This window comes from Micropterus dolomieu, linkage group LG20 (genome assembly GCF_021292245.1).
Source record: "Micropterus dolomieu isolate WLL.071019.BEF.003 ecotype Adirondacks linkage group LG20, ASM2129224v1, whole genome shotgun sequence".
Lineage (NCBI taxonomy): Eukaryota > Metazoa > Chordata > Actinopteri > Centrarchiformes > Centrarchidae > Micropterus > Micropterus dolomieu.
Window position 1 is genome coordinate 16,153,326 of NC_060169.1, and position 72,089 is coordinate 16,225,414.

The 72,089-nt window shown below is 39.3% G+C and overlaps 3 protein-coding genes and 1 long non-coding RNA gene across 7 annotated transcripts in view; 1 reads left to right on the plus strand and 3 right to left on the minus strand.

The window, feature by feature from the left end:
* Window positions 1–696: 696 nt before the first annotated feature.
* LOC123959421 lies at window positions 697–1,236 on the minus strand. The gene is made up of 2 exons (XR_006822293.1): window positions 932–1,236; window positions 697–803 (listed from the first exon to the last, which is right to left on the minus strand). It is a non-coding gene; the product is annotated as an uncharacterized LOC123959421 (long non-coding RNA).
* Window positions 1,237–12,868: 11,632 nt separating this feature from the next.
* On the minus strand, window positions 12,869–25,351 carry slc17a6b (solute carrier family 17 member 6b). Its single transcript, XM_046032251.1, has 12 exons — window positions 25,278–25,351; window positions 23,525–23,780; window positions 22,443–22,561; window positions 20,236–20,350; window positions 18,627–18,714; window positions 18,420–18,506; window positions 17,790–17,932; window positions 17,476–17,625; window positions 16,708–16,840; window positions 16,259–16,369; window positions 14,307–14,434; window positions 12,869–13,241 (listed from the first exon to the last, which is right to left on the minus strand). The coding sequence occupies exons 1-12, from the start codon at window positions 25,349–25,351 to the stop codon at window positions 12,900–12,902; spliced, it is 1,746 nt and encodes a 581-aa protein (XP_045888207.1). The 3' UTR covers window positions 12,869–12,899.
* Window positions 25,352–27,156: 1,805 nt separating this feature from the next.
* On the minus strand, window positions 27,157–56,391 carry ano5b (anoctamin 5b). Of its 4 annotated transcripts, XM_046032247.1 has the most exons (22): window positions 56,340–56,391; window positions 56,068–56,243; window positions 47,149–47,193; window positions 42,349–42,410; window positions 40,018–40,125; window positions 37,518–37,586; window positions 37,055–37,339; window positions 36,636–36,755; window positions 35,347–35,462; window positions 35,104–35,238; window positions 34,518–34,623; window positions 34,229–34,289; window positions 33,555–33,706; window positions 33,347–33,421; window positions 32,996–33,221; window positions 32,620–32,798; window positions 32,343–32,440; window positions 31,174–31,304; window positions 30,807–31,012; window positions 30,381–30,565; window positions 29,597–29,702; window positions 27,157–29,486 (listed from the first exon to the last, which is right to left on the minus strand). In XM_046032247.1, exons 2-22 carry the CDS (start codon window positions 56,141–56,143, stop codon window positions 29,262–29,264), a joined length of 2,766 nt encoding a protein of 921 aa, XP_045888203.1. In that variant the 5' UTR covers window positions 56,144–56,243; window positions 56,340–56,391; the 3' UTR covers window positions 27,157–29,261. The 4 variants fall into 4 exon arrangements, with proteins under 4 accessions (XP_045888203.1, XP_045888204.1, XP_045888205.1 ...); XM_046032248.1 differs by lacking the exons at window positions 47,149–47,193; window positions 56,340–56,391 and adding an exon at window positions 55,357–55,483 and having other exon boundaries at window positions 56,068–56,322; XM_046032249.1 differs by lacking the exons at window positions 47,149–47,193; window positions 56,340–56,391 and having other exon boundaries at window positions 56,068–56,322.
* A 5,265-nt stretch (window positions 56,392–61,656) lies between these two features.
* igdcc3 (immunoglobulin superfamily, DCC subclass, member 3) overlaps window positions 61,657–72,089 on the plus strand; it is a 57,071-nt gene continuing 46,638 nt past the window's right edge. Inside the window, exons 1-2 of the mRNA XM_046032922.1 lie at window positions 61,657–61,736; window positions 67,740–68,045. Of these exons, the coding sequence (XP_045888878.1) occupies window positions 61,670–61,736; window positions 67,740–68,045 (373 nt within the window). The 5' untranslated portion in view covers window positions 61,657–61,669. The remainder of the gene's footprint in view (window positions 61,737–67,739; window positions 68,046–72,089) is intronic.

The window sequence follows — 72,089 nt, forward strand, 5'->3', positions numbered from 1 at the left end:
TCTTTTTATACAAACATTGAAATAAATGGTTGTTGTTATTCATATGTAAATACCAACAACAACAGTCCCTCAATACTTTACTTTAATACTGTACTTTTGACCATGCAAAGCAGCAAAGGGAGTTCCTTGAAATTCAATGTATCTCATAAAATGTGCTACCATCAGCAAAATATATATTATGAGGAAATACTCCTCTCTGCGTGTCATCATCATGTTATTGTGATTTAAACCATGTAATTGCATCATCTTAATTACCACTCATTATTCCTACAAAGCATTAAACCTGTTTCACTGTCACAGCCTGTTGGTGGGTGTGAGGGTGTGAGCCGTTCATATAAATGCCAAGTAAATAATATGTCAGCCAGTCAGCCAGCCAGTGCACATGACAAATGAATACTGGTTACCTCGGCTCAGGCTGGCAGGCCAGGGGGTCAGTAGCTGCAGGGCAGACCTTTACTTTAATTAAACTACCTGTCATCCTGAGCGTCTAAATGTGGAGCCAGTCTGGAATCAAGGCCAGGAAATGACTGTACTTTACCTTCGAGTCTACAACAGGAATGTGGAAATAAAGACACCTAAAATACAAATGTATTTCATGTTCTCCATACTTTTGCACTTCTCTGAACTATATAAAACATATAAAAGCAAAATGGTTTATATGGAGCTCTACCAAATGACCACTAGAGGGCAGCATAGTAACTTGATCACAAACCTTTAATGCTAGTCTGAAAAGGAAAAAAGAGGAGCCATCTTTAATTTAATGGAGAGGGGTGCAGCTATTGTGCAGTGATTCCACTCTATGTCTGCTTTTAAGTTAAAAAGAAAGAAAGACAGAAAATCAATCCAACATTGTGCAGGTCCTTCATCCTAAAACTGCAAACAGCAAATGGACAAATCTTTGATGGCCTGCATTTAAAGTGCATTTCATTACCTGTATGCCTATGCAGCTCCATGGTTACCTGACAAAAGCTTAATGCACTCTAAAACATTCAGTCAGATGTGCAGAGGGCTTGGCTCCACTGGCGGCTGCCTCGCTGTCATTCGTCTCTCTGTCACTGTGATTCCAATCACTGGCATTTTAACAAGATTACTAGGAGCAAGTGGAAGCAATGGAGTACCAGTGTAATGTAATTATCAAGTGATGGAGTGCCTGAAACAGCTGTATTATCACTGGCCAGTCGCTTAACCCCTGTCAACACATGAAGGATCACACCTTCACTCCCTGTGCGATGATGAACAAAGGTTTATCACCATATATGAGCAGAATCTTGGGTTACTGTTTTCATTTGAAATAATGTGCGGGTGGGGTGGATGGGTGAATGTGACATCATAAGTTCAGATGTTTCTGTTTTCTTGTTTTTTTAAAAGAAGAAATAAATAATCAATCAATGTACATACACACACACACACACACACACACACACAAACACGTACTCACTCTTTCAGCCTCAACCTCATGGTCCTGTAGTGTCTCCTGACAACCACATTTCTCTCTTTTGCCACTTCCTTTTTACACAAGTATCCCAGTCTCCATAGCAACTCATCTCAGTTTTAGAAACATGGACAAAAGACACAAGGGGGGAAAAAAGAAGAAAAACAGGCAAGGACATACACAGATAATACATGTAGACACACATGAATCAATAAAACATGCATAAAACTGCACACACTTCACAAACATCACTATTACACAAACACTGTTCACCACTGAGGAAGGATAAACAAAATGCAGGAATAATTTTTTGGATTAGGATTAGAATTTTCCGGATAAGATGATTCAAAGCCGGTCAAAGTATAAGGTTTTCATATGAATGTCATCAAGAGATTTGTTCACCATTCAACTTAATGCTTTAAGATATATTTTTTCTGTTTCATCTTTAGTCTGTGCCTGTATTTATGAAACAGAAAGGATTTTTGGGTTTACTTGAAAAAAGTATTGAGATCATTTACTCTGCTGATCTAGCATTGCACTACTGTTAGACATTGTAAAGTTAGAACAAATTGATGCAGCAGAACCAGAGATGTTGTTTCTTTTTTTCATTCTATCCATTCTTCTTCCTTGTCAAAACCTGGAGCCTATATTACCCACAATGCAGGTCAGTCCCTGACAGTTCGGTTGGAGGTTCAGTTGTGTTATACTAGTAGCGGCTAAGGTAGCCTTGAGCCACTAGCCTCAAGTAGAGATGAGTAACTGGCTACAGAAGTCTGGTAAGCTCACTCCTTTCTTAATCACCAACAACAGTTTTTTTTTTCATCCTTGGTGTCTTCAGTGCCAAGCGACACTGAAGTGACATCACTTGAGGAAATTCATCAGATTTTGTGCAGCTCCCTCTGGAGCCACAAATTTCAGTAGACCTGTAAACAGACCATGATGTTTCAAATCAGTGGAGCATAAGAAGCGATCCCAAATACCGCAAATAAATGTCCTGCATTGAAAATCTGACTCAAGTAGATAACCAAATGTACTTAAAGGATCATTTCAGTATTTTTAAACCCCATTTCAAATATTTTGGTGTGGAAATGACTAGTAGGTACAAAAAGTTTTGGAATCTGTGCATTAGATGGCTTTAGGCAGCCACAAACTGGCTGCCGTGGCTGCAACGTATTCCTTCTGGGCAATTGTGTCTATCAAAATTACATCCACAAAAATGCTTTTTGTAACCACTGACAGGCACAGACCGTTAAACAAGGTGTCTGACAACGTAATGGAAAAGATCCCTATGAGTGACTCCCGGTGACCCCCTTAGTTTTTAACGAGTCTCGCTGAAGGATCATTTTCGCTCTGACATCTTGTGAGAGGTGAGTTGTTGCAAGATGCCGGTAGAAACGAGGGAGAGGAGTTTGTTGTCTATGTGGAGGGATCTGCTAGCAAGACTTTATTTCCTAAAGCTACTCCAACACAACAATCCCCAACTCTGACTTGCCTTCCTGCAACAACTTACCTCTTTTCAGAGTGACATTTTTTTTGTACTTTTTGTAGCTACTTGTTATTTTAACACCAAAATATGTGAAAATAGAGCCCAGGTTTAAAAATACAGAGATTATCATTTAAAGTATCAAAAGTGAAATTACTTATCATGCAGAATACCTCCTGTCAGTGTTATGTTATTGGATAATTAGTATTGTTGCAATTACATATAAGCAGTACTTTGTTACTGGGTAATACCTTAGTTTAAGTCTCCTAATGTAGAATTTATGAGCTCTATATAAATTTAATAAATGGTTTATAACATATTAACATGTATTAGATATGAACATATGTATATATATATATATATATATATATATATATATATATACCGTTTTTGTTAATGTACAGTATCTGTCAACAAATATGAATTCTCTATGAAGACATTTTTTATACTGTCAACTTCACCAGTCCCCATTCATGGGCACCCAACAAGAGGAGTTATAGTTGTTGACAAATACATTATTGAAGACTTATATCTGCTTACAACTACTGTATAGTGTGTTAAAATCAATATATTCCATGTTTATATACTGCTGTAAAAGTTAAACGGGTGACTTAGGCTTTAATAATGCTGCATTATAAACTGATGGGTAGTTAAATCAATAAAAATGCATCATTTTATGAACTCATATGTTTTGTTTGTAAAGTCTTAATCTGAAAAGTAACTACAACTGTCAAATGAATGCAGTGGAGGAAAAAAAGTAGAATATTTCCCTCTGAAATCTGACTTGTTGAAGCCCCTGAAACAAAAACTTTATGAGTGTGTGTGTGTGTGTGTGGTTTAAAACTTAAATACCAAGCTGAGGAACTGAGCAGAAGGGAGAAAGACTGACAGATGGACAGAGAGAGCGAGGGAATGAAGAAAAACCTTGCCCCTCTGTGGAGCAGTTGATTGACAGATTTGCTGTGTGTGTACACGTTTATTGTGCAGCAGCGGTCAGGGCAGTGTGAAGGGAACACCACTAAAATCAGCTTGTTTGTGTAGTCAGGAGCGTAGGTACAGAGCAGAGTCTGAACATAAGCCGCGTTTGATACGTCAATCACGGAAGCTCACTGTCTGTATTGCCAATTCTGCTAGAGTCTTTCAGAGATTATGTCCAGCCAGTGTGTGTCTGTGCAGTGTTTTTGTACTACTTTGTGTAGAAAAAAACTTTTCAGAGATGGACAGTGTCCGATCGGTGTGTGTGACTCATCTGATATAGCCTATCATTCAGATGTAGCATCTCTGCAGTGTCTGAGTCACCATGCAGCAGTGACAGAGTGAGGAAGAGCACCAGGGAGGGAGAGAGAGCGAAAGGAAAAGAGCATAACAAAGGAAGCTGATATGATGAAAGAAAGATCATGACATTAGCTTATCCTTTTCATCTGACTCTTTTCTGCAGCCTTCACTTCACCTGCTTGAGTCTGACGTTATCTAGTCGTATGATTGATATAGTGTCAATCTTGAAGGTGTTTTAAAATTTAAACAGAACTGTCAGCATTTGGTTTAATCTCTAATAGTCAGTAACAAATGATGTTGTAAAGTGGGGTCCTATAGGAGTTTTTTTTTTTTAACATTTCTTTAAAATATTTACAGTAGAATATTTCTGTTTATGTGGAGAAAATTAGACAAATAGAGAGTGCAGAACACAGTTAAATATTTCTGATTTCAATCATGTTTTTCTCTGGCTGAGGAGCATTTACACGTTAATCTGATTTACTATTTTCTGGCAAATCAATCACTCAATAAAAATACAATCCAAACTAGTGTAATTTCACCGCGATTTAAAACTAATGGGAGTTGTAGCTTTAGCTCTCTGTTTTCATGTAAAAATAAAGCTGCACATTTTTTCCCTTTCCCTTTCATCTTTCCAAAGCAAATGTCAGAGGCAGCTTCTCCTGTGTGTTACCCTATTTGCTTATTGTCTGTCCCTTTTCTTCCACACACTCGTCCCAAGGTGTCGCCTGTCGCAGGCTCAGCTCTTAAAGGCGCCGTGCATCAATATTTTATCACTGCAACGATGCAAAAAAAGAAAAATCTATTAGATGAATGCAAATAAGTGCTGTTAAGTTCTCATTAAAAATGGCTGCAGGAAGTCAACAACAAAGAGTGAAGAGAACGGCCACTTGGATTCTGCAGTTGTTTTCAATTGAGGAGCTGTAGTGTGTGGTTGCTGCTGTGAATGGAGAGTAATTGCCTGCAATTGCAAAGCAGTTTCTAACCCTAATGGGTAAATTGCAGGGTGTAAAAATGGGCTTGCTGTTGTGTCATTCTTACTGGCAATTACAACAAATGGTTTAATACGAGATGATGAAAGGCCTGTGTTTTTTAAGATGAAGATTATTTAACAAGTGTTTTTGTGGGGGTTGTGATTATGTAACACGAGTTGTAGGAAATTGATTCATGGTGGTCAGCCCCAACAGTGATGAGATTGTACTGAGCCGTCTCTCTAAACGCAGAACAAAAGGGCAGGCGATGATAGTGTCGTCCTTGTCCTTGTGTAATCCCTCTGCTTTGAGACCTCTCTATCAGATGTGTCACATCACTGTAACTAATGAAATTAGGTGGACAAGTATTGTTGACAGCATGAAATCAATAAAGCATCAAAGGAAGTGTTTGTCTGTGAGTGTGTGTGGTGTACCTCTATAGAATGAGTTTATGTAGGAGTGTTTGGTTTTCCTTTTTTTATTAGTATAAATTCCAAGTTGGTCAACAATGTCACAATTACAAAAGGCGAACAAAGTCATGACGATTGCTGTTGTATTTTATATGCTCCTGTAGCACTGCCTCTTTCTGTTATATGTTTCCTCCAATCCCATTAGACATGAAGCCCCCCCACTCCCCCCACACATCTCTCACTTTTTAATGAGATTTAGAGTGTGTGTGTCACCCCACTGTGAAGCCATCGGTGACAGGCAAGAGGACAAAAGGAGGCCTGATGCTTGGGTTTTGGGAAATACCCCCCTTCTAACCACACACATCTACCGCTAGCTCCCATCTGGTGTTAGGGCATTAAGAGGCAAGGCTAAATATGGAATTACTGGCACACACGTGCGCATGTCCATCCAAAGACACGCACACATATACACAATCCAGGTGCCTTAGCTGCATTAATTCAGAGAAGAGACTCTCTCCCCTTACGCCCCATGTTCCTAATGTTCTTATCGTCTATTCAGCATCAACTTGCACTGTGCACTTTGATTTTTGTCTCTTTTCCAAATATCTAACAATCAAAACACAATAGGAAAACTGCAGAAGAGAAAATAAAGCAAAAGTCACTTTTGTTTGTATAAAAACTCAAATAAAGCCAACAAACAATAAATTAGTTTCAAACTTCAATTTGAAACCTTCTTCCTTGCATCCCTCCAAGATATCAAATGTATGTTTTACTTTACTAATAATGGAGGAATCTATGATCAAACCAGCAGAATCCTTGAAGTATTTTAGGACCAATTAGTAAAAGTATTAAGTAAAGCGTATTTAATATAGCACCTTTCACAGAGCAAAGTCACAATGTGCGCACGTGCTTGTGATTCATCCTCTTGAAAGGAAAACTATTATATATTTTTTTTCTGACTTTTTCTTGGAATTGCTTCATTTAGAGACTGGTCCAGCACTGAAGGTGGAAAAAGAGAAAGAAAGATTATTATGTCAGTTTGCACATGGACTGTACACATTTATATCTGCAGATGTCTCACATAATCTTGCGTCACACTGTCCTGTTTTGAGCGTCTTTGCATGTCTCTCTGTCTCTCTCTGTCTGTGTGTGTGTGTGATCTTGAAGGAGGCCCGATGAAGGAGAGTGCCTCGCTCCCCCTTGACAAGCCTATGACGCACTTCCTGACAAGGTGGTAGGAGGCTGCGTATTAGGAGAGAAGAAGGAGATTGGGGGGGGGGGGGGGGGGGGGGGGGGGGGGGCAGCTAAATATATACCAGCTGTGGTGATAGTGCTGAAGGCTGGCATGTGCAACCAATCATACTTCCTGACTTGTGCAGGAGGAGGATCCTGCTGCTGTTTCGCAAAAAACAATGAGCACTGATCCAGAGCCTGCTGTGTATGTGTTGGGGGGGACTTTGTTACCCAGCAGCATTCAGGTAGAAGTGCAACGTATAGAACAGTATCATTTAAGGTGTGGAATACTACGATGCCATGCTGTATTATATCTGCATCCTGCATATCTATGTACAGCTCAGTGAAGACGCCGGTGGTATTGTTACGCAGTGATCCTTCATTGAGCACCATGGACAGCTCACGTGTGGCTCTATGTGACTGCAGAAAGCAGGAGAGGCTGCAGAAAGTTAAAACTTTTTTTCAACCCCAAAACAAAGATGTTTCTGTGTTTGCAGTTACTTTTAATGATGCAGCTCGTAAAATTACCAATGAGGGATTCAGAAATATTTGAATAATTCATGAGGTTTGGGGAAAAAAAGACTGGGCAATGCAGCAGTCAATGCTTTGTTTGTGATAATAATACTTATCAGTCATACCTAAAGCGATCTTCACGTGTCCTGCTTGATCTCAAGTTGATATCTTATCTAAAGACACTTACTTTTTCATCATCCTCTGACTTGCACAGAGGTGCTGGAGGCTCATTGTGCAAATCAGGAGCTTATTTATGAGCGACATAGGCTCTCAGGGGCCCGAGCACAACATGAGCACAGCCCCCTAAGTCATTAAAGAGTGATTTTGGCATCCACATCCACTCCTCTCACAACCCCGACCTCAACTCCCTTGAGGGTGTAACAGCACCTGCCCCCCACCCACATTTGAACAGCCATTTGAGATGCTGAACATATGTGCACGCATTCTCTCAATTTAGCATCCATGCTGTCAAACGCACACGCCCACATGCTATATTTATATATGTGATGCAAATGCCAACATTAAAACTCAAGAGAACATTTAAAGAGATGCTGGATGATGTGTTTCTTCACAAAGTATTGCATCAACACACAGACACCAAGGCTGATGTTAACTTGCTTTTCTTTCTTGCTTTTTTTTTTTAAACCTTTTTTGGTTTGGAGAGGCAGTGGCAAGTTGTGTGCAATAGGCAGATTGATGGTCACAAAGGGTTATGGGTCACCTCCCTCACTTGCACCAGGAGAGGGTGACGGTTCTGGCTGGTTGACTGTGAGAAAATACCATTTAGCGGTGGCTGGTGACATGTTTATTGAGCCTGTCAAATTAACAAAAGCAATGAGCTGAGCCAGGTCACAATAACACACACACATAAATACATGGACAAAGGTAGAGGGAAAGGGAGCGTGTTGTTAATGCCACCTGATCCAGACGTTGTGCATCCATCAAACACTGATCTCTGTGTCACCTTGGGCTTTTCAGAGCTCCTGCAGAGTTGTTTGACGTCACTGTTGTTAGGAGAGAGAATGTGGTCTGAATGTTACTTCACTAATTCTGCTCTACACCATGCAAGAATCCATGCAAAATGATATAGGTTAAACTACGCCGGAAAGAGAGATGAGCAGACATGCAGATACTCTCCAGTACATAGAATTTCAAAGCAAACTCAGTTTTAGGTGAGCACAGGGAAACTTTTCCTCCTACTGCCAAGTGAACATCAAAGTGAAGTAACAATAAGCAGAAGACATTTTTGAGTGGAGGAGGGCTTTACTATTTCATCATTGCTCAAAACCAGGACAACAGTAGCTATATAAAGTTAAATAGGATTCTGGCCTACTTGAAGCAACACTGACCCAAAGATATTTTCTAGAATAAAGGTCTATTGTTTTGTGTCAGCCCCGATATCAACAACACATAGCTGCCAAATCTAAAACATGGCACGTTTTCCTGACGAAGGAGCACATTGGGGTTAGATATCATTTTTAGGTTAAAGTCATTTTTTTTTCTATGTGTCATGACATAGTAGATGTTTTTGTTTTAGTGACCAGCTAACCCTAATCAGGCATTAAAGACCTAACAAAGGCCATGTCTCTCTTTAAAAGAAGACCGTAACCTTAATGAGACAGACTGAAAGGAACCGGCTCAGGTGTACTGTTTTGTTTTGTTGTACTGTATCTCCTCTGATCATCATCTGTAAGATCCGCAATAACACCTCCAAATGGCTATGTAAGTGCTCCTCCTCCCTCCCATCTCCATTAAGAGGTTAGAACAGTCAATAGGTCCAGCTGAACACTGGGGACTGACCCTATTGATTTCACCAACGGGGAAGGACGGCGTCCATTAACTGTGCACTTTCTGTGGCCTTGGTGGAACAGCTTAAACTCACTCTGCTAAAACCCTGACTGTATTACCCACTGATCCTATGTTGTTTTTTTTAAGTAAATTAAATTTTATTGATTTTATTTTTATTTATTGCTTTCAAAATAAGTATACCTAATATTTATGTTTATATTAATGTCTTGATTAGTTAACAGTGAAAAATATTCTGCAGAAAAACGTATATTGTATGTTGTGAATTTACCCGACACGTACAACCAATCACATTACATAACAAATATCATTTATGAAGTTTCTATTTTATTCTGTTTCCATTGTCAAAATTTACCACAGGGGAACAAAATGCAATGACATTTTGGCTATTCTTTCTTTAGTGTGCAATGTGTTTGAATTAAATTAATTCAAACATTTAATTAAATTTAATTAAAATAAAATAGCAGAATGTCATTAGATCACTCAGAGAGTTATTATCTCCATTGCAAATACACTCTACTATTCTTAATGGTGAGTGTTAGCTGTTTTTTTAATTAGTGGAGTGGTCTTTTTCTTTGGAGCCTTAAAGATGCAAAACATAATCAAGTCCAACGTTCCAAGCATTTTCAGAATCAAATATTTCCCTCAGAAGAGATTAAATGAGAGTGTATGTTGGACCTACAGGCATCAGATGACCAGAAACATGACTCCATCCATCCATCCATCCATCCATCATCAACCGCTTATCCTGTGTACAGGGTTGTGGGGGGCTGGAGCCACACATAGACAAACAACCAGTCACACTCACACCTAAGGACAATTTAGGATCACCAATCAACCTAGTCTTTGGACGGTGGGAGGAAGCCGGAGCACCCGGAGAGAACCCACGCAGACATGGGGAGAACATGCAAATTCCACACAGAAAGACCAAGGCAACTGGGGTTTGAACCAGTGTCACTGCACAAGAGTTAAAAGAGTTATTGCAGGTTTAACACAAACTTGTGTTATTAGCAAACATATGCATATAACATGGAAAATGTAGTGATGGTAAGTAGAAGTTTCTGTATGATATTCTTCAACACTGTTTGTCTTGTTTCATTACTTGTTTTCATTTGTTATTATTAGTACAAACACTCAGGACACACAGCTTTGTTTGCTTTTTTTTTATCAAAACAGGATATAGATTATTTCATTTAGACATCAACAAACCTCTCAATTTACACAGCAACAGAAGCCATAGAATCACACTGTAACTTCAGAGGCACAAAAACAGGAAACGTTTTACTACTTCAGGTTGCACATTTGTCATTTTTGAAAATGTAGAATCGCCTGTTTAGGTTTTATCCTTAACGTCAATGAATATTGTGACAGTGAAATCAGGCTCATACAGGGAAAGGAGGAGGTACATGTGGTTAAGTAGGGCAACAAGGGTCCAGCCACCGAATGAAGAACATTAATCAAACTAAAAAGAAGGGGGTGGGACAGCACACAGTCCCATGTGGAACACACCAAAACAAAAACAGAAACATGAAGAGCACCCGCCTCTAGGACGGAGCTCGTTTTATCATTCTCATCTGGTGAGCAGCCCCGTCACAAACTCCTTGCACTTGCTTGTTGTCAAAGATGTTTGTGTTGGACTCTATTACTATATTTTCATACACATATTTATGTTTTTTTCTTTACAATTGTGTTTTTTTCTACATTTGTTATCACAAAAAAACACAACTTTTACCCAAATGCATAAAAACGGTTACATAATGACTGTTCATGACATTTGACCAGAACTGTTACTATGGACTTATTGCTTTGTACACTGAGTAATGTTTTGGTGCCACCAGCACACTGGGGGTGTCCTTACTCTGGAACCTTGCTGCTGATGGTTCTGTACTCCTTTAAAAATGTTTGACTTACAGCTAAAACCCAGCTCTGCTTTTCAGCTTTGGTTGATTGTGCAAAGAAATTGAAGCATCAGTAACAGTTTCTGAGACACAGACAAATAAGTTTGAAAGAAAAGGAAACCCCCCAAAAATGGACATACTACAAAGTCACTTTCCATGCATAAATACACATCCACACACATATACATTGTGAAGTGCACACACGTGACAAATTAAATAAAATTGGCCCTCTTCAAACCTTGTCAGAGTGCAGAATGAGAACAAAACAAATTCTTTTCAGGAGCCTAAAACACATTTCATTACCAGACTCCCATAAATAAAGACACAGGTACATTAACAAAATATCTCACTTCCATTCTGCAATGGAAATGTCCAAGTTTGTCCAAATTGCACATATGTGTGATAGCCCCTCCTGTTGTGTCTTCTCTATAATTGGAAATATAAATGTCCTGTTTTGGTGAACTTTATGCAAAGTAGAGATAAATGTAAACACTCAAATACTTGATTGGGAATCTTCAATTCAACTTCTATAGTGTCATTTGACATTTTAAACTCATTTTAAAAAAGAGTCTTTCTCAATCAGCTTCTTGCTTTAAACAATGGGATCCTGCATGGACACTTACGTTTAAGTCAAAACAGGTTTGGTATTTTATATGACAGATTGCTGTATTTCTTCTTTTTGTGTGCATTTGAAGTGCGTGGGGCTCAGCTGCAAAAAGATTTTGTATCTTATGTATATTATGTAATTCCATGCACCAGCCAGAATTTGGCAACATTTGAATCAGAGTCAGATGTTTGGTGCCTGTCAATAAAATCTGATTAATAATAAATATAATAAAGTATATCTCATACTGCTTTTGACTCGTCTTTGCATTGCACAAACCCTTCACAAGGCATTAATCTCTTGATCTAACAATGACTAAATTGAATCTATAAACTCTCATACATGTTTACTCTTTTAGCTCTGTCATATCTCATGTTTTATTTAAGACAAATCTTTCAACAATGCACTGGTACAACTACACTTTTAGCGGCTGTATAGTAGTATGATAATGAGAATGGCTTTACTCCTCCACTACACTGCTGAGATGTGACAGGTTGCTAATAGTTCAAATGAAACGCTCAACTGCAGAGGTACCGAGTTGCAAAATGGATCACACGTAGCAAACATTTGACAAACATTTTTACCTTTTATGCAAGTGTAACCAAACAGTCATCACAAATCGTTATGCCACGTCGTCAAATCTTTACACTAGGTCACTTACATTGTGAAGGACTTTTACACACACAGAAGCCGGTGATAGGGAAACAAAAATCATCAAGTGCATTAAAAGGACACACTACTCTGAGTGCATTCAGGAGAGATACAGTACAATCTATATCAGAGTATCTAGTTTCTGTTTACAATGCTGTGCAGTGACATATTTATACACTGTAATGGCTGGCTTGTAGGACATTGTATTGTAACAGTTAATTTGATAAATAAGGGGTCAGTTCTGATGGGCAGCTTCTATGTAACCCTACAGGCTTCAGTGTGGTCAGGAAGCCTAGGTTGATGGGATGATAATGTTCACATTTACGCACAATTGCACTCCAAATAAATATATCTATTATCGATATGCATAATAATACATTTACGGACTGCCAATTTGATATGTGTTACACCTCTATCAATCGAATATCTTTACATTTTTAGACATTTTAGTAATCTTTTACATTAAGTTAATAATTTTTTAGATTTACTTTTAAAATTTGTGCAAATAATACAACAATGGATTGTAGTTTTTCTTGTTTATCATTTGTTATTTGATATTTTTCTTGACTAAGCTGATGCACACTCAAAAAAACAAGTCTACTCGTGTCGGTGAATGTATGTTTGGTCTAGGAGTATCCCTCATCCTGCCTGTATCCGTAGCCTCCGCCCTGTGCTTCTTCCTGGACGTACTCCTCCGTCTTCTCCCAGCCTGTAGCCCAGCCTCCATTCACCTGTGTGGTTGCACCGTACGACTTAGCCGGACCTCCAAAGGCACCATAACTTTGAGTGATGTCGCCCGTCTCTTCTGCCAGCTCGTCCTCTTCTATGAAGCCACACTTCTCCTCGCTGGTCAGTTCCGGGTCGGCCCACGGCTGCTTTTCTCCCGACGCAAAGATCCCATAGAAGATCACACCCCCATAATGCACCATGGAGGCAATCAGGAACACATACTGCCACTCCTCTCGAGTCTGAAAAGGACAGAACAGCAGAAAAACAAAAAGTTGTTTTTACCTTAAAGGCAACTACAGATGTTTTACAGATTTTCTTATTGTCAGAAAATCCTGTGAAAATAATTAAAATACAATTATAAACATATCCTACTTAGAAGTATGGTCTGGCTGTGTTGTTGTCCAAAAACTATTCAAATTGGGTTACATGAGTCTTGGGATTGACTATTTTACCAAACGTGAATATCATATAATGTAGCTTCAATAAAGAGTTGGAACAAGCTGATACAGAATATATATATACTGTATATACTTATACTTACATACAATGTGAGATTACAAGAAGAGGCAGTGCTCTATGACAAGTATAACATCTGTACTAATAATTAATCTAGCAATAAGGTCATTTTTATGTACAGTATTTGCCAACAATTAAAACTTTTCCTATAGTATTACATTGCATACATATTAACATTGCATAACTGTACTTTCATCACTTCCCAGGAAACTCAACAAACGTAACCTATTGGCCTCAGGTGAAGATACCAACGATGGTCGTTCAGTCTTGGCCACAGGTAGTCTTAACGACTGTAACGACTGTCGTCACAGCAACAAGGAACACTAACGAACCAGCGGTATCGATGACCCGGGCCAACGACCCCACTGAGGTTAAATAGCTGAGTTTCCCTGCCAGTCAGTCAGAACTGAAGAAGTCCTTTGGATGAGGGACGAAACGTCTTCCAGTATCTTCAACCAAGTCCAGTTGCCCTTGATTTTAACCTTCGTTGGATAACTATGACCTGGATGACTGAGAATCTTCATAGACATTGCATAACTGTGTTTTGCTATATTGTCATTCACCTGTTCATAACTCAACCTCCACTTATGGATGATACACAGGAGGAGTTATAGTTGTTGACAAGTGCATTAATGTAAAAAAAAAACTGTTAGAAATGTTTTCATGTGTTATAAAGCATTTATTACATGTTTACTCTACCACTTATGAAAATAAATGGTTGCCAACTTATTTAGGTCTTCTTTAAGACACACGTGAAACAAGAGGATCTTTATCACCAAAGCCCTTACCTTGTTCTTTGTCATCGTACCAACAATCAGTGGGCACACCATCCCAGACAGAGTACCCACACCGTTAGAGATGCCCATTAAGATACTGGCATAGCGTGGAGCGATGTCCAGGTGATTGACATTAAAGCCTGATGAAGCACAAAAAGAAAATGTAAAATTGTATTATTGTTGATAAATTTTACCTTTGTGAATTTTGACAATGTCGGGCAACCAGATTCAAATGCCAAATTGAGGAAAACACTGTGACATTATGTATCAAGTAATAACAGGAGGAAGTAACAGAAGCAGGACTCTGTTGTGGATAAAAGCAGCACAAATAGTGACCATCTTGCTTCAGAAATGGGCGGCTACTCGCCCCACATCCACCTCCTCCCCCACTCTGGCTGGCTGAATGAATCAGTGTCCTCGCGAGCTACCTCACACTGCCTGCCTGGCAAATCCCCCGGGACCGCAATAGTGCTGAATTATTAAACGCTCTACGAGAAACCTCAAGAACAACAGGCAAGAAACTGATTTTGCACACAGTCACAGACCTCTGCGTCCTCTGTAACTAAGCATAAACGGGAAAGCTTTGTTGAATTAATTGCAGAAAAAAGCTGAAATATTCATTTTGCCAGCCAGTGAAAAAAGTGTTAAATAATATCTGAAATCTGATGTCTTAAGGAAGTCCTTATGTTGATTATATTGATTAAGCTCGCTGGTGGTGTTATTTTGGTGTTGCAAATACAATTTGAAAAAAAAAAAAAATAACATTCAGTACTGGATCCATCTGTCACATCATATCCAATAACAGCAACCATATAATTGATTGGGATGTTGACAAGATTGTATGTAATTGCCAATGTTTATTATAATATCTTATAATCTCCACACTAGCTGCCGGTCTACACAGAACATATAAACTAACAATCTCATCTTATCATCAAAGGAAATGGTTATATTCACCACTTTGTACATTAACCCAGACAATACAACATGGCTTCACTATATATAGACAGATATACAGTAGTTGGTAGTTGCACTCGTTCACTACAACTCAAACTTGTGGTCTAGCATAACTTCATTACCCCTTTAGTGAAATTATATAAAAAGGGAAAAACTACTCCCATTTTCAGATTAACGGCCAGAGTATTAGTGCAAGTTTACACTAGAAGTACGGGCTGCTATTAACTCCTAAATTAAACAAATAGTTTGATATTTTAGATAATATGCTAATATTATATTAGATAGATAATATGCTTGCTCTCTCTCAGATGAGAATATCTGCAGGGTGAATATGAAGATACATCCAGGAGAAAGTTAGCTTAGCTTAGCTTAACGACTGGGATTCGAGGAAAATAGCTACCCTGGCGCTGTACAAAGGTCCAAAGGTCTTCTTGCACCCAACCAAGAAACAGTTCGACACATAACCACCTGTAAAACCACAACTTGTTGCTTTACTCTTTGGTTTTGTAGTAATTCAATAAAGGACACATGTTAATTAGTGAGCTTTAGAGATACTGGTAATTTTGACACCATTGGAAAGAGCTAGCTGTTTCCCCATTTCCAGTCTTTGTACTAAGCTACACTAACCATCTCCTTCTTCTTCTTCTGCTTCATATTTAGCATATAAGTATGAGAGTGGTATCAATCTTCTCATGTAATGCTCAGTAAGAAAGCAAATAAGCTAAATTCCCAAAAATATGGAACATTTCCTCTAACTATACTTTCAATTTCATAAAACTTTCTTTACAATAGAATGGCTCATTTTGAAAATTGTGTCAAGAAACAATACAGTAGCACCAACAGCTGTTGATGTGAAAGGTATTCTATTCACGTATTCCCTTCAAATGAGGCACCAAGGCCTCACTACATTACAGTGATGACATCATTTTAATTACAGTATATCATATCTTGAATTGTACCTAAATTATATTCTGATTGAGCTCAAAGTGTGTTTTACTTGTACTAACCTGATATAGCAAATCCACTGAAGCCCACTGCCAGCACCAGGAAAGAAATTGCCACCCCTTTGCTGTGGGAATATCCTACCACCAGCAGCAATGTGGCTTCCATGCCAAATCCTAACCGAGACAGACAGCAGGTCATACACACACACACACAAAGCCCAGGCTGTTGGTCATTACAGTGCCAATTGAATTAAGCATGATACATGGTCTGCACTCAATTACATAAGTGACAGAAATGAAATCAATTCACAGTCACAGTCAGCGAGTCAACTTGTGTATACTTATTGAACAGATAGATTTTTACAAAATATAAACAGAACCATCTCTTCTGGCAGTGAAGGACAACTAAAAAAAAAGAGCAGAATGGATCTAACACCATAAAAGTAACACCCGGTCGCTGTGCAGGGAGAGGTGTGGAAAATGATATTTCATCCTCGGTTCAGACTTCTCACCTCCACAGTTCATGATTTTCCTGACAGTGGTGGTTGTCATGATGTTCCTGCTGCGTAGGTAGTCGGCCAGCTGGCCACCGATGGGCACAATGATGGTCATCACCAAATGGGGCAGGGCAGACAGCATGCCCACCTACAACCACATACAGAAAAAAACATCAAATCAGCTGCAGCATGATATGGCAGCACAATAAATGTATTATGCCTCTTGAGGAAATACATACTTAATTTAGAGTTACAACCAACAAGTGCAGTGTTAGTCGAAAGTAGTGTACACACCATGGACACAATTTATTTGTTTTAATTGGGAGAATTCCTGAGGGCACTATAGTGGATACTTTTCACACTTAGATAAAAAATAGAGGAAAAGGCAAGTGTTGTGCACTATACAGTAAATAGAGAGAGTGTCTGAGTGTTATTGTCTTAATTATTAACTAATGTGTTTTTTTCTCCAAGCTTCAACTTCTATTGTTGCTTATTTAGTGAAGAATATTTTAAGTATTCAATACTTAAAATTACCTTAACAAAACCCATTAATGTCTCGTGACAGCGGTCACTTTGACAGTGTTTTGTATCGTTTGTGAACTGATGCTGCGATGTCAGTTTATGAGAAAGAACCACAGGCCACCACATTATTTTAATGACTGATTCCAAGAGCAAAAGTATCACATGCTTGGCCCAATGTCTGGCTCTAAAACAGTACTCTGTTCTTTCCCCATAGATTTGAATTGAATCACACTTGTCCACTGATTTGTATTTTAAGCTCACCTTACTTATCTCAAAGCCAAACACTTCCTCAAAGTATGCAGGCTGGCTAATCAGCAGCAGGTAAAATGTCCAGCTCCTGCAGAAGTTGGCCACGATGATTGCATAGACAGGCATAGAGGTGAAGAACTTCTTCCAGGGGGTCTTGAATTTCTGGGATAGATGATCACAAACAAATGACACATGAATATGCATTGCCCGTTTGATATTGCCTCTCTGACAAAAGACAAAAGTTGATGGAAATGGCTGATAAAACTGTAGTTTAGTAAAGTTTTGGTACTTCTAGTTACAACACCAAGGATTGATAAAGCCCTCACCTCCGAAGGACCCATTAGCTTCGCACTCTCTCCAATGCTCTCCTCAATGTAGCAGCGTTCCTCATCAGAGATGGTAGGATGTTCAGCTGGGCTCTCGTAAGACACAAGGACCCAAAACATATACCAGACGATGCCAACACATCCTGCATATGACAGACAGATCACATGTTAGAACTTTAGATAATTATAGATGAAGTACTGTAGCTAATTTTGACCTCAGCAGTAAGTAGTACACACACATAGTGTTTGGCAGCCTGATCTTTACAAAATGCCTGAGAGAATAAAACCCAGACAGGAGGCTAACTGTATTCAGTACAGAGAGAGAGACTGGGGGTTATTTATTGACACACCAAAACATATGTGTGTGTGTGTGTGGGGGGGGGGATCAATACACAGTGTGCCTGGATGAATCCATTTGACTTTCACTGGACACTCTGAGAGTCAAAACCTTTAGGTTTAAACCAAGCTTAAAAACACTTTAGCCAAACATTTTTTGACACATACTGTAGTTACATACTTTTTTTCTGCATATCGCTGCAGAATTGTTCCTCATGTCCCATTCCCCTGTGCTACCACTCATACAGACACACATAGATGTATCACACGCAAGCCCTCATCGATCAATCTTACCATAGACATAAAACACTGAGGACCAGCCTGAGTACTGAACCAGGATCCCAGCCATAGGCATCGCTATCACAGCACCAGCATAAGAGCCTGACAGACAGCAAGATAAGGGGGTCAAAGCTCGGGAGCTCAACACAGTTATATGCAACACATCAATTCTGAACCCAAATTATAAATGCCAATAACAGAAATTGATAGATAGGTATTTACCACAGAACGAGATGGTGGCCAAACGACTCCTTTCCAGTGGAGGAGCCCACTTACTCCAGATGCCATGACAGGCCGGGTAGGTCACTCCCTAAACACACCACACAGCAACAGTCTGCATTAATTCCCGGTAAAGAAACATGCAAAAAAAAAGATAGCTGCAGACTGGAAGTCCATGTTCTTAAGCCTATGATTTTGAGTCTTTATGATACGATATGAACAGTTTGTTTTGGATATTCATGTATATAATGAGAGTGGTCGATACCCCATGTCTGCCATTTCTGGCATCCCAGAATCCAGTAGGGGATTGGTTCCCTCAAGCACAATGATTTAAATCCAACCTACCAATGTGTTAAAATAAATACATAGGTTTGTACAATGAACAAATTATAGATGGGTGCATCAATTAGATTGCACCCATATTTGATGCATCCAACACAGTATTGTTCCAGCAAATACTGGTCTCAAATATTACAAAGGCATTATAATGAGTTTAGTGTAGACAAACAATCTATGAGGGATTACCCTTTTAGATGTGATCATGAACCAACAGACATTTCATATAATAACTAACATGAATTAACATTTTCACCCTTGTAATTAACATGAGCAAACTGCACAGTGCCGTGAGCAAAGAGGACCTGATGAGCTGTTCATGCAGCAGAGCAGCCCTGCAGCTATTAAATGTTCATCAGCCACTAATTTGAACAAACTGCAGTGACGTAAAATGCAATCTGCACAGACTTCATTACAAAATCAGTGCATTGTCACCCGTCTTTAAAAGATTAATTATTTCAATTAATATATTAGACTGTTTTTATTTATTCTCTACAAACTATAATCTAGCCTTCAACAAAGACGCACTACTGATGGAAGAATTATCTATCACCAGCGTTCGACACCATTTGTCCTAAAACATTGAAATGATGAAAATTTTTCAGCCAGACATCCCTTTGTTCTTAGAAATGATCTCATACTTTTACAGATGATGCCCAGTTTTATTTGCACATGTGAGAAATGTAGTATCAGCTTTCTGTATTTTGTACTGTAACAGACTAATTTTAATATGCATAGATTAACTGTGCAGCAGTTAGACATCTGGGTGCCATGTTTCACAAGCCTGGTGACTGATATGCTTTTGCCAGTGTTTTCCTTTTCATCTATCAGTCTACCAGCACTTTTCTGCAGGATACAAGAATACAAGATGTGACTGCAAAAAACAAAAGGAAGCTGGAATGGAAGCTGGAATGTCCCACAAACACTCAACTGTAGTGGACTGGATCAATACAGCTGGTCTCACATTTCCTCTGGTTGAATATTCAGTGCATGTTACAGTCTTTTCTTTGTTTTCTAGTGGAGTAGAACGTGCAGGAAGTCCCTTTGTATAGTGCAGTATTGCAAAAATCCAGCTATTGATAGTAATATCAATAGCTATCAATAATATCATAATAACAGAAAGTCACATCAGTAACCTTCTAGTTCCATTAATATTGAGAATATGTTAATTGTGAAGACATTAGGCCTAAATCCGTCACACACTGCAATTCTTATTAAAAAGAAAGAAAGATTTAAAAATGTTGTGATAGACCTTTAGACATTAACATTCTCTTACCTCCACCAGCCCTTGTAATATCCTGACAAAGATGACACACCCATAATGTACTCGGGCAGCAGAGGGAATGAACATGTTGAGAATCGATGTCAGAACAATAGCTGCTCCAAATACCCTGAAAGTGATAAAGGTGTGTTTTAAAAATAGCTTTTTATATAGCAACTCATAATTATTTCAACTGAACTGAATGTGTGGCATTAACATATTTCAGCTTTGTGCCATTGTGACATGGAGCAGTGCATTGAAACATCACATTAGATGAAATATAACTTTCATTCAGAGGAAAATGTTATAAAATATTATTGGTCTTGGATTTTTTTCAATTAGCTACACGTTTCTAAAAATATCCATGAAACACAATCTCTATACATGAAAGGCCATTAAAAGTCTCTTTGTCTTTATCTCCTTTTGGAAAGAACATGAATCTGTCACATTTAAAACCTGTTGTGTTTAATCATCACTGCACGCACGACGCGGTTCTTAGCCTACGTTTTTTTTGTGTCCTCCGTTCTGATTGGCCCTTCGCCACACCCGCTCCTCCTACGTCAGAAAAATAATGATTTTTTTTCAAGCAGCGACGCCCCATTATCAGTGTAGATAGGTAGGCCGGGTGTCGCTTAGCAACCATTTTCTCTGTCCAAGAAATATGTTTTTTTTTTATGAATGAATGACGTTGCTTGCTTCTGTTTCAATGAGATTGAAATATTTCAATGAGATTGAAATAGAAGCAAACACACTTTTTATTTTTATTTAATTCTTCTTTTTATTTTTTTTTTTTTTACAAAATTTATAGGCTATTAGGCTATAACTTGCTAATTGTCTGTCACTGCTTGTAGAAGAAATAGAAGCAAACACACTTTTTATTTTTATTTCTTTTCTTTTTTTCTTTTTTTTTTTTTTTTACAACATTTATAGGCTATTAGGCTATAGCTTGTCACTGCTTGTTAGAATCTCACACCTTAATGCAGTGTCAATTCATAAAGATTGAACATAGGCTGCAAGGAATCATTAGGACATTATATGTTTCTTCTTTGTTTCGTCCTTAAAGGTTGGAGAAAGGTAGGTTATTTTTAACCGCGAAGGAGCAGCTGCGCGCAAGTGCAGCCAGACGCAGGGAGGGCCGGGGCCATCCATAAACACCGAGCTATTTCTCATTTATGTCACGTTCTACCGCCCCTCTCATCTGCACGCGGGGGGCAAGCCCTAATCCGGTTGAGACTACTGTTGGGCACGAGACCAATTGATTCGATTACATCCTCGTGTCAATCAACAGTGCGAGTAGCAGGATGCAGGAAAATAGGCCTAAACATGTTTTTAAAAGGTGATAGGCCTAGGCTACATTAAAATTAAGCTGCAGCCTAGGCTATTTAACTGACTGTCCTGGTTGCACTCTTTTATAATATTAGGCTAATATTTGGCAATTGTTGTGCCTTTTTATAATTTATAACGTTCATTATAGCGTGCTCAAGATTTAGGCCTCTAATGTTGAGCTATAAGCGGAAGCATTTTGCCTTTATGGTTGTGATAGGCTACCAGTAACGATTAAATTATCAGTTTACAGCGGTGATAAACATCAACATTCAATCCCTAAAAAAAGGCGGCGTGGTATTAATATTATAGTGTATGTAATATAACGTAGCCTAATTGTGATGAGTGAGGAATTGGCAGTGCTCATGAGAATTAAAGCCTTTGGCGACAAGACAGGGTCTGGTATCCACGCCCTGAGAGAGCGATAGATTAGACCCGGGTCCCCCCAGGGAGCTCATTAACAGGTGGCAGAAAGCCCTGACACCGGGAGCTGCAGGCCTGCCAGCCCGGTGCCCTCCCCGCCGCTCTGCATCAAGTCAGAGCAGCTGACTGCCTGCTGCCTTTATGTAGCCCAGTGATACTCAGCCTTTAAATGTGAACTGCTCATCCAATTCATAATTCAGACAAGAACGACAGCATTTTTATGTCTGACTTGGCGGTGTTCTTCACCCCCCCGAAATATATTCCAGTACCCATGTGTTCACTTTCGTTTCCCACGTATTTTAAAAATAGCAAAGACAGGAAACATATACAGAATGAGAGTGATAGGAAACCGGTCACGCCAACTGTTGAGTAATTTAGTTTAATAGGCAAAAAAATCATAATGATTCTCAGCCAAATGAATGTCGTTGTGTTGTTGGTTATTTAAGGTAGCCTCTTTCACGGGGAGTGCCGCCTACCTGTTTGCTGCCAGCCTGGAGGATATATAACCTCCCGGGATTTGTGTCACGATGTAGCCCCAGAAAAAAGATCCGTGAATCATTCCCACCGTTTCTGGATCCCAGTTGAACTTTGCTTTCTGGTGGATAATATGGAAAACGGAATGATGTTGAATGACCACTGTTGGAGGCTACTACATAGCCTATTTAGGCTATCATTCAAGAAACAAACGACAAACATGTAGCCTATTCTCTGAATGAATTGATCTTGAAGGCAGGCCTCTTTACTAAAGACCTGCAACGGTTTATTTCGATCAGATGACATTGATCCAATCACCAAAATCATTCATGTGTCCTGCACTGTCAAGGAAAAACTGCTGAGAAGCTGTGCGGAAACTAAATAGCTGTGTGTGTCGGTTGTAGATTAATTATTTGGCCAACATTTGGCCTAAACGCAAAAACATTAAACGGCTACAGGTCCTATGCGCCCTTTTTGCCTAAATATAAATGAGGCTACTTTGATTTCACATGTTGAGACACATTCTGAAAGATGCATGCGACTTTTATTTTTGCACAAATTTGCCCTTTATGCAAGTAGCAGATCTTTACTTACTTTAGAATAGGTTAAGCGTCACCCGTTACATCTGTACATGATTTAGTCTTCACAAACAGGATATATCCTCATCTCTGTATACAGAGATGCGTATGATCTTTTTAAAATTGCATCATATGTCATCCAAACACTAAATTCTAAACGCAAGCTGAACACAGGTCCATTTCTATAGCGCATTTGTGATTTGGGCATGTTTTAAAATATCGTAGGCCTTTTAAAACATTTCTTATGCACAAATACCCTGTTACATTGTAAAAAGCTCATCAGCTATGACTACTGGGGACCATTCAGGCTTAGTGATTTTCTGGCCTAATATGACAGGCCTTACATATTATCTACGTATCCCATGTGTGAAGGAATTAATAATCTTCCTACTCCTCCCTTTCTTTTTCTTGCTATAATAAGGGTCATGTCTTGTATCTGGATGCGTGCAGTCCGCGTTGGGTATTTATTTTTTTTACGTCAGGAGCTCACGCTGCCGTCGCCACACCTCTTTGATGATGATCTTGCCGTTCTGGTGCATGGTGCTGTTGTTGACCATGCCCACTATGGCCACGCCCAGGTTACACCGGATACCGAAGGAGATGCAGAAGCCCAGGCCGCTCAGGATGGCGATGATGTAGCGGCGGGGCAGACCGAAGCACTTACAGTCGCACAGCGGGGTTTTCTTCTCCGCGGCCTCCCGGGGCCGTCCATCCTCCGTCAGCTCGATCACCTCCCCGGTTTTCTGTCTCCTCTCTATTACCCTGCAACAGTCAGGTGAGGACAGTGTCTAGCAGGTGTCTTCGGATAAAATGTGATCATATGAGATGAGCACCCTACAGAAATCTAAAATTCCCCCTGTAATGAAAAATATTTCTAAGGAGGCCCGTTTGTATTTCCATTTTGAATAGGCTATTTCATGTGTGCAAATCTAAGATTTCTTGTATTTTCAGTCAACAAAAATTCAAGAGGCAATTCTCACAAAAGCACCCAAAATCGACCAGCTGTACGGGTGGTGAGGCCTCTTACTGGAGAAGATTTTTGTCTGTCTCACTGTCAAGGAGTTTCATAATCTATGAAGCTCAAATCAGATGATTTAAGTGACATGAGCAACGGATTAAAACCAAATACGTTCACCTGTATTTGCATTTAAGAAAATTATATGAAAAGGAAATACAAAGTAGCTGAAAATAGGCGAACATGTCCCAGACTGTACCGCATTGCAGCAGCCCGCTCACTTCCACACTCATTAGCATTCACGGCAACGAGCAGTGGCTCCAACCTTCAGACACATGTCTGTGGGCATTCCTATCCACTCCCCCGGAAAGTTACATTTACTCGCCACACTTTGTTTGTCCAAATCCAGGCTGCAAAACGAAATAAAAATCTACACACTTAAACGCCTTTGTCAAACGGATGAAAAATAACGGGGCAAATTACATATGACCGGAAAATAATCAAATAAAATACAAACTGAAGCATAACTTTGCAGTGAAATGCCCGATTTTTAGATAGATTGCGCCTCATAAAGTAGTAGTATAGTTTTTTTCTGAAAAGCCTCATTGAAGCCGAACGTCTCCTGCTCATTAATAGATTTGCTTCAGTTTTTACTGGATTTCTATTTTAAGGGTATACCCACAGGAAATGCACCCAAAATACTTTAAAGACATGAAATATTAATTCATAAGGGAATAATCTAAATATGGCCGAGAGTCTACATTTTTATTCATTCAATTGCAGATGCAGATACTGGCAAGATGTGTTAAGGAAACCCCATAGACATCCTGTCACTTAAAATAGTCAAATTGATAGATTTAAATGAAGAGACACAGATTGGCATCATCTGTGCGTCACTGCCTTTAAATGTATTATGAAATGAGTTATGAATTATAAATGAATCTCGAAAAAATTCACGCGTGGCCTTCACGTCCTCTATAACCTGTCTGCTAATGAGATCCACGTACAGGCCGCATGAGGATGGACTGACAGTGTGCAGGCTTTCATCCAGGTACACACACACACATACACACACACACACACACACATACACGCGCGCGCGCACGCGCGCGCGCACACACGTTTGATTGCGTAATTTTCTTCTCACTTCCAGAGGCGTGACTGGAGATCTGTGTAAGTTGTAAAACAAATGTTCGGTGACCTACACCACCACACTGCTAAAATCAAGCATGCAAACGATCACACTTTAATCCGAGGAAATTGGCACGCGCCAATTAAGATGGGGAGAAAATGCGTGTCCTTACCTGTGCATTTGACCCAGGGCCTTCCCCGCAAATTCCTTCACCCCCGCTGTGGCTCTCGTCTTCACTGACTCCATATCCAGTTTCTATGTGTGGGCCTATTTCTCAATATTATCTTACTGCTTAATCGTCATGTTACGTTGCAGGATGGCCGACTGCAGCGACTAAAAGGAAAACAACAAACGAAGTTATAATAAATCTGAGTCCAGGGAGACGACGGTCCAAAAGAACGAGTCTAATGTTTACACTGAAAATGCTCAAGCGAAAACACCTTCGAGTAAAGAAGGGGAATCAAGCGAGCTGTGCGCCTTCATCCACCACCAGCTCCTCTCCTGCCTCGCGTACGGTAGCCGCGTCAAGTGCCATCACGAGGAAAACAGAAAGGAGCGAAACGGAGAGCCAGCGTCGTAGAGCATTGTGGACCCGTGTCCGCAACAAAAGCAAAAGAACAAAGGGAAAGAGGATGAATGGAAAAATAAAATAGCTCAAAGTTTAGAAAGCAGAAGTGGGTGTTTGGAGTAGCTTCAATAAATCAAAGAGGGAGTGAGGCTGGATCGTGTCTCCTGTGGTGAGCGCAGGTTCATCTGACGTCGTGTTCAGCACCAAGGTCAGCGACAGCTGCACCGCGTCCAACATCTGGCCAGCTGCTCAGCACAAATGAAGGCCAGAGTAAAAATATAACATATACCAAAACATCACATGCAAATGCGCATATGTGAGCCTGTTTTAAGTCATTTCATAAAACACTTGGGGAGGGCTGGGGAGAGGGGTGTTTTATAGCTCAATCGATCGCTTTATGTCACAGCCTAAATAATGTGAGATATAATGCAGCTCTATTTCGATTATATCTTTTTGTTTGGCATTTTGATGCTTAAAAAGTTTTTTTTTTTTTAAATAGGCAGTCAGCCCTATGTATGAGCTGCAGCTCTCTTGAGAGCGGTGCTATGGAAACCAAATGGGGAGGAGTGGATTTCCCCCCAACAACCTCCCTTAATAATTTAAGCGTTTCCCATATTTTCACCCCCATTCCTCCCTCGATATCCACATCCTCCCACAGAGGCATGAACATAATTTTGTAAGCATTGTTTTTTTACATTTTGTGAGATTTGAAGTAAGATATATAGGATATACATATAGGCCAGCATTTGCAGACCACATTTAGTCAAATAATACAAATAATACAAATAATAATAATAATAATGTGTTTTATATTTTAAAGGCAATATATTTAGATGTGCGATTAGAAGACAAAGACGCAAAACGACCAGTGTCTTTCTTGTCATTTGTTGGTATTGGGCACCATCTGGTGGTCGCACATAACACTGCCCCTTAGGGCAGAATTCTTGTGTTCATTTTGTGTCTTATTGTTATTTGTTTTCAATGCACACATATGTATTTAGCTAAATCATGTTTTTATATATTAGTGCAGTTTTTTTGTTTTCTTAAAGTCACCCCCATTCAAAGAGGAAAGTTTCTCTGCGCTTAACTTGACACCACAAATAGTTTGAAAGCCAATCCTGCTCCAGTTTCAACGCACACCAATTGTAAATAATAAGAATGGACTTGAAGCAGGTGGCGTTTCGTGTCCAGTATAAATGTTTCAAATGAGCAATATTTACATATTTATATATTCTAAACTTTTCAATAAGGGCGAACTAGCAAGAGTTTTTTGTGAATAGTTTATCTAACTTTAATGTGGGAAAAACCTAATTAGACACTAATTATTATTCAGAGAATTTGTCTTAACACACATTTCGAAGAGATCTTTAAGTTGGGGGAAGATATAAGCTTTTGTCTTGACCTCCCCTCTCAAATGTGTTTGAGTTTTGGTATCTGATTTTGTGTTTTTGCATGGCTAAGTGCAAATAAAACTCATAACAAAAACTAGTTATGTCTTTATTTGTTGTGAATATTAATAGTGTTACTGCATTTCTGTACAATGGGCTACAATGAACTTAACACAACATAACAGAAGTCCATGTACATCAAATCAGATAAAACAAATACTTTGCAGTGACTAGTAGCAGCAACAAATGATATGAAACAGGTTTTGAATTCAGATAGGAAACTTTTTCATTACAAAATCATATAAAAAAGTAAACACAGATGTTTAAGGCATTTGTTTGTTGGGAAATACAACCTGCACGGTGCAGGATCATGCTCTAACCATCAGAATGCATCTGCTCTCTGTATCAACAGGTGATGATCAACAAACATTAGAAGACATTTAGTCCTGAGATTAGAGTAAGCCAGGCTTAGATTTTGACAAATATAAAATATAATTTGCTGATAGTTGAAATCACAACTGCATCATTTACAGTTTAAATTACAAAGAGACTTCAATATAAACACGGAAATATCTAAAAGTTACTCTTGAGAAGATAAAAAAGCTATACTGTAACCAGTAAATGACTAAAATACTGCAAAGGAATATAAACAGATCTTTGTCAGAGAATGCGCAGTTTTTTAATTGGCTGGTCCCTTGACAAAGTAGTAATTTATAGCATAAAATGTACTTGAACAGTCTGAACTAACACTGCTTGGTGGTCATTTATGAGATGATAAATAAAAAATAAGAAATCAGTTGTTGCATTAAAATGTACAAGAAAATCTGAAAAAGATTATTATAAAATAAATCTACTACTACAGAGCAGACACCGCTCAATAAATTAATTAGATAACATTCTCTATATCTACAGCAACACTTTGTAACCAGCTAGAGTCATATTTTTCACTGAAATCTTCACACACATATCCCAACCAGAGTACAAGAAGTGTTTGTCCTTTCTGTATATCTCAGAAATAAAGGTTACAACTGTTTATACCTACAGTATACGGAGACACCAATGATCTGCAATCTGAAAACATAGGCATTTTAATAACTATATGTAACACAAGGAGGAAAGCTGACACACGATCAGTCTAAACTTACAAAGGGATTGTATTAAAACAGAAGATCTGACAAGTGATCTTCCAGCATTTTCTTTTTTCCATTGATAAAAATCTTGTTATTGGTCCTGCAGCAATTTGGAAATACATTTGTCAGACATGAGCCTGCTGCTGCTGTCTCACCACATTACTAACTAACTCAGGGTGGATCGGATGGATTAACACCACACCTCTGATTGTTACATTATAACTGCAGTGTAATGGAAGTATTTGGTTGTCACATGCAGTTTTTAAGAGCTTTTCTCTAAACATAATAGACTCACATAACAAAACAGACAATTATATAGCCCAGCTATAGATCAGTGGAACTAAAGGTTGTGTTGCTACCACTTATTAAAAATGATTTAAAAAGAAACACAGTCAAGTTGTCTGAGGAATAAGCACTGCCTCTTCACTTGTTAATATATAGATGTGTTTCATATTAGATGTTTTTTATATTTATAGTTAAATGGCAGATAAAGGCGGTGTGATGTAAAACACCTTAAATTATGTGAATTATCTTAACCACAATTGCTGTACAACATTTGCAACTGACACATCCTCTTGTCTGAAGAGTCCTTCATCTTGTATTAGAAAGATCACATGCAGAAAGTAAAAATGGATTGTATCATAACCAAACTCTTTAAAGGGTAATTACACCTAATGTTATAACACCACAAACTTTAACTCTATCAGCAAATACAGAGATATTTTTTTCACTCATGACAAACAGAGAGTCTGAAGGCATTACATGGGGAACCGTACAAGCTGCAGTCTTTTTTACACTTTGCTGTTATTTTCCATCACTACACATTTTTTATGGCACAGAGATGTTTCACTCAATCAAGAAGATGATTTTAAGAAAAGTGAAATTGTTTTTTTTTCTGATGCCTCTTGGCAAATCCTAATATAGGAGTCCATTCAGAGAGAAAACATAATAGCATTTTTATCCCAAACACAGAAGCCCTTGCACTGTATATAGATGTTCTTGTTGAGCAGGTTAAAACTCCCAGACATTGTCCATTCTTGGCTTGGCTGGTTGGAGGTGTGAAGCAGAAGCTACAGGCACTCAGACAACAATTCGTGCTTGTCTGACATCAAGGACATTTCTGACGGTGGCTCTGTGATGAAACTGGCACTCAGCTGGAGTTTGAGCCTCTCCACCTCGTAGTTATGCAGGTACTCTTGAATTAGGTAGCGTTCTCGTTTAATCCTTGCAGTCACATCTGACGGGACATCCGGGATCAGCCACGCCACGAAAAACTTCACCACAAAGACCACATGCTGCAAAGAAAGAATAGTTGATTATGGTAAAGATATATTAGGCTTCTACATTCATTCTGAGCATTTATTCTTTGAGTAAGAAGTGCAGGAAAATATCTATATTGTCTTACTTCCATGATAATAATGAAGGCCATTTTGGCAGCCAGAATGTGCCAGAACCACATGGTGTGAGTGTACTCCCTCTCGTGGCCTGGAGGGTAACGGTAGTCACGGTATCTGTACAAAACACAAACACACATCCTCAATCAGTAATGTTTCATTAATGCATCAACGTGTACTAGTGTTGGTACTAGTACACGTTGGTAAGTGCTATAGAACTCCAAAACATCTCTGCTCAAATAGTTCAAACAACTAATATTAGCATTATAATTCTTGAATTAAAACAAAAGGTATTCATTCAGATGACCAGTTGTACTACTCTACCCAACAATGACCAACACACTGGCATACAAAACATGAAAGACACTATAATTTATCTGAAGTCGTGTTCACCCTCGTTTTAGCTCTGTCCTTGATTTCCATTGACTCCTGAAGGAAATATCTGTCTCTTTAGCTGCTAAATGCTCCACTATGTTCACCAGCTAGTTGCTAAACTTGTCTGTCTGTTTGTTTGTCATAGTCTTCAGTGGGTACAGCCTGTTAAGACTTAATCAAAACAGAAGTGTGGCTATAAAACCAAAACTGAAAGATGCTAAAATGCTCCATAGGACTGAGAGGGACTGCAGAGTCTGGTGATAATTTTTCTGTGGTATTGTCACTAAGAGCAACCTCTGTCACATTACCCATAGACACTTGACCAGTTGTTTATATAAAAAAAGTGCAGCTTTAAAGCTCCTCAAAAACATAAAAATAAGCTAAAGTCAGATGCATAACAAGCTTTTTAAGCTCTAATACCTGCAGGTGGTGGTTGAGTTATCAAACGAGTAGTCTTGTTCATCTGGTACATTGTCTATCTGCATCTGTGATATTTTGTATATTGACAGGCTGTTGTTTATGTAGCCCTTCATGCTGCCTTTCCCGTAGACATAGAGGTAGACCATACGGGGGATCATATCTGAGGTAAATGCCATTATGAAAGCCTGGAACAAAAGTAAGCACAAAAAGCTTTCAATGAAATATTTGCATCTGCTATAAAAAAGGGTTAGTTTGATGATCATCCTGAATTAGATTTTTTTATTGCATCAAGTCATTGTTCACAAACAGTGCAAAAATGTATAATCCAAAAACATTAATTATATATGAAAATACAAGATCAGATTAGGCAAAAACGTGCTGAATGTTACTGAAATGCTCCTACACTACTGCACATACAACACTCACATTGGTAACAACAGACAAAATGGCCACTGCGTTGAGGATTTCCTGCCACGCTCCGATGTTTCGGGCCTTGGATGCCACTGGTCGTCTGAACTGGGTGGTGAACTTCCAGGCGTCCACTCTGATCTCCAAGATGTTGTTGAACAGAGCCAGGAGTGGCGCCAGGGGGAAGGAGGCCACAAACAAAGTGATGAAACCAAACTGGACCACTGAAATGACGTAGACAGAGAGAGTTAGTGATGAAAAAGAGTGGAAAAAATGAAATGTAATACAGGGTCTCAGCAAAAATCTGTCATTTGTAATCCATAAAGCCATTAAGTCATAGCCAGATATTAATTCTGTATTGTAAATTGAGAAATATCTCGCTTACCCATCTCCAGGTACTCATAGAACAGTCCCAGCTGGCTGAAGTTCTGCAGGACGTGGTCCTGCTCCCAGCGGCTGTATTGGTTCTCAGAATGGTGCCGTCGCTTTCTGCTACTCCACCAGTTACGCATCAACCTATCAAGAAGCCCATGAAGAAGAAAAAAACGTCAAACTGCTAAAACCTGACATTGGGATTTACACAAAGCCAACAAGATATTTTCATAGAGAAGTGACAGTGACACAATCTGCATAGTGACAACAATATTAACAGTTGCACACAAGGTACATATCTGAGAGCTATTTAAAAGTCTGCACAAAAGTTTGGAATAGCTACTCAGTATTTCTAATTCTGTATCTAGTTCTTCTATAAAACATCTTCTATAACACTGCTTGTTTTACGTGCATGATTTTCCACCTGAAGTCGTCAATACACACACAATACACACAACAATAAGCACACCAAAAGGTTGTAACGTGTCATTTACGTGCCTGATATACTGTAATTTGGTGCTTTTTACAAGCACTGCCTTGGATGAAGTTGTTCTGTGTGTTGAAAGCTCAGGATTCAGCTTAATGTTCTTCAATCTTGGCTAAACAAAATCTTCAAAATCAATCATACCTCTAGATCTTCCCCATGACCATGATCATGGGTGAAGTCAGACATGGTCTAAATCTACGTACCGCTTCCTTGTTCTATAAAATTCCTGGTCATGTTTTTGAAGTAGAGAGCCAGAGCAAGAATTTAATTGTCTGACTTTCTGAGGTAAAAATAAAACTTCAACTGAATTATCTCCATTTAAGATAAAATAAGATTAACAAAGTATAAGAAAAATACCACTCTAGAATGTATATGCAACATAATTATTGCACAACATAGGTTATTGCACTGAAACACTATGTTGTTATTAAACAGTATGTGTTTATTCACCCAAAACAGGTTATTGCGCTTGGGTGGGAGGGATCAGGACATTTTCATGTGGGGCTGCATGGTAGGAAATATATTTATTGAAGTTAAATGTACTTGCACCCACTCAATAATGAAATACTGCACACAACATTTTTAGCTTGTAAAAAGAATTAACAAAGCACTAGGAACTGTCAAAATGCAAAATGTTGAGGCTTCTTCTGAGGTGAATAATTAAGAGGTGAGAGAGTAGGCGGAGACAGACTCACGGCAGCAGGGCTTCCTGAATGTTGCCCCAGAGTTGTTTTCCTGCCATGACGATCACCAGCTGTGTGGTCAGCTCAATCAGACAGCCCCCAGGGTCACACTAGGACAGTGAGAGGGTTTTAGTTTATATAACACACTTTTATTTCATTTACCTTCCCTTTGACAGCACCAGATAATGAAGCTGTCCTCACTTGTGGAAAAATGGGGGGAAATGTTTGTTAGAAATACATCTCAGTATACACAAAGACATATTAGTCAGTATTTGTTATTGTAACTCACCTCCTCGTTCCTCAATTTGCTCCATTTGCCAAACATATATGAGTAGTTACCGGGATAACCCACAAATTTGCCTTTGAAAAAGGCCACATAGAAGCATGAGGAGTAGTAGTTGACAAACTGGAACAGGAACATCTTCATGGTCAACCTGTTCTCATACTCTAGGTGGGTCTTTGGGATTTCTGCAGGAACAGTTTAAAGATGTTTTCAGTTTACAATCAACACCAGTATCTAATATCTCAGAGTAAAACATTAATAGTGTCTGTTCGATGTTTTTTGGATATGAAATTCTGAAACTCTATTGTACATGCCTGTCAGTTGTGTTTAGGTTCTTAGTTATTCTGTCTGATTCAGTAAATGCCAGATTAAATCTCTGTACCCATATCAGTGATCCAGATGGCTACCCTCTCATAAAAGAAGTTGAGGATCATGATGATGACAAAGTTGATGCAGGAAGCAGTGACAGAAGTCGCTAGCTGTGGAGTGATAAATCTGCCCACCAGCTGGATCTTCCTCAGCGGGTCTTTAATGATACTTGCAAATGCAGCATACACAGCCAGCCTGTATGCTATGACTCCAATCATACAGGCCACTATCAGAGAAATCTGTGGGGAGCACATACACATGTAAAGCCATTGACAGTATGTGACTAGACATGGAATATTTCTCACTGTGTATAATTGTAAATAGCAATAACAAACACACACAAAAGAGTCAAACATTTAGTTACCCAGAATAAAACAGTGGCTCCTGAGAGGCAGAAGCGAGCACACTTGCTGGTGACGGGGAGGTATGGTTCCATTTCCTGAAAGATTAGTTGTTACTATTATTATTAACTGTTTTTACAGTAGGTACCATGTTATTAGGATTTGCAAACCACAGAGTACATGGTATTTGTCATGTTCTTTTTCCATGTTTGAATGAAGCGTTTGAGGCACCTTAGTGATCTTGTTGAGCCTCCTGTTAGTGCAACGGATTTCAAACTCGGGCCGGATTTGAAGCTGTTGCTGTTCTTCTTCAAAGTCCACCAAGTCCCACTCGTACTCCAGCCGGGCTTGACGCCGTTTCCAGAACTCCAAAAACAAAGTTACTGCCAAATCGAGTTAAGGAAACGGAAACAAAAGGTTGCAAAATATTAGTTTGGGAATCATCTCCCACTAATTTAAAAACAGATTTTGTTCTACAGTGAGAACTTAGGCTTATGCTGTGCATGTCTTCGTGCAGGTGTGTTTGTGTGTCCAACAATGTTATGGACAGATCTTTTATGACCTTAATCACATTGTGGCTTTTGCTCTGACTAAAAACAGATAGTGCCTGTGTGGGGTTTTAGGAATATAATGTGTTTCAGCTTTGCCACTTCTTGGAAAACTGCTGTGCATGACACCAGCTTTTAGGCACAGTTAGGCTACAGTGTGCTGGGCAAGCTATCTTCTTAGCACATAACAACATAATTGTGCTGGCAAGTTGTTTTGGGCTGAAGCAGTATGGATGGAGGTTGATATGACAGTGAGAAAAGGCTTTAACTTTGAAAATCTGTCTCACAAGAGGGGGACTAAATTGGATCTCATGCACAGGTTAAACACTGTTAAGATCAGCATCCACTGACACTTACCCCAAATCCCCATAAATATGGCAAAGAATACTGTTCCCTCATTATCAAACAGATGGGATTGCTGGAAGAGAGAACATGAAAAAGAATACGTTCCTCAGAGAAGCAGAAGACACGCTTGGCATAAACGGGTTGACATACTGCTGACTCAGCAGGATACAATTTACTGCAGGTATTTGAGTAAATGGCTTATTTCACACACTTAGGTGGAAACACTTTCTAATATTTAATTTTAGGTTATCGCTGGTTTTAAAATGGTCTCCAAATAACGCATTAAGTTTAATGTTGTTACCCAGGATGAGAGACACGTAGAGTTGAGCTTCCAGAAAGGGCACTTTTTGTCACAAAGTGGGCACATCAAAATACTGCCTCCAATATTGGCGTCACATATTTCTTTGCTAAAAGGAGAAAAAAAGAGAAACATTTTAAAAAAGAGTTAAGAGTTAATTCTCTTCACTGTTTCAACATAACAATGCCCCACGCACACAGCAATGTCCATAAAGAAATGGTTCTAAGGTTTTCCTAAGTTTGGTTAGAAATAACTTCTCTGGCTTGCACAGGGCCCTGACCTTAACCCCATCCAACACCTTTGGGATTAACTAAAATGCAGACTGTGAGTCAGGATTTATCACCTAACATCAGTGGTTGACCTCACTGATGTGCTTATGGCTGAAAGGGAGCAAATCTCTGCAACTGGGTTGCAACGTCTAGTGGAAAGCCTTCCCAGAAGAGTACAGGCAGTTACAGCAGCACATTAAAGGCCAGGGATTTGGAACTATGTGGTCAGCAATGACACATAAGTGTAATACTCAGAAGTCCATATACTTTTGGCCATGTGACTTCATATCAGCTCCCCAACGCCCTCTGGTGGTACTAACCTTGATAAGTTGTCATCATAACTGAGCACTCCATAGGTGAAACATATAAGGCCCATGATGGCTGCAAAGAACAGCATCTCAGTGTAGAAGCCCAGCCAAGCGAAGTAGATCCCAATCTTTTCCCCGTAGTACTTCCTGCAAACACAGAATCAGACCGCACTTTTAATTCAGCAGTGAACTTTCAGAAATATTCAATCTTGTGTGCAAACCAAAGTTGACAGCCTTCGGGTGTTGCTTGTTTACCTGATGAGGTTAAGAGGTTGCTCTTTGTAAAAGCAGAGAAACCTGGCCCAGTGCTTGTACAGGTTGAAGCGCTCACTCTCACATTCAGCATTTCTGGCCTTTTTCCAGTATCGACACTGAAAGGAAAAGACACAATGCAACGTGGGCTGTTGAGCAAAAGATCTTTGGAAATTAAAGAAAAAGTTCATGGCAAGAAAGTCAACAAGCGTGTTATTGAAAATGTCTATTCCTTTAACCCTTTATTAATATTAACATCTTTAGAACAGTTTCATCACAAGTGAAAAAGAAGAAAGTGGGGTGTTTTTGTTTTATATAATGTTAGTTAGGAACAAATATGATTGGAAATAAATTTTAGTGGTAATAGTAGTGGCAGTAAAAGTACCGTTAACAGTAAAATGTACTCATTCTACAATGTGTTTAATTACCATGTGGTAATGTGTGTATATACAGTATATATACACTGCTGGTTCCCTAGTGAATCACAGCCTGTTGCAAAGAATCTTGGTGTCTGGTTTGATAGTAGTTTAAGTTTTGAGCAGCACACTACAAAGCCTGTGCAATCATGTTTTTACCAGCTTAGAAATATATAAAAAATACGGTCTATGTTAACTGTTAAGGACAACATTTAAGACCATTTTACACGCCTCTCATCTCATCACACCTGAATTACTGCAACATCCTTTTTACTTGCTTGACCCGAACAGCCTGCCCGAGGAAAGGGTGGCTGAGTCAGTGAACTCTTTGAAGTCCCTTCTTAAAACATACTTTTATAGGATAGCCTTTCCCGATTTTACTTTATTTTATTTGATTCTATTATATATATATATATATATATTTACTTTAAACTTGTATTTTAATCTCTTAAGTTTTTTTTGCTTTTATCATGTATTTGTTTTTATGTGCGTTATTGTCTTTACTCCTGTTAAAGCACTTTGTAAAAAGTGCTCTACAAATAAAGGTTATTATCATTATTATTATTATTATATGATAAATAGCATTTTAATGTTGTGTGTGGTCCAGATAGCATTACTTCTAATGGAATCGGGTTACTTATACTCTATGTGTCAGATTGTAATTCTTGCATGTCGAATCTTTACCTGCAAGAAAGTACAGATACAAGCTGGTCTATCCCTTTGTAATAATGTAAATTAGGTATGAAGTGTCACAAAATGTAAGCACTGAAGTATCACAGCAAGTTCCAGTATCTAAAAGTTTTTTTTTACTTGAGTAGATGTACTTTGCCATGTTTGACTTCGGCATATTCATGTTATGTCTTCCATGTGTCTTACATCATGCAGTGGAAAGGCAGTTGTATATGTCCCATTGCTGAGCAGTCGCTTGATTCCCGTCTTCTCTCTATCTTTCCGACCTTCTTTGTAGTACGGACAACGAGCCAGGATGTAGAACACCTATCAACAACGAAGGGATTTAACAACAGATTAAGGGATTTGAATTTGTAGGAACTTTTTAGCTAAATGCATTTTACGTTTTGTTCATTGTTATGCAAGCACTTTCTAACACTGCAGAGTAAACCCTAAAACAGGCAAACATCTTGGGGAAGTCTTCCAGGGTCAGTCTGTCCAGACAAATTGTGAGAGTTCAACTGGGTTAAGTTGTAGCAGGATTTATTATTCATATATACTAATTTCTTAGACCCAATACTTACAATGTAACAAGTGAATTGTGATTTTAGATAAGAAATACTCACAATTCTGTTTCTCGTGGAAGGCGGAAAAAAAGTATCCTTGTCATTGATGAGGAAGAAGTCTGTCTTGGTCTTGTCGAAGGGGTAGGTAAAGTAGTCACGTTGTGGGTGCACAATGTCCTGTGGCAGGCGGAAAGGATGTGACAGCCACTCCAGTGGGACATCTTGACCATGGGGGATATCACTCTCCTTGAAGGGAACTTTAATCTTTAAGACATCAGCATAGGTGGCCAGTACATCCCACGGAGCATGAATCTTCAAGAAATATGTCTTTTGGTCTTTGGAGTCCTGATACAAGTAAGGACACAATACTGTAACTATTTGTAAAGAAGTTTTACACAATTTCCTCCAAAAACTGGGATGCATGTTTCTAAAATATCCCTTTAAGACTTTTTCTGCAGAATGTGGTGTGCCTTAGCAAACTGTCCACTAGGTGGTGCAGCTGGTCTGTGTTTGAATTTCTTACTGCTTTGTCTTCTGTCTCCAGCTCCAGTCCTGCTTTCTCAAGATTGGCCTCAAACTCCCTCCTCCTTTCCTGCGGATAAACACACAAACCACAAACATGAAAGCCACAGAGACTCCCATAGTCCGAGCATGTCTTCTCCTTCACACATCCATGTTCAAGAACATTAACAATGCAAATGTTTTAAGATAAGGTATTTGTAAAATTATTGGCTCTGACTCTTTGTTTTTCGGGTTACAGCTAGAACGCTAGAAAAGTTGACTCTGAAGATGTTTCTCAAAGCAATTTTCAGAAGCTGCATGTCGGATGTTTAAAGGCAAGCTATTCCACCGTTTTGGTCCACTGTAACAAAGGGCTGCCTTTTCAAACAACAAACAAAAATTTTCAACCTATGAGCACAGTGTGATCATGAGCAGTCCTCTGCATTCACTATGTGTGTAGGTGCACAACTATGCAGAGAGCTAAACTAACTTCCAATTAAAGCTACATCCACCAGGAGCAATTTTGGTTTCAGTGTCTTGCCCATAGACACTTCAACATGCAGCCAGGGGAAACCACCGCTCTACCTCTGAGCCACAAACACAAGTTAAAAAAAGCTAGACCAAAGGTTGTGTAACAAATTAATTAGAACAGTAACAAGGAAACTGGATTCACAAAAGTATAGACTAGCTAACTGTCAAAGCGTTACACAGTGATTGATACTAGGAAGAAACAAAATATCACCCATGAATGAGCGTAAGAAGTACAACACAACAATTATTCTAATAAACATAAAGTCCACAAAAATATAAATAGTAAACGGTTAGCAAGACAGTAACTCTATTAACAGTCACTAAGAATTAGAGATGTAATGATCAAGTGTTTCTTGATCAGTACATCAGTACATCAGTAATATTGCGTATCCACGGATACAGAGTCTGATCCGATCTGATCTGATACTTTTTTTTGCCCAGACATTAATTAAATATGTATTACATGTATTATTATGCTCATGATCCCAATGAACACAGTAGGAAGTTAATCTACAAATAAATCTCAACAACAATACATTTCATGTTAAAAAGCTGGGGTTTTTTAGACCACTTGGGTGCAGCAGAAGTCGTGAACACAACATTTGACATGTTATCACTTTTTAAGTTGGTATGGTAAACTTGTTAGTACGGAAGAAGAGGTCATAAAATCATACTTTTTATTTACTCCGTTTTCCCATGATAACTAGTTAATTTAATTTGATTTCTCAATATATTTATAGATGGCCCCAGTCCCCCGCGACCCTGTACGCAGGATAAGCGGTTGACGACGGATGGATGGAATATATTTATGGATATTTATGTCATATCTTGAAATAAATGTTGTTTTCCCGAGATAATGGTTTTCTTGAGATCTCGAGGTAATGAAACTTAATTTTTGTCTGCGATAATGATTAATTAATAATAATAATAATAATAATAATAATAATAATAATAATAATAATAATAATTAATAATTCATTCGGAATGTAAAATTAACTTGTTATCATGGGAAAATTGAGTAAATAAAATGTATGAATATGTGACTTCTTAGTGCTTACTGAATGTCAGCAATCAGCTGGTTATTTACATATTCAGCTGTTATGGAGAAAGACAATCATTAATTTGGAGTCGTGTTTTTGGCCACATCGTGAATGTAAGTCTAATATCAAATTCACCACCTTCTGAGGGAAATATTTGGCTCTTTAGCTGCTAAATGTTCCTCTATGTAGTATGTACACCAGCGAGCCACTAACCGTGTCTGTCTGCCATTTGGTGCTGAGCATGTAGTGTACAGTAGGGTTTTAGACTTTTTAGTAACTGAAAACAGCTGCCTGCTGTGGACGAAAATGACACTATAAGAGCCTAGACAGTGAATTAAAGCTGTGAAGTCGGAGGTGGGCAGCAAAACTATGAGCTGAAACTCGTTATAAAGCTCTGTGAAACCGAGGGAAGCTGCAGATTCAGGCGATAAGTCTCTGTAGGTTCATCACAAGTGACCCCTTTGATGCATTGTTACTATAAAAATATTGATTATAGTTGCATTAAAACTCAAACGAATGACAATATTTGACAAATGCATTTGACTGTAATAGTGAGAATCTAAATAGACAAAAGAAGTAGAAATATAACTGGCTGAGTTTAATGAAACTATGCTTTCTTCTTTCTTCAGTCACCTTCAATCCTAACGGCATGTGACTGACAATCACATATTTTCATGTGACATACACTTTGTGCTCCTACTAAGTTCCTACTTTTTGCTCACAACAAAATAATTTCAAAGTTGTTCATACAACAATTGTTTCAGGTCACAATGTTATGCCTCAGCAGAAAATATACAATCTGAATCGCACTTCCGCTTGTAGTTCCATGTATTCCTGTTATGGCTATAAATTGTGTAATGATGTGAACCATATTACAGTTAGTCACTGACTGCACTGTAAAATGCTGAATGGTCAACTAACTGCAACTTGTGACTTCTCTGTTATGCTTACCTGTTTCTTTTCTCCATCTTTGTCATCTACATAAGACAACACAAAGTCTATTCTTCGAACTCCATCCCTGAAGAACACAGTGTCTTTGTTTGGTTTTAACTTGTCTGTCTGAAGGAGAAAAAACAGGCACAAAATAACACCTTTAGCTTTCTCACAGAGTGGGAAGTGAAAGAAAACAGACAACAGAGACTGACTGAGCAAGAAATTAAACTGTCAGAGTCTTGAAGACAAGGGCCTCAGACTTTAACACTGACAGATATAAAGTACAGTATTACATATATATAGAAAAGCACACCGTGTCCCTGAATAATACATGTAATTTAGATTACTGTAGGCTACTGATTGTTCAGATTGTTGGGAGAAAAGTTTAGAGGGAGGCCATGATGACGGTAGAAAAAAACCACACGAAACAAGAAATTCTGAACACTGTACAATCACAACATATCATTATACAAAAATAGTTGATGGTGGAGGAGAAATGTGCTCTACATGTTCTATATTGATGTCTGTATTTCAGTCATTGTCTTAACGCCTAAACCTCAAATTCTTTGACATTGTTTGATGTTGAAATCTGTTTTATTGATACCACTAACATTTATTATCTTGGTTGGCTATTTCACTATTTCACTGAAAAGCCAACAGACTGAAAACAGACTCCTGTTTGAGCAGTTTATTTCTGTCTCGAGAAATGAGGAGCTTTTTGAGCAGAGGTCTTGTGACTCCACCCTTTGTTGTTCACAGCAGTAAACTCCTTACCTAAGACATCAGCTATTATCAGTCTCTACTATTGGAAACACCACTAAAATTATGAAAATGGATATCATTGAAGATGGAGATAAAAATTTAATGAAAAATTAATTGATTGTAATCATTTTCTACAATTTGCAGTATGTGTCTTTATATAGATCAATAAATTAAAGTGTATTGCACAACCTTTAACCACTTTGGAATTTGAAATACTGGTGTAAACCTTCAGTCTACATGTTTTATTTTGGCCTGAGAGAAACATTTGTCAAATTCAAGAAGATTTGCCCAATTCCATCAATTTCTAATTGTTGTACTGCTTTACATTGCCATACATTTTGTTTAAGGAAAATAGGTAAAAGATACAAGTACAATGTCTGTCTATTGTATTTGTAGGAGGCTCTATAAGAGCTATACTATAAAGGGTTAACCATGGAACCCAATATGTGTTGGTTCAGTAGTAGTAGAACCCCACCCAGCTTGTTTACCAGTAACTCACATCCACTAACTGACTTTATTGTAACGGGCGTGGACGCTGCTCATTAGTGTTATTCCATCATGTTCTGACCTAATGAGAGCATAAAAACTATTTGATAGATTAGCACTGAGCACTAGAGTGATGCATCACAGGAACAAATTATAATCAGTGTTATGAATTAAGATGGAAAAACCATCTGCTGGTTGGCTATTTCACTATTTCACTGAAAAGCCAACAGACTGAAAACAGACTCCTGTTTGAGCAGTTTATTTCTGTCTCGAGAAATGAGAAGCTTTTTGAGCAGAGGTCTTGTGACTCAGCAATCAGAGCTGTGATTCAACAGAAGGTCAGCCATGTAAGCCAACAAAATTACACAGACATAAACACTAACATCAACAATCTTGTGGCTATAAAGCAAATAACAAAGGATTTGGAAATATAACAAAATCCATCTCCATTAACTATTGCTGAAAATCTTATATTAGACAGTTGATTTTGAATTATAACAGATCAAATCAAAATACAAAATATTATTTAACAATGTAACAATTTAAAGAATTTTCATTTAATTTCTTTTTCACTTATTGTTTATATCAAAATGCACAATGTACATTAATTCAACCTTTTGTTTCATAAAGTAACTATGAAACTATTACCAGCAACTAATTATCTTAATTGCATAGCACAAAGACTGGAAACAGGCGGAGCTCTTCTCATCGATGGGAAGTTGCCAGGCAACCAGTGGAGAAACACAAAGCCACTACACCAGCCATAATATTGTCTGACCGCCATGAAAGTCTTTTTTTACACTTGTCTTTTTGTGCGGATAAAACAAATGAGATCTAACGTGTTAATTAGTGAGCTTTAGGGGTTAGTGTGCAGATTTCTTTACCTTTAGGTAGAATCAGACTAGCCGTTACCCCCCGTTTCCAGTCTTTATGCTAAGCTGGTGTTGCTACATATGTACCGTATAGACATAAAAGTGTGATCAACCTTCCAATCCAACTCTTGGCAAGAAAGTGAATACGCTAATTCCCCCAAAATTTCAAACTTCTTCCTTTAACAATTTGTGAGTATGTTGAAGCACCCAAAGATACATGGGAACTTACTTCTGTATGTCCTGGCAGTGTCGCTCTTTCAGATAATGGAACGCCATTTCCACTGTTTTCATCTGCAGAAGAAATATGAAAAATTTTAATTAAAATAATGCCTTATGCAGTTCAGAAAAAAACAGAATATACAACAAATATATGCAGGTTGAATTTACAGGATGTATTTAAAGTTGAAATTTGTGTAGAAACGTAAATAAGTTTCATCCAGTTGAGTGCAGTAAAAATTTATTTCAGGTTTATTGAACAGGCACAATCCATACTAGTAAAACATATAAATGTATAATGTGCTAGAATTAGCCAAAAGGTTATTTCACATCTGCTGTCCCTGGACAGGTGGTAATATCTCACACCTAAAAGGATTAAGTTGATTAAAACTGTTCACAAAATGTAGTCTTCCATACCTAATTATTGTGTCAACAGACAACTAGTGCAATCATTGTTGATATGTTAGTCATTATACAATATCTGTGTACAGCAACAGATTATAATGTAACTGTGATTGTTACTACAGATCAGGCAGTGCATTTTAAAAACGCTCTAACAACTGAAAGATTTAAGTTTTAGTGAGTTTGAAAAAAAAGTGTCTATGTACATTATTTATATAAGGCTTGTCTTGCAAGTGTTTAATAAAGGGATAGTTCAGGTGTTATGGTTAAATTTACATTGAATGGTATCAATGGATACATACGTCTTTTCCTGCACTTTGAAGGTGTGTTGATGGGTCATGTTAGTGTAGTCTAAAGATTAACTCAGTCAGTGTACGGTCAGTAGCATCATTGGTTAATACCAGAGACTGATGGCTGGTCAAACTAAATTACATGTATTTATACAGTTTCAACTTTTATGCAAGACACTTTCTTTTAAGAAAAAGTCTACTTTTCAATCATCTGTTTAATGTTCCTTTTTAAATGTACCCGCGCCCAAAGTGGGAAAACATGTCCAAGCAGGATATGTGGTATGCAAGATAAGAATAAGGTTCATTTAAAACCAAACTTTCCCTTTAAGAGTTATCAGCCAGCCTATAACCGTTATGGCCATTCGTGTATCTCAGAAAAACTCAATTTAATAAGAGCCCAATAAAAACCCTACAGTCTCTTGGCAACATCAGCAGAAATAGACTCTGGCCGTAATGGTAAGCCTTTATAGGAGATGAGAGAGAAATGAGAAATACAAAGGCAGCAACACACACACACACACACACACACACACACACACACACTCACTCCTCTCCATCTTGAATACAATGACACACAACATTCCAGCGTTGCCTCCCGCTCGCTGCGTGGCAGACTCTGGCAGAGGAAATGTGCTCATGTAGCACTGCTCTGCTCGCTGCCTGCTCCCCTTTTATTCCTGAATGGTGGGAAAGCGGCACTTCCTGTGGGGGAGGGTCAAATGAGCACGTAGACATCAGACAGGGGGAGGAGCAAGGGGGCCGGTGTCTCTGCTGTACCAGAAGTCTTACCTCCACCTAAATGAAACAAGGTCAGCACACAAAGGACACAAAGATCTCCAGCCTCCTTCAGCTTCCACACAGGCAGCCACCTCTGATTAGACACAATGATCAAACAGACAGTGTGGGCCAATGAGAGAGGGACTATGATGTCTCCATGTGGAAGCTCAATAACACGCCTGGAGACTCACTAGGAAGGAATGAAAGTATGCCATATCAGTTAGACCACAGGAACCCCTGAGTACAAAGGGCAAATGACACGGTGTGATTTTTCCATTTAGCTCGTGGGAAGCATCGTTGACTGCACAGCTGAAATTTTTTCATTTATCATTTTCTTTCCTTTTTGTCTCACTTTTTTTGGCCTTACTCCAACTGTGCACAGCCAGTTATCAGAGCCTGGCTTGAACAAACAGAAGCAAACGGTCAGCAGTGTGTTACACTGTCACAGATGCAGAGTAGCCGAGAACTGAGCAGCCACATTAGACTACAGTACAGACACAGACTGGCACAAATGGGCATCAACGTTCATTCGTTAAAAATGACTAGTGTATATTTAAATCACACATTTATTCATTCATGCAAAATTACCTTGGTCACCATGTCTTTTTAAGGGAGAAAATTAACTACATTACAACTTGTTTTAAAAGTAAAGTGCTCATGCACTCATGCTCATGTTTTCTAACTCACTTTTCACCCAAGCAACCCAATTACATTTCAGCAGCTGTCTATTTATTGGTATTTAAAAATATGCCAGTAACCTCTAGTGGGCTCTAAATAAAAGTGACACTTTTTACCACTACCTAAGAGGGAATGAGTGTCCCAAATGGCCAGCTGCTTCTGAGCATTGCTCCCTGATATGACAGCAACAGAAATCCATAAGATAATGTCAAAGCCCAGATTCTATGAGTAGCATGAGTGAGATGTACCGCTTTCTCACTCTTTTGTCTTAACATGTCTTACCATATATATATATATATATATATATATATATATATATATATATACTTTTATAGTATATATATATATATATAAATATATATACTTTAATAGCAAAACTATCCAAGGCAGCAAGAACCTCTGCACCTTTGAGGCTCAGCCAAGGACACAGTTAACTGGTCCCTTTTTCTAAATGCCTTAAACATGCAAAACACATGCATATCCAAAAACTGCTGTTCTGCAGAACGGAGTAGTGCGAGTTGGAAGGCCATAAGCTTCATGTTTGAACATCTCTTTCAATTCTTGGTTGAAAGAATTTACTTTTCAGGGCCTTCAGAACAACTAGCATATCCAAGTAGAAATAGGCATGGAAACAGGCAATAACAGCCGTGCTTTCTTCATAAAATAAGCATGATCTTATCTAAACCAGAAAAGACAATGCTGGCCCACAGTGTTCCCTTAAAATCATCCCAGCAGGCATAAATAGATGCTAAGGTTCTGTAAAAAAAAAAGAAAAGCAAAACCCACTCACCAGCAGTGGCAAAGCATTTATTGTGTCTTACCCCACTTCTCCTCAAATATTCTCTTAAAGTTAGGAACCTGTTGCAGGATACCCAGCGATATTGCCATAGTCTTCAGGGCCATAGAGGAATATTTCTAAGGCAACAGGTCCACAATTGCTACTTCGTCTCCACTAGTCAAAGCATTAAAGGCCAGTGAGGAGTCAAATTTAGGGTCAGACAATTATTCCTCACTCTGAACAATTAAAGGACTCAGCGGAGAAAATCTACAGTACAGGCCAACAGTTTATCAGAATAGGAGGCCACTTGTGCCAATGTGCTGATCATGCAGAGAGATGAAAAACAGCAGAGGCTGTGCATTCTCTCTTGACGCAAACAAATCCAGTATTCCCCAGCCAAATCAAGCCAAAATTTAATTTGCTACAACCTGATGAGGTTTCCATTTCCTATGATGGTGATCGCCTCTGGCAGAAATAAGAGGCAGAAAATCCGCCTCTTATTTCTGCACCACTGGAATATTTGTAGCCCCCAGATGAAATGCACATTTAGCGCTCTACAGTTTCATTTTACGTACCAGTATGTGCAACTGGCAGGAGAGCGGCCCCCTTCAGTGTATCCCAAAGTGAGTCATCAAAACAAATGTTATGAAAGGGAACCTGCATCTCTCAATCTGAACTGACATCCAGGGTCTAGTATTTGTCTGACAATGGGATGTGAGAGGACATCTAAGCCACCCACGCATCCACGTACCCCCACACACACAAGTACAATACACAGTGCATATTTTTCAGTAACAACAAGTTAACATGAATTTGCCCCCTTATTCTGACACTTAAAAGGCTAAAAGCACATGTGCACCGGAAGTAGTGGAATTTAGTGAAAGTAATTTACTCAAGCATTGTACTTAAGTACTTGTATTTAACTTTATCCTTCACTATACTTCTATCTTACTACATTTCAGAGGAAATTGTAATTGAAAATTGTCCAACTACAAAAATGACCGGTTTACATATACAAGTATAATGTAGTTATAGATTACACTACATCTTAATGCGTAAGTAATAAGCTTATAAAGCACTCTGACAGAGGCCATTCTGTCACCTAATAAGTACTTTTGATACTTGAACTATAAAGTACATTTTTCTGCTAATATATTTTTACTACTACTTAAAATCATTAATGATGGACTTTTACTTGTAATGGTGTATTTTTATTGTGTGGCCTTGATACTACTTTTATTTAAGTAAAATATTTCTTTCACCACTGTACACCTGTTGTGCACATTTATGATTGACACTAGGAGTGGGTGATATATAAAGTTATCTAATGGTAATGGTTTATGTAAACTTATATGGTGATATTGGCATATATCATGATATAGTTCTTTTTTTAGGAAGTTATGCTTATGGATAAAATAACCAGACAGGATTTTTGCAAATCCAGAAAATTAAATATCTTTTAAATCAGGGTACTAAAACCTATAAAAATCCAATACTGACATATAACTATTTTAAATCTCTTCACACTATACATTGTCAAATCACCCAGCCCTAATGGACACATTACCATGTGCACATGCCTCACTAGAGTATGAGTGCATGCATCACTCCAGCCATGAACACAGGACACAACACATTTAACTACCAGAAGCCAGGCTCTGCAGATGAGAAAGCTGAAACAGCAGGCTGACACACAGACATCTGTGTCTGATTGGCAGGCTAACCGGAAAGCAGTGTAGAAGTAACAGAACAGAACCAGAAATATGGTCCATTATTGAGGAGAGTTTGACAAGATGAGAGAGCAAGTGGAAGAAAAGAGAAACAGCAGAGGACGATGATGAGAGGACGGACAGATAGGTGTCACATAAAGCCTCTGATCTGCCCATACCTGAATGCAGGTTTATCCTGAATGCAGTCAACACTGCGGGACCATCTTTAAAGGACAGACAGACAGATAGACACAGATAGTTAGTGTTAGTGTTGAAATGTAGGTCAGGAGGAGAATATACATGCTTACAAAGTGTGGAGATGCTCAGATTGACTGCAGAATCCATTAAAGGGTCAGAGTCTACTTAGACAAACCAATGCAGAGAAAACAAACAACTTCAAAGCTCAGCAGAGCATTTCATCATTTGTGGCAATTAGACAAGGGCTTCTTTCTGTAGCACACAGCACCTAAGCAAGCAGTGGTAATAACCTAAAAATGATGGGTATTGTACATTTGATTCAATAACAAACCAAATAGTTTTTCTCTATGACTCAAGCAGCCTGTGTGGGTGTCTATTTTCAGAAAAAAGCACCAGTAATACCACTTCTGTAGCTCCATGATGTTGGTAATCAGCTAGACCTCTCAAACAGATACACGCATTTGTTTTACTTAATTTAAAATTTTTATACAAAAATTTCACAGATTGCCCTACAATTTCCTTCTAGGCAAGAGAGGACTATAGTAGATATGAAATATTGATGTATTAAATTAGTACTCTGGTCTAAATGTAACAGGTCACACTGAAAGTCATCCACTATACCGTATCAGAGTCGAGTGCCTGTTGATTAATAGGGTGCATTAGGCAAATGTGGCAGGCTTTCACATATGGTATGGAAAATGGTAAAGCACTAGACTGAAATATTAAATGCCAACCAAAACATGTGATTGAAACGAGTCCTGCAGGCGTGCCGCACACCATCATACAGTGAAACCACTACATCCTGAGCTCGAACTGGGCCAAGTTCCATGCCGAGACATCCTCTCTATCTCTCTTCCCACATTTCGAGTCAGCTAAATATATACAACATACAAAAACATGAGGCACAACACACACATTGTACATTGTGAAATGTCTGCTAAGAGTTCAAAACTGTTCTGGAGCTTTCAATCTTATCACATTAGCAAATCGAGTTTACTCAGTTTTCATGTACCTGTTCAAATTTTCTTTTTTTTCCTACACGTCCATATTGTCTTGAAAGAAACTTACAACTTGGCATACTCTACCTGCTGGTGAGGATCATGTAATATAACTGACAGCTCCAAAACAGCTACTAAACACACCTTGCAGTGAGATTAGTTTGTAAAAATATTATAATAATTATATTATATTAATATTATAATACCAAACAATATGAACTAATGGCACATATAACCACTAAGAATCATCAATAGAAAGTAGTCCTTTTAGTTGGTAGTGTGCTTGAAGTGTGAGTTGTGTTTTTGTATTTGCGTCAGGCTTGTTTTATCGTGTAGAATATTAATTTCTTATCATTAGGATGCTGCCGTCCCAGAGGGGAGCTTTCCTGGTAATCCCCGGAAAGCTTGAACAGTGCAAAAATACCACAAACTCTCAAACAAGAGGTCATGTGCAGGCTAGAGAAGGATAATGTAATATCTTCATAAGACACAACCTAACAGACTTAAAATACCATGTTTGATATCTCTTATCTTTGTCTGTAGAAGAAGGCATATTTGAAGAAAAGAGTACTGTTCAGCACAGATAAGGACATAGAAAGTTGTGGCCTGGTTGTTTGCTTTTGATTACAGAAGGGTAAAAGTATGCTTGTTTCTGTATTATTGCCTTATAATCAGATTAGGCAACTTTTATTTAGCGACTATGTGACAAATTTTACTTTTTTGCATCATGTGCTACTGGCACAGCTATTCTACATTAATTATTATTTAATGAGATGTTTGTTTTCATGGCATATGCAGTTCTAAACTTAGGCTGGAATATTGTATTTTAATCCCCCCAAAATAAGTCTGAAACTTCATCTGGCAACACAAAATATACAATGTTTGTTCAGAGTAATCCCAGTTGCTTCCCATGTTTCCATGTCTTTTCTAGTATCATGCCTCCCTTAAAGGTGGTAATACAATTACGAGGCCTGTTTCCATAGCAACTCTTTGGCTCTCTTTCACCTCTGACTGGAAGATGACTTCATCAGCAGGGCTGAAGCAGTGCCATCACCTTAAATGGAAGCAAATCCCTTAAAATATGAGTAATTAGTATTAGGAGCACCTTACAGGGGAGTCATTTGATAAGAATTGTAGCATGACTGTCCCTGATAGATGCCAAGTGTCCTAATGAGTCACAATTAAAAAGATTTACTGAAAGAAGATGACATCAACAACCAGCTGTGTTTATAAACCAATTGAATATAATACAGCCCGACTGATAAATTGGTGTCCTGATTTTATCGGCCGATATGAACTACTTGCAGATAAATCAGTATTGGTGTTAATAACGAAGGTTACAATATGGTAATCCTAGTTCTATTAGCACAGGCGGAGCCCTCTACTGGACTCTCTGGGTACTACCTCTCCTCCTCACACGCGCACGTACTCGCCCACTGAAATTTTGCATACTGTAAGTAGCCGACCAATTGGACGTCGCTACTGTACGTGCGTACCGTATAAATAGCGGTGTCCTCACTGCTTAGCATCCAACCACCCCTTCAGCAGACGGCGGTGGAGCGACAGGGCTCCATCGTAGAGGGCAGAGCCTGTGCTAATAGAACTAGGGTTACCATATCGTAACCTTCGTTCTATCTCACACAGGCTCTGCCCTCTACTGGACTCTATGGGTACAGTGGGTGGAGCCCGATGACTGTCCGCCCAAGCCACAGCTCACCTCACGGACACGATCGGCCACAGGTCACCAGCCAAAGGCCCTAAGCTGCCCCCATCCTAAGCGATGGGGCAGTGGGCCACCCCTCAAAAAGGTCACTAGACCGCTCGGGGTTTGGCATGACCAAGAGGGATCTGATCCAGCCAGATCCAAACACCTGAACTGTCTTGACCCCTTACAGGGACATCACAGTCAGTGTAAAAAATGTTTTCCCCAACAACCGGTAGTCTATGGTAGACACCAGTCTCCTTCCTCACAAATCCTGAGTCGCACCTGCGAGCACATATCCTGAGAAGGAGCCCGACACATCCAAGAGGTAAAAACGCACAAATGGACATGGTGAAGACCACGATGCCGTTGTGCAAATCTCCTTGACGCTCACCCCGTTGAAGAGGGCCGTTGACACAGCCACACCTCGTGTGGAGTGAGCCCGGACCACCGAGGGTGGGTCTTTCCCCGCCTGCACGTAGGCCTGTGAGATACAGTCACAAAGCCATCCGGCTAGGCGCTTCTTGGATAGAGCTTTACCGATCGCACCGTCACCAAAGCAAACGAGCAGTTGATCAGTGCGTCGAATGGGGGCCGTGCGCTTTATAATGTGTTAGGGCGCGCACAGGACACAACAGATGCAGCCTCACCTCCCTAGGCCCAGGGTGGGGCGGAGAGTGGAAGGCATCCAAATGTATGGTTCTCGACCTGAACAAGTTTCTTATGTTCTAAGGAACAAAGGAGGGGTTCGGTCTTAACACTGCTGCACTGTGGTCACCACGAAGCAGCATGCAGCTAGGATGAACTGACAGGGCGCACAGCTCACTCACCCTCTTGGCAGAGGTGAGAGCCCCTAACAAGGCTGTCTTGAGAGATAGCATCTTCAAGGAGGACTGTTCCAGGGGCTCGTAGGGGTTTGACCTCAGAGCCTCTAGTACCAGTGGCAGGTCCCACTGGTACTGTCATGAGGAACAGTGACGAGCCGGGGAGCTCTCCTCTCCACAGTTGTTGGCCACTGTGGGAGAGATTGTGTCCCCTCTGCGGCCAAACGGCGCAGCGAGCCGCTCGCAGAGGCAACGAGCGATCTTCTCTGCCTCGCTATGACGGGAGAGACGTGGCTAGTGGCAGCATCTCTCCGGCAATAGCGGGCTAGGCCGCGATGTGCTGCGACCTCTCGTTGGAGCAGTTGTCGACAGCGTAGCGTGTATGTCTGTGTGGCACGAAAACACTGCCGGTGAGCTAGCAGCGCGCCCGAGCGGGTTCACGTAAGCGCGCTGGGAATGCAGGCTAGGATCAGATAGCTGCATTGTGCCGTTTCTGCGGCAAGAGCGGCTCGTTTCTTGGCCGTCATGCCGCAGAAGCGGAGTGTGTCACAGCTCAGCCGGCGTAGCGAGCACTGTGGATGCCTGGGCCACACCACCATCTTGTTCGGCCTTACCCGGGAGAGCGGTGTGGGCCACGGGGCAAGCCGTTAGCTTAGCGTCGGTGGACGCGCCGTGTTGATGTGGCGTGTTCAGCACAACACTTTGCTGGGAAGGTGTTGGTGGGGAGGAATTAGCTCTTTGAGGAATGTAGGTTGTTTAATCAAAACATTTGGTACATTCACAACATTGTCATAAGCAGCACACAACGTATTAACACAGTGGCTTGGACATGAGACGGAGGGGAGGGGCTCGGCAACATCAGTCAACACATGGCGACGGTTGGCGGATGCCATCTCCGTCGTGGTCCCTGCTGAGGCACTCAAAGCAGAAGCGATGAGTGTCGACCCCGGCGACCGGGGCATGACGGGCAAAGGGGAGCTTCAAGGAGCGGTGAGGGCATTCTGCAACTCCCCTGCTGGCAACACATGTTTGGAAGGCCATTTGGAAGGACATGACACAGCAATCAGATGACATAATCAGCTTTACTTTTGTTCAAAGTACTATTTATAACAATAAAAAAGTTTATTTTTAAACTGTTATGTCTTGTTATCTTAGTGAGGTCTCATAACTTCACATAACAAATGTTTCTGAAAAGAATGAGGAAAAAGAATATCGGATTTTAAAATCCCATATCGGTCGGGCTCTACTATATAATGTCACAGCGAATCTGGTGTTCATCCAGTATTAGGAGGTCAGTCTACAAATCATCTGTCTATAAGTCAGTGTTTGGGCAGCTGCGAACGAGGTAATACACTCCAAACACGTCTACCAAGGTGAGGACAGACCGCTCTTCTTTCTGTTTCCTCTTTTAGGTGGGACTGAAGGTTTGCCCTGATAAGAGCCTGAACAAAGCCTTTGCAGAACGAGAACAGTCTATTAACCTACAGCTCACCCTAGATAAACAGGCACGTGTCTTTATTGCCAACTCCCTGATAAACACAATAAAGACTGTGGAATTTACAAATGTCTGATCAAAATTTCATTTTGTTCACTCAACACACTGTGATTCAACATGAATGCCGGGGAATACGTTATCTTTATTTGCTGTCTCCCTTAATGATCTTCCAGTGATGCAGTGTTGTCAAGAACACAGTCATTTCATTCAGCTATTAGGTAAATATATTGTAGGGTTATGATACCGGTGAGCTAGAGGTTGTTTGTTATTATAAGATACGTACAGTAACTATAGATTTTATTAAAACTGACACATTGGCGTCATATTATAATATCAAAAGACCTTTTCAAAATAACTCACATACTCAACTGCATTTCTAGAAAGTTTTCTTTAACTGATATCAGAACTTTCATCACATTTATAGTAATCCACAAAAAATCATCAAGAGTACAGAGGAATATAATTGCAGTAGTCTGTAACCTCAAAGCTGATTTAAAAAAAATCAAGCTTGACATTCCTTATATTACGTCCCTATAGCAGACATGATAGAATCAATATCTGCAGATCACAAACATAATTGTGATGCAACTACATATTTTATCAATTGTTATAAAGTTTGATGGGGCACTTATAATACTACATCATGATGATGCCTACAACAAGGCATTTGGACTTATCGGTCATCGTCCATTAAGACCAGGAATCTTTAAAAAAAACTGTTTAATTTCAGGACAAAATGCAAATCTCATTCTTCTCTCTCATTCTCTCTCATTCTTCTTCTCTCATTCTTTGATGCATCTACAGTGCATCCAGAAAGTATTCACAGCACTTCACTTTTTCAACATTTTGTTATGTTACAGCATTCATGCAAAGAAATTCATTATTTTCCTAAAAATTCTACAAACAATACCCCATAATGAAAACATGAAACATTTGTTTGAAATCTTTGCAAATTTATCAAAAATAAAAAAAGCACACATACATATTCACAGCCTTTGCTCAATACTTTCCTGAAACATCTTTGGCACTAATTACAGCCTCATGTCTTTTTGAGTTTGATGCAAGTTTGGCACACTTATTTTTGGGCAGTTTATCCCATTCTTCTTTGCAGGACCTCTCAAGCGCCATCAGGTTGGATAGGGAGCGTTGGTACACAGCCATTTTCAGATCTCTCCAGAGATGTTCATTTGGGTTCAAGTCTGGGCTCTGGCTGGGCCACTCAAGGACATTCACAGAGTTGTCCTGTAGACACTCCTTTGTTATCTTGGCTCTGTGCTTAGGGTTATTGACCTGTTGGAGTCTATTGTCCAGAGCGCTCTTGACCAGGTTTTCATCAAGGATGTCTCTGTACATTCCTGCATTCATGTTTCCCTCGATCCTGAGTAGTGTCCCACTTCCTTTTGCTGAAAAACATTCTCACGGCATGATGTTGCCACCACCATGCTTCACTGTAGGGATGGTATTGGCCAGGTGATGACTTTTACCTGGTTTCCTCCAGACATGAAACTGTGGAACCTTATATAGACATTTGTGTGCCTTTCCAAATCAAGTCCAATCAACTGAATTTACCACATGTGGACTCCAATCTGGTTGTAGAAACATCTCACAGATGATCAGTGAAAACAGGATGCACCTGAGATCAATTTTGAGCGTCTGTGAATACTTGTTTTTTTTTTTAAAACAAACGTCTTTCATATTGACGTTATGGGGTATTATTTGTAAAATTTTTGGAAAATAATGAATTTCATGCATTTTTGGAATAAGGGTGTAACATAACAAAATGTGGAAAAAGTGAAGCGCTATGAATACTTTCCGGACACACTGTATACTGAAATGCAGTACTACTCTCTGTCACAAAAGCACCAGACCCGTCCAATGCAGGGGACAAGCAGGGATCAAAAGATAGGGTCAGTCAATACATGCCACGCATTTTTTGGGGGTTACTCTTAAGATACAGTTGGACTCCCAAACTGTAAGTTTCTGTTGGAAAACATAATGTCTCCTGACAGTTACTGGACTTCAGCTACTGTAGTTTTGAAAATGATATGAGTGCACATTTATTTGGATATGGAGTTTAAAATGTCAATAAGAGGATAAGACCAGTTCAAATGAAGAATTTTAGTCCCTGAGAAAAGTGAGACATGGATTATGTAAACAGTGACAACTGTTGGGACATCCGATCAGCGTGTTAGCAAATAGCCAGTGTTAGTAAGACACTTCAGAGCCATTATTTTTTTTTACTGTAGACCAGACTAATCAGCTTCATTAAGGGGTAAAAACTTGTTTTTTTTGGATTCATGCATTGTTAATTAGAGCTTTTAAGTGAGGATCCCATTAAGGCAGAGTAATCAGTCAGTCACCACAAAAACGTTTGTCCACACTCAATTTACTTTCCATTTAACTGCAGATGTAATTTTGCCTTGTTAGGGAGAACACAATTATGTCCCTGTTCTGGCTATGAAAAAAAAACTGTTTACTACACTGGACTGTCTTGCAGCATATACTGTTGGTTGACTGTAAGGAGAAGTTCTCTGCATTTTCCTATGTTTGGCAGCTATGTTGCATAAGACTACAGCAATGTCATCTGTATGGGAGACATAATGCAGGATTTAAACAACCACAGCCCTCCACTATTGTGACATATTGTGCTTCATGGTGGAAACTATTAATGTTTACTTATTTCCTGGTGCGCTAGATGATTTCTGTACATAGAATCAACAAATACTGGCAAAGCAATTATATTCCATCACACTAACGTCTGAAAACATATTTACGAATGGGTAAACTGTCCAGACTGTTAACCACCAGATAGATTCTGGTGAACACGCTGTTTGAAATCACAGACTGAAGGTGGTTTGTTGTTGAGCAATGAGTCAGCAAAGCCTGACCATTTCAGAGGAGGCAATCCCATTAGATGTGTGGACACACATACTAAGCTTGACCGATAGCAGAAAGGAGGACAAATGTATTTGTTTACTCACATGCTTCGCTTCTGGTCATTTTGTCCTTAATTTACACTGAAAAAAACAGATGAAGATGCTTCTTGGGCTGGGATACTCTGCTACAGTATCTACTAAGAAGTACAGTGATGGTGTCTGATAGGTGTGGCTGTAATTAACCCAGATCTCAGATTAAAATCTACCGAAAATCTGCCTTAGTTAGGGAAATACCTGTCAGTGTGACCTCACTGATCCCACAGTCACACATTGTAAAGGGACATTCACCCAGCATGTCTGTTTTGATCTGTTTGCCTCCTGAGATCACTGCAAACAGTGTCATGAGATCACTGCAAACATGCTGCAAAAGAACACACACACACACACACACACACACACACACACACACCCCAGATAGAGCAAACTTGTATGCATGTGGAAAAGTTGTTTTCTTAAAATGGAGGGTTTGACAACGCTGACCTGTGACTGAAACTCTAATTAATCCAAATCCTCCCCAAACTATCCCACTTTCTGCTCATGTATGATGACATTAACACCAAGTAGGCTACCATGGTTCTTACAGATGTAAATAATATACTTTTAGGCTATACTAAAATAGTTATTTAGTATAGCCTACATATAAATTATATGTAACAGAGTGACCCTCATTTTTTACACTGACATACTTTGCTATGCACTAAAATGATGAATGAAAGGATGCTGAATTGTTAGTTTACACTGACGATGCTTTATTACATTTTCATGGTTTGCTATAATGCTTGTCTGTAGGCTCTAATTTTAGTAGTGTGCTTCTTTGACAGAGTAGCATAGCTACTACAAGCAGACAGCCTTCATGACAAATATTACACTTTGTCACAAGACACAAACCTCCTCATGACCCCCAGACGCTTAAAAACGTTAATGAGTGAGCATTTAATGAATTACCTCCAGTCTGTGAATCCGTTGCGCCCCGCAGCTCGATCAAAGTTTCTTCCTTCGCCTTTCCTGTAATTCGTCTCATAGCGGCTGGCGGTGTTATTAAAAAGGCTTCACCCTCTCGGGAAAGTGGGGATGCCGCTGTGGTCCAGTCGCGTAGATGAAGACCACCATCCGGGAATCGGCTGATAACACAAAATCAAATCAATGAGTCCGATTCAAACTGAACGAGGGAAAATGGATCATATTTACATTATAACCGACCCTCACTGAAACTATACCCTGCCGGGCTCCTTGAGCTACCCGAGAAGACCAGGCACACATAAAGGGGAGTGTCATAGGGGTTTTTTTCGTCGGCAAAATGGTTTGTGCACGTGTTTTGATGGTGTTGTGTGCGTGCGTTTCTTAAACATTAAGTAGGCTATGTGGGCTACAGGTCTGTGAGTCTTGTTGATGTGGTGAGTAAGTCAGTTGTGTAGGCTGTAACAGCAGCAAGACACACTGAGTGTAGCAGGTTACCTGTAAGAACCTTTTTATCTACAGTCTATGGTATGAACCCTACAGCTGACTGTAGACTGAAGTCTTAATGCGATGTGGACATCTTGTGGCCATTTCCAATATTGCACACATGTAGGATACTGATAATAGTTTTTAAAATGTTTTTTTGTGACTAAAACGAGGTTTCAACTAATAGTTTTCTAAATATTTAATAAACGAGTAACATTTTTTATTTTTTACAACCTATTACTAAGAACAATATTTCACTTCACTTAAGTATATATTGTCATACATGGGAAATGTGGTCTGCAGCATGGCAAAAACCGATTTTTTTTTTTCTTTTAAAGAAGATAATATCAAAGATTAAAAGAAACGTCATTTAAAAAGAGTAACACACAACAGCAATACAACCAGTAAGAAGCAGTAAGTAAAAACAAATTAACACAGGCAAAACCAAGTAAACAAACAATGATAAAAAAAAAAAAGGACAATATACAAATGAAATAGACCCTCAAATAGACCATTGGATTCTGGAAAAGAGCATACTTGAATGCAGTTGACATAACTGCAGAATGGTTTATTAGCCTTTGTTAATGTTTATATCTGCTGACATGAGGGATTATTAGAAAGTGAAAATTGATGAGGATTTATTAATGACTCATCAACAAGAGCTTTTTCACAACCTGGCAAAGGGATATGGATAGACAGTACAGGTAATAACAGTGTGAATAAGAAATAATATATGAATGTGTAATTGAAAAGTACAGGAAGAAAAAGTGAATGTGTGCGGTGTTGACTAACTATTTCATTGCTGTGTAGAGAGTCTGACAGCCATTGGAATGAAGGACCTATAAGCTTCAAAATCATGTCAGGATTATTGTACTGGAGTCAATATGGTTTAGTGTTGATATCCATTCTATGTCCACTACACTGCAACTAAACAGTTATATTTAGCTTGAAACATTTCAAAATATCCTTTTAAAAATCGCCATTATCATCATCAGCATAATCTCTCTCATAACATCCTAGGGACCGAAGCGACTAGCTCAACAACTTATACACACTGTACCAATTACCAGAGGTTAATGGGATGGCTGGCCTGTCTGGTTTCAAATGTCCCACTCAGCAGATTAATCATGGCCTTACTGGTGTACACTATCTTCAACTAAAATCCCAGCTGCTGTTTTCAGATGATGCTGAAGCTCTCTTTATGACTTAATGGAGGCCCTGGCCACAAATCCAAGACTCCCTGAATAATAAACCAGTGAAGACTGTTGCTAAAAATATGTACAATCTCCCATCCACATTCTAGCCTCAGTGTCGAGGGTGGAAGAAGTAGATAGATAGATAAATAGATAGATAATCTTTATTGTCCCTCAGGAAATTTGTCTTCAAAGTCTGTACAAAGCCTGAAGCATACCTAACATGCACATACACAAATTAACCAAACAGCATACACAAAAAACACATAACATTCACCGCTTGTGAGCTTCATTTAGTGATGCTACTGCAGGGGGCACACAACTTTTGGTGTAGGGGACCCGTTTCCAGGCCAGGGACCTGTATCTGCGACCTGATGGAAGCAGTGTGAAGAAAGGGTTGAGAGGGTGACTTGGGGTCATGTGCCATAGTATGTGCTTTGCGTTTGGTGGCTTTAACGTTGAGAACTGATAGGTTGGGGATGGGAAGGCCAATCATTTTTGATGCGATGTAAATTACTTTGTTCCTACTGATGGCAGTTAACATAATAAAGAAACAGAGGGAACAGTGGAGGAGAATGGGTTGGAGTATGCTCTTGTACAGTAGTAGCAGGTGACAGGGGGCGACAGAGAGAGTGCTTTAAGTTTTCAGATGGCAGAGTCTCTGTTGACAACGTTTATGGATGTCAGTGGTGCGTTGATTAAAATTTAGTTTGTCTGATCCTTGACTTAATTCAAAGTCCTACTTTGTTCTGGTCAAACACTTTGATCCAGAGTGAGACATCTTAACAGCATGGCCCAAGTGGGTTGGCTGGGTTTGTGGTCCCCTGACATTTCGTTGAGAGGTAAAAAACCCCCAAACATTTCAGTTCACGGCATGATTAACTTCTAAAAATTATGGGCCGGTCGTACTGCTAGCTGTACTAGCGTTAGCATGCTAGCACGCTAACAGTTTGTAGCGGTCATAACACTTGTGATACTAACTTTAGCTGTTTTGAAAATGTAACAGTAGTTGTTGTAAAACAATGTAAAACCATCCGGGTAAATGTTGTTATTTTGGCCATATAAACTAAAATTACTCAACTGAACACCAACTAACATGCTAAAGTTACATACTAAAAACTAACGTTGGCACATTAGCTAGCTAATTTGAGTTGGGGGGGTGTCTTGGGAAAGGATTTCTTAAGCAAAGGAACAACCTCTGGTGTAGATATTGGAACAGATGTAGCTTATCCAGGCATCTAATTGAATCACCAGCTAAGGTGTTAGAGGCTAATAACCTTTTAGCTATTTACTACATGTCATTGAATATTCAGGTAGCTATCATATGCCTCCAATAAGATTTGTTTTACAACCTGCTACACAGCATTTTGGCATTTTCCTGTTTCTCCTAATTTAAAAGGGGAATTCTTCCCCCAAAATTGGACACGGCCCTGGTGCTTGATGAAGTGATGCCCGTCTGACATTATCACACAGGTGCATTGGGGGGAAGAAGGCAAGGCAAGTTTATTTGTATAGCACATTTCAACAACAAGGTGCTTTACATAAAACAAAAGCAACAGGGAAATATAATGAAGTTTAATAGAAGTTAAATAGAAAATAAAATATATACTCCTTTGATTCCCCATCTCCCACTCTATCCCCACTTTAGTTACGGGACTCTAAGGGACTCTAACCCTATAACACATAGGGACTCTAACCCTTGTTTAGATACAGTTGTCACTGTAAATCCAGATTGTCCACGCTACAAACTCTGGTAAAAGCGGTTGACAGCGTGACCCTGTCAACAAGTTACTTAGGGACTCTAACCCTAAGGGGACTCTAACCCTTCCTTAGATACAGTCTTCACTGTAAATCCAGATTGTCCACGCTACAAACTCTAGTACAAGTGGTTGACCGCGGGCCCTGTCAACAAGTTAACAGCGGAGAAAACAGGGACTACTCGGCCCTGTTAACTGAGGATCAGTCGTGTGAGATGGTAGAATCAAAAGAGCGTTCTAAGCTTTTTAAATACTGTTAAAATCTAAAAACAAAGACAAAGAAAACAGGACAGTAAAATTTACAGAAGGATAGAAGAGCCCTTAAATTATGGTAAGGCACCCTTATATTAACCCTAGTACATTTAAATTACCTCACATAAAAGACTGGATACTGTAAAATACGTGTGTTGAGTTTTTTTTTTAATATACAGTCTATGGATTTCACCTGTTTTTCCAGACCTGAAGTAGCCTACATGTTTATCCCTCTAGGGGGAGCTCGAGTACAGCTAAACAAGCACAGCCTTGTTGTAACTGAGTGTTGGAGGTTTGACGTGTTTATTTATCTTAGGATGTTCACTTATACTCAACAATTAAAATTAAATTAAAGCACCACTACATATAATACCATATTTTTCCACAAACCAAGAGATTAACTAACTGATATTTAGAACATATCAGAGGACAGAGGCACATTTGGGGTTGCAAGCTTTTTCAAACTATCACCCAGAGCTGGTAAAGTTGTCAGAAAATAGCAGGAGATAAATACCAAGTGTCTCAACTGATTGCATCAGTTAGGCTGATGATGTCACATGCCTAAAATGTTTATAAGACTGCCTTTGTTCTGTTGCTTTTTGGGGGTACTCCAGTCCTTAAAGACATGATTTTATGGTTGCTGTGCATAAACTGTGTATTTACCGTTTATTCCTCTTTGATTTTATATTTGGTTTCTTTACATATTTTATCTACATATGTGCGACATATGGGCGCATTTTTGGTAGGCTATTATTGTATAAATGCAATGTATGTTGTCAGTCAAGCACCAGTTTGTTTTTCATTTGTGATACCACATGCACTGGATTCCATCCATTAGGATATTAGATTAGTTTACCACACGTAAATATTGGACTGACCATTAGCCTCTGTAATAGTAGAACAGTTGTTTTGTTGGTTTTATATTGAGATCCGAACTGCATTTCTTGTCCACTAGGGGGAGCTCGAGTAGCTTAGACTAAAGCTAAAGCTCCACTGCTTTGTTCTAATTGAGGTACTCCTTGTTTATTTACGATATCAGGTTATCAAATGATGAACCGGCAGCTTTAAATAAAACACATCCACTTCATCATAATTAAATAATGTTGTTTTTATTGCTCTTATGACACTGAGCCTGTTTTTAAAAAACAAACTCTTATAGCCATGTGGGGACAAAATGATTTATCATGGCTGTTTCTTTTTGTCATTTGCTTTATCATGTATTTTTTCTATGTGCAGCCAATAACAGAAGAAAGATTTTGTTTTTACTTGTCATATAGTCCGGTATCCTAAATTATAGCCTAGGGAGTATTGTACATCAGCATATTATTACATCATAGTTATGATATTATGGTCTCGATGGTATTGATATCACTTTTATTTATTATTATGGGTACGATTATTGCTACTGTTAGTAGTATTATAATTACTATGCCTAGATTATCTGTAGAAGGAGTCTAGTAATAGGCGTGCTGTTGTATTGACATGCAGAAATCATGCATTTTTTGCAGGTTTCTCATGCGTTGGGAGCAAAGCAATGAGCAGTCGGCTCTTTGTTCCGAGAGCAGATTCAGCGTGTGTGTGTGTGTGTGTGTGTGTGTGCGTGTGTGTGTGTGTGTGTGTGTGTGTGTGTGACAGAGAGAGAGAGAAAGGGGTTGTCTTTGGGATACAGCAGAGTCAGTGAGGAGGAGAGAGAGAGCGGGATGCTGACAGATTCCTGATAGATGGTTAAAATGGCGAAAGCTTGTTCAACCCCAGCGAGCCACCAAACTAGCACTGTAGTTCGGAACATGTAGTAACTGGATATCTGTATATGTGTGTGTGTTGTTGTTTTTTTTTACCCCAGTCTATTCACCTCACGTCGCTTTCTGAGAGTGCAGGAATATTTTGTGCATAAGTGTTTAAATGGCATCCACAAGGCGCCGCCGCCTTGTTCCGTGCTTTTTGGGAATACTCCTGAATGCTTTAATCGGTAAGTGGCATTATCTTATTACCGCAGTAGCGAGTAGTGCTGCATGGTGTGTGATAGCTTTGTAGAGCTTTGTAGAGGGCAACCACTGTTAGTCTGCTGCTCTCCGGAGCATGGTGCATGCTGCAAGCTGTAATAAGTGCGCTGCTGACCACTAACCTTGAACTTGGCCCCTCTCCGGTGTCCGTTATTTCGGTAGTAAATGCCAGTATGGAAAGTACTGAGGAACATGTGGACCCATATGTTTAAACTTATATTTTGTACATTCTTCAGAACATGCACAACATGTTCAAATCTAGATGGCTTTTGAGGTCTTGGATTTCCAGGTGGCACCATAATAAAACACAGTAGCCACGTGCAATGCAGTTAGGAGAATTGCTGGATTGCTTTCATATTTATTTTGATAACACTATCAGAAGAATGTAAAGAATGTCCTGCTGAAAGGTGCCCAATCGGTGCAATGAGAAAGTCACATTCTTGTGTTACAATAGCTGTTAATTGTGTGGAACACTTACTGTTCCTGTCTGTTATCAGAAATGGTTTTCTCCTCATTACTGCCTTTTAGTCAGGCCTCAGTAATAGTATAGGGCGGCAGAGTTAGAACCTATTCACATGGTCTCTATCCTGCCCTTGCAATGAGTTGCACGTTTTTTTCCAAAGCTGATAGCTAACAGTGTGAAGTCCTCAAATAAACTCAAGGCATACTTTTTCTTGCATATTTAATAAAGATTAAGAATCACATTCTGTAAAACTGTAGCAAAAACACAAATGATAAACAGGAATTAGAATATATTTAGATACTTAGAATATATTAGAATATGACACAACAATATTACAAATTCAGCACTAAGTGGAGAATTAGGACCAAATGCTTTGTGAAACTTTATTAAACCACACATTGTAGTTGCACTGTTTACCTCCACAAGCTAACTTTTGGCATGCTAGATTAGTTTCATTTCATATTAGGGGACCTCTGAAGTAGATGGAGTTCTTGACTAGCCCGTCCTTACAGCACCCTTTGGCTGGGTGAAGTGACACTGGTTATTGCTCTGAGGATAGATTAAAAGGCTGTGGGTATTGCCTGCTGGGGAGAATATTTGTACAGATTAAATGTCAAGACTGTCCCACTCCTCCTTTTCAAATTTTCTTTTTTTGGCCCTTTGTATACTATGATAGACAGTTTCTCTCTCTATGTGAGGCCTCTTAATTCAAAGGCAGGAGAGAGAATTGAGTATTTGCAAAGCATACCACACAGGGACCCACAAAGGCCCCCACTGGAACTATAAAGGCTAGTACACAGTGGCTCATAACATGTTCATTCAGAGTACTGGGAACAAAAACGTCAGAAACACAGCTCTGTGATGGATGTAGTTCCAATCTATCCATCGTATTAAAGAAATTAAGCTCTTTCAAGTGCTGCCTCGGAGATTAGATTCAGTTTAGATGAAGGCGCCTTTTTATGACATTTTATGCAGAGTTGATAAGAGTGAAGGAAGCAGTAAGATGAATATCTGCATTCGATTTATTAAGGCCTGAAGAGCTCAAACTCTGAGGTAGAACGCAATAGGTCATTCAGAAGCTTTCACGATCCAACGTTAGCTTCTCAAAGGGTAATTGTTTGCTTTGAGCTGAGTTAGATTATGTCTTTCAAGTTTCACATAAAGGACAGGATGAATGTTTTAAATCAGTAGTATCTAGGAGAAAGTCCTGAAAACTTTCACTTAACTTCATAAGTGTTTACGTTCCTGCTGACTAAAGTATCTCATAAACTCATTTGTTTAAATCTAAAGGCACCAGAATGCATTCGATTTATCACTTTGAGGGTCATAGAACAATACTACAGGTGAATACTTCTGTGAGGGAAGATTGTGCAGTACTGAGGAGAAAATGGATGAGAGAGGTGAAATGTGCAACAGCTGGTCAACATCTATCATGCCAACACATGGACTATTTCTCAGCATTCTTGTGCGGCATTTTAAAACTGTATTGCTGCCATTTCTTTGTAATCATCCCTCAGCTGCTGTAATTATAACGGGTGAATACTAGGACACTTGAAACTACGTTCTCATGAGTATTGCGGTGGCTAGAAAAGAAAAATTTTGATTAATAATTTATCAAGTAGAAGCCTATAGAAGGGAATATAAATATCAATGCTGCATGCGTAGTCTCCCCCCTGGAAATAGAATAAATATTGCTTTTATAGCCAGACACTATGTAAAGTTTTTAGTAGTTAATTTACACCAGTGACTTTCTGGTGTTTCATCCGTCCGTGATCTCAATGCAAATACATGACTTGTGCTATGCATGCTCGAAGACACCTTTAAAGGGACACTGAATATCTTTGTAAGTCCATTCCTATTTAATACTCACCACTAAAGTGGGATATAAGTGCCATGCATCATTTTCTTTAAAGTGGAAATGCCACAGTGCAGTGAAACAAATAGAGGATAAATTCACAGTTGTTGTCCTGTGTGCAAAACATTATTCCACATTTCAAACAAACCTAACACAATGCTGCAGCACTCTGTCAAAATTGACTGTTGATTTAGGAAAAAATATGTTGGTGGTGAATAAGAATGGATTGCCAATAAGCTGCAACAGATGGATGCTAAGAGAGAAAACAAGTGATTTGGCAATGAAAACTACTCTAAATCTGTAACTCTGGGCCTTTCTGTTAACAAGGTCACATTAAATGCATTATAGAATTAATAGGATACTAATGCTTATACTAAATCTCATAAATTCCAAAGTATTTTTTTCTATCCTAATTTCCTATCATATAGATATGATGCCAAATTGTTGTGTTGCTCACGCTGCTGCCTGGGAAAATCCTATAGTGTGTGCATGCCTGAGCTCACTTAGCTATATTAGTGAGTGCTTGTGTCTGCTAACTACATCTGTCTGGCTGGAGCTGGTGTATGATCCTCACTTTACTGTTGCAGCAGTAAACCTTGTGCCAGCCAGCCACACTTATCTGTCAATAGTAAGCCAGAGCATGAGCCACACTTAGCCAACACTTCTCTGGTCTCACCCAGTAATCCTACATGCTAGTGTCTCTTTACTTTGCATGGAAAGTGCATTAGGGTGTGTGTGTGTGTGTGTGTGTGTGTGTGTGTGTGTGTGTGTATATGTGTATGTGTCTGCCAGTCTGTCTCCTTATCTAACCATGAAAATCCATGCATAGATTCATGTCTGTCAACGCGTTCATGCAGCTGTGGTCTCCTTTCTGCACACCGTCTGGATGCTCAGCCTTCACAGATAACCTTAAAGTAATCCACCAAAAGTGGAAAATTCGGCTTTCCCTTGTTTCTCTTCACCTCTTATCTGCTTTATCTCATTTGGACCTGTGCTATGATTCAGTGTTGTCTTTAAATTGATTTTCTCTGAACTTTTTCTCACCGTTGTTTGTAACCTTCCACCCACCCAGAGCTCAGGATTGCACCAGCCAGTCACTAGCACTAGCCACTCTAGCAACATGCCTTATTCATAAGGAAAGCCCAAGAACCTTCACATTGTTTTGCTAAAGAAGAAACTCTGATTAATTGAAATCACAAGGAAGTATATACAACATCAATGAAGCTGTTTAATCAACTCCAAATCAATGGCGTTGTAACACAGTGAACACTGAACTGTGATTATCCTGTTTGCTGCTAGACTTGATAACACTGACCAATGTAATTTGACATCTTAAAGCTGAAAAAAAAAGCCTCCAATATATTTCATCAATCTCATATTAATCTACACAGAGGAAGGTTGAGTATAACACTTTCATATGTTTTACATCCTCAAACATTACTCTGAGAATGATCCATGTTTTGATCAAAGCGTGAAGTGTGACTGACTGGATGTGTGGCTGCAGGCTCTTTGTATGCTATTTTTTTCTCTGCTGGCTGCTTCCTGTGTGAAAACATGAGATCGGGCTTGGACCAAAGGAGATGGAACTCTGTGGGCAGCATCATTTTGGAGACCAGCAGCCCAGGCAGCGGGATCCAGCTAACCCGGGCCAGCTAAGGGTTAAATATTTCTCCACCACCACCACCACCACCACCCCCTTGTTTTTCACCAGTGGTAACACTGATGTCTCTCTGGTCCCATGGCCATTTCCTTACAGTTCTTGTTGAGTGAAAAAAGGAGGAGGGGGACACATAAAGAAAGGCTGCAGAGCATGAAGAGAGGAAGAGGAAATGCTTCTTTGCATTATACTTCACATGTGATCTTCATGGAGGAGTGTGTCAATGAATTCCTTGTCTGCACCTAAGAAGAAGTATTATTGGACTGGAATTTGAGGGATGAAGCCGGAGGTTCTCTGTTTTGACCCTTGTGCTTTGCCACCCCCCTCCCCTGCCCTCCCTTAGCCCCCCTTCCACCAGATTCCAGGGCCTGAGGCAGAGACTGGTAGTGCTTAGTCCATCAGCAGCTGAAACATGATACCAAGAGAGCCTGCTAAGCTCCTCTTTTATAGTACCAAGTCAGGTCAGGCTGTTTACATCCTTTATTTATTATTCTCCCATTCCCCCCTCTTTCCCCCCAGAAACCGCAAATACAAAAGTCTGATCTCTTCACCCCATTATAAAGCATAAAGCATCACTACAAACATATATAACTGGCCTTGCACTTTTAATCAGAGTATCATTTTGTGTTGTGTGGTTAAAAAGCAGTTATCACAGTGACAAAATGTCTGCAAAAGGTTAGCTGGTACAAGGCCATGTTGTGTGTTTATACTGTACAAGAGTATACATGCTCTGCGTGCATTTAATCCATAGCCTATGAATTCCCTTGTGACTGTAGCCTGGAGGTAGCTCAGTCAAAGCTTTTTATTCATGAGCTGTAAGGCCCAACGAGCTGCTGTCAGCAATATGACACAAGGAGCATTCTTCCTGTTTAGGTGTGAAGGTTGATCTGAAAATGATCATTTAGGCCTGTTGCAGTCACTCATGACTCTGGATAGTAATAAGTAGGTATGGAAAAGGAATAAATGGATGAGAACAGCTTCAATAACTAGTCAGATAATAGGATAAATTAAATTAACAAAATGTTATAAGTCAAATAATCAGTGCAAGCAAAATAAAAATAAAATATAAACAGCATTTGTAAAATGTATTATTTTAACTCCCTAGCTGCATGAGGGCAAAGCCCAGTCACCTCTTCAACACAGCACACTACACCTGGAGTCTTAAGGAGAACAAATAGAGAGATCTCATAAACCCTATTTTAGCTTCTTTTTTGAAGATTTTACTCATTGCTTTTAAAGCACTCCATTTTATGGCCCCTGCATACATTTGTGAGCTTTTGTCCCCATATATACAGTACCTGCACTCAACCTCAGATCCTGCAATAAAAATCCTGTGGTCTAAACTTTAAACTAAGGGTGACTGTGCATTTTCTGTCTTTGTGTTGACATTTAGAGGAACTGTGGGTGACACAAACATGGTTAATATAGCATCAACTATAACGTTTGAATGCACTGGGCTCATGGTTCCCTCTCTGGTTTTAGAGACAAAGTGTGATATAGTTACAGAGTGTGTTTGCAATCTCCTATGCTTGTGCAATGTGTTTTTTGACAAAGGAGCATAATTTGATATAGAGAAATGCTTTACTCAACTGTTTGGAATGAGATCATGTGAGATGTCTCAGGAGAGCTAGCGCATGCTGTATTATATAATTGGAGACAGATTTATAAATTTGTATAGTTATCTTTATGTAGCTATTTTGGGAAGAGGAGCATTTATTGGATGGTGGTAACAGTGTAGAGAGATGACAGGAAATGAGGGTGAGACAGGGAGTTGGGCAACAAGTCCCCAGCCAGACTGGAACTGGGGATGTTGCGGTTCATGGCGGGCATCTTAAACCTTAAATCTTTTGACTGTGACAACTGTGCAAACTCCATCTGCTGAGGAAAACTATGAGATGAAAAATCTAGTTAGTGTTTACAAGGTCAAGAATCAACTTTGACGCTGAACTTTATATAAATATTTTATATATTTGTGTGTGTCTCTGTTTTTCCAGGTGTGATGAGCGAAGCGGAGCTGTCCTTCACACTGGAGCCCAGTGACATCATCGCTGTACAGGAACAGCCCCTCATGCTCCACTGCCAGGTGGACGGAATTCCCCCAATTACGACACAGTGGAGACACAACGGCATGCTTTTAACTCAGGATCAGCATCACACCACCTTCATCAATGGCTCCCTCCTCATTGGTCACTTCCAGAAGACCAAATCTGATGGCTCATCTGACGAGGGCGACTACGAGTGCATGGCCCAGAATTATTTTGGGCTGGTGGTGAGCCGCAAGGCCCGTATTCAGGCAGCAAGTAAGTCTCTTCTTCTGTCTTAGAGCGATGCACTTGTAAGGCATTCTATATAATGTGTGCGATGACATGCATTCACTGGGAAAAATAAGCTTCTTTGTCAAGAGTTAAAGTAGATGAGAAGACAACCTGTTAGCCTACTGTAGCATAAAGTATAGATAGCCTTTAAATATTTATCAAGGAAAAGCCATTTGGGAAAGCTGTCATTCACAGTGCATACCCTGCAAATACATAATTAAAAAACATTTTACACAAAAATAAATACAATGCAAACACAAGACAATTGACTTATCAATTAAAAACACAAAGAAAAGGACCATAAAACAAGTATATTGTAAAAAACAAACAAAAAAACAAAAAAACAGCATTCATTATATAAAACATCTCTCAACAGACAGCTTATTCCTCCTATGAGGAGTGTAAAAGGTGAAGCAGTTTTTCTCCATTTCATATTCATTAATCCAAGGTAATGCATTGTGGAACGAGTACAGTATCCCATATTACTAAGTCTTAAAAGTGATGATAAATCAAATGATAGCTTATTAAGGATGGGCTTTGTCCATAAAAAAGACAGTGGTGTTCCCTTCAAGTGGTAAGTGATGGCCACCCTACCTTCTCATAGAGGATACAATGATGGGTTCTAAAACTGTCACTTGTAATAAATCTTACAAGAACTGTGATCAAGAGCGTGAGGGTATGGGCAGCAGCATGTATGTAAATTACATCTGCATAGTCAAGCACTGATAAAAATGTTGCCTTTTCCAAGAATGGAAGTAGGGGGAAACAGCTAGCCTGGTTCTGTCCAAAGGTAACAAAATACGCCTGGAGTCTCTGCTGGTTGTCTGGCAACCACAGTGACAACGCGTTCAGGAAGTCACTGTGACCAGCCAAGAAATAATCGGACACATAACCCCCGGTAAAACCAAAACATAATGTTGTATACTTTTTGTACAGATTAAACAAACGAGATAATTCATGTTAATTAGTGAGCATGCTGGTAGGCAGACTGAGTTACCTTCGTGCAGAGCCAGACTAGCTGTTTCCAGTCTTGCAAAGATAAGCTAACCAGCTGCTGGCTGCAATTTTATATTCAACGTACACACATGATAGTGGTATCGATCATCTCATCTTACAACCAACATGGTGGCGTGCAATCTGGAAGCCAACCTGTAATTGGCTTCGGTTTTGATATTGTTGTTTTCAGTTGTTATCCTGAGTTATCCTTAGTTGTTATCTGGTTTTATCATCTTAAATGATCGTATTATCTTAATACCAACTCAATAGTTTGTCTGGGCTTAATTGTGTTGTCATGATGCCAAGTGCCAGAATAATAAATCATGATTGAGCGATGCAGATATGCAACCAGAGCCACTTAAGTTTGATTAAGTTGTGATCTGTGTTTCCTACAAATGTAAACAATGTAATTGAAATATCGCCGTAAGTAATCACATTTCAGTCACAGTCATCGGGGTATTGTTACACTGGAAATGTACTTAATATATGCAGCAGTGGAATCATTTAAATATTTTAATATCATTGTTTGAGTGCAATGAACTTTCTGATGTTCATCTACAGTGCTGCTTAGAAATGAAAGCCTTTGAGTTTAGCATTAACAAGCGCTCAAGCTGCTTTGTAAGAGTGCAATAAGCTCGAAGCAACCCGGCCGCCCACTCACTGGTAGAGGCATCAAGATTAATTTTCTCTGGTTTGACCACTAAATCTCTTATTTGAAGTTGCTTTAGTTCATTAAGTTCAGCATTGTTGCCGTGGTTCATTTACAACATTTTTATCATATCATTGTAAGACAATCTGACTCTCTATACATCCCTCTTCTCTTTTCTCTCACACACATACAGTGCGTGTCTCAACTTACTTTTAAAGGCATTAAGGATGTTCACATTCCTCTGTGAACACGCTGAGATGTTGCAGTAGCAGCAGCAGCAGTAGCTTAGTGATACTGTACTGTTCCACACTGTGCTGAGTTAAGACTTTTTGAATGCTCTGTTATATAAATTCTGTAACACAGAGATGGACAAAGGTTTGCTGAAGCCTGTTGATTCCCGGGCTGTGTGTGGACAGCATACTGCTGTGCTGTTGTGGCCAATACAGCTTTTCCACTCAGTGGGATAGGGAGGTTAGCATGGATGTCTCACTGACCGAAGGGAAAAGTCACTTTAGCTCACTGGCTGGCACTGTCAAACAAATGCAACCTTTTATTACCTCCACAAAGGGTCTTTCTCTTCAAAGGTCAGACTGTAGCTGCCTTTGTAGCACATTTCCTTTTCTGCATCAGGGGAAAGTCATCAATACGGTCCCCCTATTTTTGTTTTATTTCACATAATTACCTTGACATAGTTTTAAGAAAGCATGAGGAAAATGAAAATCTATAGGTGTATGAACACACTGAACAGGGTGCAGAGAAAACGATAGAATTATCCTGATGATTGGTACTGCAGCAATGTATAGTACATTATTTATACCTTCAATAACTGATAGTATGTTGCTCACTAGACTTGGTAGAATCATTTTGATTGTCTGCTAGATCAGTAGACCATAGAGGTGCAATCATAAGATGGTGTACACTCAGAAATGCAAGTAAACACTGACCTCAAAGTTATCTATTTAATGTGTTTCTCCATTAGTGTGGGGAAACTGCTGAATATTTTAGCGAGAATAGAGCAGTGCAGTGAGAGTATGTCATAGTAATGATAAAAGTGGTGATCTGTAAAGTACAGCGTTACAGTTGTGATGCAGTGGAGTCATCCAGCAATCCAGTCCTCTCCTTACGTAGCCAAACACAAACCATGCAACACTGTCCCTCACTAATCTGTTCTACCAACCACTGACATTTCTCGTAATGGTTGCAAATGATGACAGTGTTAATCATCATGTTAATGTGTTGCACTGTGATGTCAAATTGTGCCTCACAAATTAATCTTTGTAATATTTAGCAAATTGATTTTTTGAATTCAAAGGTTCAAAAATGTGTGAGCATGAACAATGAAGTAGTAATAATAAAAATAAAAATGAAGTATGCAATACTCAGTCACTCCTCTGTTTCTGAAAGACTGAATATGCAATGTGATGTGAATGAACCTGACCTGGAGCACACATCAAGTTCAAAATCGTTCATGGAGGAAATATTATGTTTTAGCCACTCTTCTGACCTTTTCCAGCTTTTCCTTTTGACTTGTATTGATTAGGAAGGAACTGACGGATTACTAAAAGTCACATTCTGACCCTTGACCTCTGACCTTTTGGGGTTATGTTGAGCAGTCTTTTGGCAAGGCACTAAATGAGTAAAGGCTCTGCTATAATGATGGCCCTCCTTGATAGAGTCTCACTTCTATCAAGGCAGCAAAAAGCCATCCCTGTGAAATAATTCTCCAGAGACCCTTCAAAGGGACTCACAAGGTAATTACTTTTGACTGAACAATGTTCCCATGTTAGCCATCATAGCCCACTTATACCTTCTGTGATTTGAAAGATTTGCAATAACAGTAATGTTGGTATTTCATTGTGAACACTGTTTTTCATTGTTTTGTAGTCTATAAATGTGCCCAAATTATTTTAGAATCAGAGGCTTTTACATTCAGAATAATTTTAACTATCCTCCAGCTTCTTGCACCTCAGCCTCCAGGTTCATGCAGGTGTTGGTTCAGTAGAGAAGCACTCCCCGGTTGATAAAGCATCAATTAGTCAAGCTGTTAAATTTTAGGTCTTCAAAATGAGGTCTTAAAAGAGCTTAATCTTTGAGGTGAAGTATATTCTGCAGAGGTTTGGACAATCACTGGTCCATTCCAGCCTCTCCTGGCCCACCAGAGTTCTGCACTGGGCAAAAATACTTTTTTTTTTTCTGTTCCTAGTGTTTGTTAATGTTGATGTTCTCTCTGTGTTTTTGAGGTAATTTGCTGTGTTATAGTCCCTCTTACAACAGAGCTCTGACTTGTACCACTGTGATGCAATGGGTGGTGTGATTACTGAAGCCTCTTTATGGGCCCTCCCAGTGGATAAAGCCTCCATCTTACCCTCCACACTACCTCCCTC

Excerpts from the sequence above, each read along its gene's own strand:
- slc17a6b (XM_046032251.1), bottom strand. The coding sequence starts at position 25,351 with ATGGAGTCAGTGAAGACGAGAGCCACAGCGGGGGTGAAGGAATTTGCG. Across the intron at positions 23,781-25,277 it reads GCCCTGGGTCAAATGCACAG|GGTAATAGAGAGGAGACAGA; the intron begins GTAAGGACACGC and ends TGACTGTTGCAG. Across the intron at positions 17,626-17,789 it reads AGCTAATGGGTCCTTCGGAG|AAATTCAAGACCCCCTGGAA; the intron begins GTGAGGGCTTTA and ends CATCTATCCCAG.
- ano5b (XM_046032247.1), bottom strand. The coding sequence starts at position 56,143 with ATGAGACGAATTACAGGAAAGGCGAAGGAAGAAACTTTGATCGAGCTG. Across the intron at positions 36,756-37,054 it reads CTTCCACGAGAAACAGAATT|GTGTTCTACATCCTGGCTCG; the intron begins GTGAGTATTTCT and ends CGTTGTTGATAG. Across the intron at positions 32,799-32,995 it reads CATCTGGATCACTGATATGG|AAATCCCAAAGACCCACCTA; the intron begins GTACAGAGATTT and ends CTGTTCCTGCAG.